The sequence below is a fragment of the Arachis hypogaea genome, chromosome 19 (genome assembly GCF_003086295.3).
Source record: "Arachis hypogaea cultivar Tifrunner chromosome 19, arahy.Tifrunner.gnm2.J5K5, whole genome shotgun sequence".
In the NCBI taxonomy this organism is placed as follows: Eukaryota; Viridiplantae; Streptophyta; class Magnoliopsida; order Fabales; family Fabaceae; genus Arachis; species Arachis hypogaea.
The window spans coordinates 105,638,496-105,710,584 of record NC_092054.1 but is presented as its reverse complement, the minus strand read 5'-3'; the positions used below and the strand labels follow the sequence as shown (position 1 = coordinate 105,710,584).

Here is a 72,089-nt window from a genome sequence, read left to right as displayed (position 1 = left end):
CTCTCAAAGGTCCATCAAGATGGCGCACAAAATTGTGATCATCAACAATGGCGCCAAAGGACTTGGAGCTCTTAAACATGAATCACACTTTGTCACAATTCCGCACAACTAACCAGCAAGTGCACTGGGTCGTCCAAGTAATAAACCTTACGTGAGTAATGGTCGATCCCACGGAGACTGTCGGCTTGAAGCAAGCTATGGTCACCTTGTAAATCTCAGTCAGGTGAATTCAGATGGTGATGGAGAATTGATAATTAAAAGATAAATAAAACATAAAATGAAGATAGAGATACTTATGTAATTCTTCGGTTGGAATTTCAGATAAGCGTATGAAGATGCTTTGTTCCTCCTGAACCTCTGCTTTCCTATTGCCTTCTTCCAATCATTCATACTCCTTTCCATGGAAAGCTTTATGTTGGGCATCACCGTTGTCAATGGCTACTTCCCGTCCTCTCAGTGAAAACGTTCCAAATGTGCTGTCATCGCACGGCTAATCATCTGTCGGTTCTCGATCATGCTGGAATAGGATCCATTGATCCTTTTGCGTCTGTCACACGCCCAACAATCACGAGTTTAAAGCTCGTCACAGTCATCCCTTCCCAGATCCTACTCAGAATACCATAGACAAGGTTTAGACATTCCGAATCTCGGGAATGACCACCAATAATTCTAGCCTATACCACGAAGGTTCCAATCTTAGATTAAAAACCCAAGAGATACACATTCAAGCTTGTTTGCATGTAGAACGGAAGTGGTTGTCAGTCACGCGTTCATAGGTGAGAATGGTGATGAGTGTCACATAATCATCACATTCATCATGTTCTTGGGTGCGAATGAATATCTTGGAGAAGAAATAGACTTGAGTTGAATAGAAAAACAATAGTAATTATATTAATTCATGAAGAACAGCAGAGCTCCACACCTTAATCTATGGTGTGCAGAAACTCCACCATTGAAAATACAAAAGTGATAATGGTGTAAGCATGGCCGAATGGCCAGCCCCCAAGGTCTAGGGACGAAACGTCCAAAAGATCTCCCCAAATATAATAGTAAAAGGTCCTATTTATAGAGGACTAGTAGCCTAGGGTTACAGAAATATATAATTAATGCAGAAATCTTCTTCCGGGCCCACTTGGTGTGTGCTTGGGCTGAGCATTGAAGCTTTCACATGTAGAGACTTTTCTTGGAGTTAAACGCCAGCTTTTGTGCCAGTTTGGGCATTTAACTCCAGCTTTTGTACCAGTTCTTGCGTTAAACGCCAGAATTCTTGAGCTGACTTAGAACGCCAGTTTGGGCCGTCAAATCTTGGGCAAAGTATAGACTATTATATATTGTTGGAAAGCCCAGGATGTCTACTTTCCAACGCAATTGAGAGCGCGCCAATTTGGTATCTGTAGCTCCAGAAAATCCACTTCGAATGAAGGGAGGTCAGAATACAACAGCATCTGCAGTCCTTTTTCAGCCTCTGAATGATATTTTTGCTTAGGTCCCTCAATTTCAGCCAGAAAATACCTGAAATCACAGAAAAACACACAAACTCATAGTAAAGTCCAGAAGAGTGATTTTTATTTAAAAACTAATAAAAATATAATAAAAACTAATTAAAATATACTAAAAATATACTAAAAATAATGCCAAAAGGCGTATAAATTATCCGCTCATCACAACACCAAACTTAAATTGTTGCTTGTCCCCAAGCAACTGAAAATCAAATAGGATAAAAAGAAGAGAATATACAATGAATTCCAAAAACATCTATGAAGATCAGTATTAATTAGATGAGCAGGGCTTTTAGCTTTTTGCTTCTGAACAGTTTTGGCATCTCACTTTATCCTTTGAAGTTCAGAATGATTGGCTTCTATAGGAACTCAGAATCCATATAGTGTTATTGATTCTCCTAGTTAAGTATGTTGATTCTTGAACACAGCTACTTTATGAGTCTTGGCCGTGACCCTAAGCATTTTGTTTTCCAGTATTACCACCAGATACGTAAATGCCACAGACACATAACTAGGTGAACCTTTTCAGATTGTGACTCAGCTTTGCTAGAGTCCCCAATTAGAGGTGTCCAGAGCTCTTAAGCATACTCTTTCTGCTTTTGGACCACGACTTTAACCACTCAGTCTCAAGTTTTTACTTGACACCTTCACGCCACAAGCACATGGTTAGGGACAGCTTGGTTTAGCCCCTTAGGCCAGGATTTTATTCCTGTGGGCCCTCCTATCCATTGATGCTCAAAGCCTTGGATCCTTTTTATCACCCTTACCTTTTGGTTTAAAGGGGTATTGGCTTTTTCTGCTTGCTTTTCTTTTTTTTCGCATATATCCTTTCTTTTCTGCAAGCTTTTCACTGCTTTTTCTTGCTTCAAGAATCAATTTTATGATTTTTCAGATTATCAAATAACATTTTTTCTTTTTCTATCATTCTTTCAAGAGCCAACAATTTTAACATTCATAAACAATCAAATTCAAAAATATGCACTGTTCAAGCATTCATTCAGAAAAACAATAGTATTGCCACCACATCAAAATAATTAACTGTTTTAAAATTTGAAATTCATGTACTTCTTTTCTTTTTCAATTAAAAACATTTTTCATTTAAGAACGGTGATGGATTCATTTTCATAGCTTTAAGACATAGACACTTAGACACTAATAATCATGTAATAAAGACACAAACATAAATAAATATAAAGCACAATTTTCAAAAAACAGAAAATAAAGAACAAGGAAATTAAAGAACGGGTCCACCTTAGTGATGGCGGCTTGTTCTTCCTCTTGAAGATCTTATGGAGTGTTTGAGCTCCTCAATGTCTCTTCCTTGCCTTTGTTGTTCCTCTCTCATGGTTCTTTGGTCTTCTCTAATTTCATGGAGGAGGATGGAATACTCTTGGTGCTCCACCCTTAGTTGTCCCATGTTGGAACTTAATTCTCCTAGGGAGGTGTTGATTTGCTCCCAATAGTTTTGTGGAGGAAAATGCATCCCTTGAGGCATCTCAGGGATTTCATAATGAGGAGTTTTCTCATGCTCTTGTCCATGAGTGAGATCTCTTGTTTGCTCCATCCTTTTCTTTGTGATGGGCTTGTCCTCATCAATGAGGATGTCTTCCTCTATGTTAATTCTAGCTGAATTGCAGAGGTGACAAATGAGGTGAGGGAAGGCTAACCTTGCTACATTAGAGGACTTATCCGCCACCTTGTAGAGTTCTTGGGATATAACCTCATGAACTTCTACTTCCTCTCTAATCATGATGCTATGAATCATGATAGCCCGGTCTATAGTAACTTCAGACCGGTTGCTAGTAGGAATGATTGAGCGTTGGATGAACTCCAACCATCCCCTAGCCACGGGCTTGAGGTCATGCCTTCTTAGTTGAACCAGCTTCCCTCTTGAATCTCTCTTCCATTGAACGCCCTCTTCACATATGTCCATGAGGACTTGGTCCAACCTTTGATCAAAGTTGACCCTTCTAGTGTATGGGTGTGCGTCTCCTTGCATCATGGGCAAGTTGAATGCCAACCTTACATTTTCCGGACTAAAATCTAAGTATTTCTCCCGGACCATTGTAAGCCAATTCTTAGGGTCCGGGTTCACACTTTGATCATGGCTCTTGGTGATCCATGCATTAGCATAGAACTCTTGAACCATTAAGATTCCGACTTGTTGAATGGGGTTGGCGAGAACTTCCCAACCTCTTCTTCGGATCTCATGTCGGATCTCTGGATATTCGCCCTTTTTGAGCTTAAAAGGGACCTCGGGGATCACCTTCTTCTTGGCCACAACTTCATAGAAGTGGTCTTGATGCACCCTTGAGAGGAATCTCTCCATCTCCCATGACTCGGAGGTGGAAGCTTTTGCCTTCTATTTCCTCTTTCTAGAGGTTTCTCCTGCCTTTGGTGCCATTAATGGTTATGGAAAAATAAAAAAAACTTTAGCTTTTACCACACCAAACTTAGAAGGTTGCTCGTCCTCGAGCAAACGAAGAAAGAAGAGAGTAGAAGAAGAAGAAATAGAGGAGATGGATTGGGCTTTGTGTTTCGGCCAAGGGGGAGAGGTAGTGTGTATCTTGTGTGAAAATGAAGGAGTGAAGATGGGTTTATATAGGAGTGGAGAGGGGGGTAGGGTTCGGCCATTATGGGTGGGTTTGGGTGGGAAAGTGGTTTGAATTTGAATGGTGAGGTAGGTGGGGTTTTATGAAGGATGGATGTGAGTGGTGAAGAGAATGGTGAGATTTGATAGGGAAGGGTTTTTGGGGAAGAGGTATTGAGGTGATTGGTGAATGGGTGAAGAAGAGAGAGAGAGGTGGGGTAGGTGGGGATCCTGTGGGGTCCACAGATCCTGAGGTGTCAAGGATTTCTCATCCCTGCACCATGTGGCGTGTAAAACGCCCTTTGCTGCCAATCCTGGCGTTAAACGCCAGGCTGCTGCCCATTTCTGGCGTTTAACGCCAGCTTCTTGCCCATTCCTGGCGTTAAACGCCAGTCTGGTGCCCATTTCTGGCGTTAAACGCCCAGAATGGTGCCAGACTGGGCGTTTAACGCCCATTCTGCTACCCTTACTGGCGTTTAAACGCCAGTAAGTTTCTCCTCCAGGGTGTTCTATTTTTCATTCTGTTTTTCCTTCTGTTTTTGCTTTTTCAATTGTTTTTGTGACTTCACATGATCATCAACCTACAGAAAACATAAAATAATAAAAGAAAATAGAAATTTAACATAGATAAGTAAAGATTGGGTTGCCTCCCAACAAGCGCTTCTTTAATGTCAATAGCTTGACAGTGGGCTCTCATGGAGCCTCACAGATGTTCAGAGCAATGTTGGAACCTCCCAACACCAAACTTAGAGTTTCAATGTGGGGGTTCAACACCAAATTTAAAGTTTGGTTGTGGCCTCCCAACACCAAACTTATAGTTTGACTGTGGAGGCTCTTTTTGACTTTGTATTGAGAGAAGCTCTTCATGCTTCCTCTCCATGGTGACAGAGAGATATCCTTGAGCTTTAAACACAAAGGAGTCTTCATTCACTTGAATGATCAATTCTCCTCTGTCAACATCAATCACAGCTTTTGTTGTGGCTAGGATGGGTCTGCCAAGGATGATGGATTCATCCATACACTTCCCAGTCTCTAGGATTATGAAATCAGCAGGAATGTAATGGCCTTCGACCTTTACCAAGACATCCTCTACAAGTCCATAAGCTTGTTTCTTTGAATTGTCTGCCATCTCCAGTGAGATTCTTGCAGCTTGTGCCTCAATGATCCCTAGCTTCTCCATTACAGAGAGAGGCATGAGGTTTATGCTTGACCCTAGGTCACACAGAGCCTTCTCAAAGGTCATGGTGCCTATAGTACAAGGGATTGAGAATTTTCCAGGGTCTTCTCTCTTCAGAGGTAATTTCTGCCTAGTCAAGTCATCCAGTTCTTTGATGAGCAATAGAGTTTCATCCTCCCAAGTCTCATTACCAAACACCCTTGTATATAGCTTCATGATTGCTCTAAGGTACTTAGCAACTTGCTCTTCAGTAACATCTTCATCCTCTTCAGAGGAAGAATACTCATCAGAGCTCATGAATGGCAAAAGTAAATTCAATAGAATCTCAATGGTCTCTGTGTGAGCCTCAGATTCCCATGGTTCCTCATCAGGGAACTCCATGGAGGCCAGTGGACGTCCATTGAGGTCTTCCTCAGTGGAGATCACTGCCTCTTCCTCCTCTCTAGGTTTGGCCGTGTGGGTTGTGGTTATGACCTTGCACTCTCTTTTTGGATTTTCTTCTGTATTGCTTGGGAGAGTACTAGGAAGGCTAACGTTAGCCTCCAGGGTCAGCTGAGTAAGAAAATTACTGAACTCCTTCCTAGTACTCTCCCAAGCAATACAGAAGAAAATCCAAAAAGAGAGTGCAAGGTCATAACCACAACCCACACGGCCAAACCGGAGGTACTTTTCTTTCATAGTTAGTTCAATAAAAAGGTTAAATGAGTAGTATGTATTGCAAGGAGCTAAGTTTGGTGTTTCACACCAAAACATATTAAGGGAGAATGAAGGATTCTAAGTTTGGTGTTCCACCAAAATCTTACTTAAAAGCACATTCTCACTTTCTATATAAAGAGCTACCAGCTCCAAGCAATCTGACAAATCATTTAAGCATTGTCTGTTTCTAGTTTTCAATTTTATTACCTTTAGCGAAGATTTAAGCTTTCACATATGGTTATGGATAAGAAACATGGCAAGAGACTGAGTTTGGTGTTCACACACCAAAGTAAGTTCAAACGCCTACAAGAAAGTCTTGCACACTAACAAATCACATAAGGGCTTGAGAAACAAGCAACTTCCATTAACACTGCAGAAAATCAATCACTCTTATGGGAGGACTACTCACCATTAGCTGAGATGAAAGAAGAAGGAGCCACCAAGAGGTTGTATTGTCATTTAACTCCATCAGTATTGAATTGCTCAAATTTGGAAGTATGAATATGCCCATTTTAACAGAAACTGTTAGTGTAGTATGCATCAATTATGTTTTTGTAGGCTGGTTTTTTATGTGTTGGCTTGTGTGTTCATTTTCACTTAACAAGAAGTATGTGTTGTCCCCTGCATCTTTAAATTTAATAAAAGAACAGTTTGAATGTGAAGTGAAATGGTCTCTGTTAGTTAGAAGTGGAATAAAAGTAAGTGGTGGTGTGTGTGATTGCATTATAACTCACTTTAGTGAATAAAGAGCTAAGATATCTCCTTCTAAGTAGAGAGTGGCCTATTGTCTATGAATCTCAATTGAATAGAATTCCTTGGTTAGAAAGAAAAACAAAAAAAAGAAAGAAAGAACAAAGAAAGCTAAAAGGTGGCAAAACAAAAGAAAAACAAAAAGAAATAAAGCTGGACACCAATAGCTTGAACTCTGAAATATATGCCTGTGATGTTTTTGTACTAGGATCTGCTTGGATTAGTAAGCTCTTAGGAGTGCCTCAACACTTGGTGACTTGGGTTAACTAACCCGGGATCATCAGCTGAAAATCCACTATCAAGAGCAACCTAACTACAAAGCATTTAGTAGCCCAAAGAGGTGCTGGGCATCAATGTTTTAAGAAGGAATGTGAGCCAAGTGTCTATGGTGAATAATGTGTCAAGTATAAAAAGAAAATGAACTTGCTACACATGACACTCAAATAAAGCTTTTGAATAAAGTAATAGCCAAGGATAAAGGAATAATGAGAGGTCATAGCAGTATGTCACTTGAAACTTGAAGGAAACTTTCTAGGCCTAGGAGTCAATAAGAAGTGAGCATTTGCATATCCACATAAAACCCCATGAACTATCAATAACACTTTGCTAGCATGAACTTCCTCTTCCATTTCATTCTTTCTTCTTAATAAATTCATTTCTTGCTTGGGGACAAGCAAGCTTTAAGTTTGGTGTTGTGATGACAAGTCATCCTAGCCCATTTTAGCTAGTCTTTTTCTTTTGTTTTCATTAGAATTATGCACTTTCTTAAGCTACAAGCAAGCTAATTGAGTAGATTTTCATGTTTCCCTTGATTGAACCAACCATATGTGAATTCATGCCATTTCATGAGGTTTTGAACTATATTTGTTGCATATTGTGGAAGATTGAATACCTCATGATTTTGAGCAAAACTTTGATTAGTTTGGTTGATCAATGATAGGTGAAGAAGGCTTGGAGAAAGGTTGAAGCAAAGAGGAATGGCTAGGAGTGAAGAGAGGACAATGGAATAAGTGAAAATTGAACCGGGTTGCATGAAGTTAGCCCCAACGTTAGCCCCCTAACTTGGAGGCTAACGTTGGGCATATGAATCACTCTTTGGAAGTAGCCAACGTTAGCTCCAACGTTAGCCCCCTAACTTGGAGGCTAACGTTGGAACTTGAGAGTTTCTCCCTGGGCTACCAACGTTTGCGCCAACGTTAGCCCCCTAACTTGGAGGCTAACGTTGGCACTTAAATCACAATGGGGGAGTAGGCAACGTTTGCGCCAACGTTAGCCCCCTAACGTGGAGGCTAACGTTGGCACCAATCACACCAAGCAAGGCCAACGTTAGGGTCAAAGTTAGACCCCTAACGTTGGCGCCAACGTCTAAACCAGAAGAATGTGGTTTGCTGATATGAAAAGTTAGGGTCAAAGTTAGACCCCTAACTTTGACCCTAACGTTGAAGACCAACGTTGGCTAACTCCATTTCCGGTTCAATTGGTTCACTTCGGTTCTTCTTCAATCTTCAAGAGCAATCAACCAAGGCCTCTTTCAACCCAATTCCACCAAGAACAAAGGCGCAACTCAAGGCTTGAAGATCATTTTGGAAAGTGTATAAATAGGATAGAATTCAATTTGTTGAGGGAGCTTTTTCGGGAGAGTTTTCTTTTAGAGCTTTCCTTTTAGAATTTTCATAATAGTTTTCGAAGAGCTTTTGAACTTGAGTGAACTTTAATTTCTTGCTTTCATTGCTTTCAATTTCATTTGACTTTTGTCTTGGATCTTGGATTGGAGAACTGAAGAAATTCTGTTTCAATCTCAATCTTGGATCTCTCTGTTTCCTTTACTGTTAATTGAATTAGCATTTCTGTTTCTGTTACTTGATCTTCATCTCTTTTCTTTGCAATTTACAATTTCCTTGCTATTGTTCTTGTGGGATCTAGGAAGGCATTGAGATCTAGACTTGGTTTTCTAGTCTCTGGGTCCTGAGATCTAAATTCTCATTTCAATTCTCTGTTTAATGCTTTCATTGTTCATTTACTTTGCTGTTATAAGATCCGGTTCAATCCCAACTCCCTTTTCCTCTTCTGTTTGATGCAATTTAGTTTTCCCTTGTTTAAATTCTGCAAATCCTCATCCCAATCCCCTTTACTTTTCAAGCAATTTACATTTCTTGCACTTTAAGATTCTGCAATTTACATTTCTTGCACTTTAAGTTTCTGTCATTTAATTTCTTGTCCTTTAAGTTTCAGCAATTTACTTTCCCGCTCTCTTTAATTTCATGCAATTTACATTCTGCAAATCACAAATCACCCAACCAACACTTGATTCGCTTGACTAAATCAACCACTAAACTAAAATTGCTCAATCCTTCAATCCCTGTGGGATCGACCTCACTTCCGTGAGTTTTTATTACTTGATACGACCCGGTACACTTGCCGGTTAGATTTGTGTGTTTTGGGAGAAATTTATTTTTCACCAAAATACTCATCACCAAGAAGGCATTAACTAGCTTTTCCCAAGAGTTCAGGCTTTCTTTAGGTTGTGAATCCAACCATGCCCTAGCTCTGTCTCTTACAGCAAAAAGAAAAAGCATAAGTCTGTAGACTTCAGGGTCAACCCCATTGGTCTTGACAGTGTCACAGATTTGCAAAAATTCAGCTAAGAACTGATGAGGATCTTCCAATGGAAGTCCATGAAACTTGCAATTCTGTTGCATTAGAGAAACTAATTGAGGCTTAAGCTCAAAGTTGTTTGCTCCAATGGCAGGGATTGAGATGCTTCTCCCATAGAAGTCGAGAGTAGGTGCAGTAAAGTCACCAAGCACCTTCCTTGCAATGTTGGCATTGTTGTTTTCGGCTGCCATGGTTTCTTCTTCCTTGAAAAGCTCTGTTAGGCCCTCTAAAGAGAATTGTGCTTTAGCTTCTCTTAGCTTTCTCTTCAAGGTCCTTTCAGGTTCAGGATCAGCTTGAACAAGTATGCCTTTATCTTTGTTCTTGCTCATATGAAAGAGAAGAGAACAAGAAAGTAGGGAATCCTCTATGTCATAGTATAGAGATTCCTTGAGGTGTCAGAGTAAAAGAAGAATAGAAGGAGGAGGTAGATAGAAGAGAATTCGAACATACAAAGAAGGAGGGAGTTCGAATTGCACCTTGAGGAAGAGTGTTAGTCCTTTAAATAGAAGGATGTGAAAAGAGGGGAAGAATTTTCAAAATTAAAGTAAAAGATTTTGAAATAATTAAAAGAAATTTTGAAAATTTGATTGATGATTTTTGAAAACTAAAATTGGGAAAGAAATTAAGTGATTTTGAAAAAGATTTTGAAATTAAAAATTAAAAAGATATGATTGAAAATTAATTTTGAAAAAGATGTGATTGAAAAGATATGATTGAGAAGATATGATTGAAAATCAGACTAAAAAGAGAAAGTTTTAAAATTAAAGTTGATTACTTGACTAACAAGAAATTAGAAGATATGATTTTAGAATTAAAACTTTTGATCCTTTCTTAATAGGCAAGTAACAACTAGAAAATTTTGAAGTAAATCATTAATTATAACAAAGATTTTCGAAAATTATAAAAAAAAATGGAAAGAAATTGATTTTGAAGAGATATGATTGAAAAGATATGATTTGAAAAAGATTTGATTTTGAAAAATTATGAAAATTTGAAAAAGATTTGAATTAAAAACAAAATCTTCCCTCTAGTGTCCTTCTGGCGTTAAACGCCTAGAATGGCATCCATTCTGGCGTTTAACGCCCAAAATGCTACCTTTTTAGGCATTAAACGCCCAGCTAGGTACCCTGGCTGGCGTTTAAACGCCAGTTTTCCTTTTTCACTAGGCGTTTTGAACGCCCAGCTTTTTCTGTTTGATTCCTCTGCTGAATGTTCTGAATCTTCAATTTTCTGTATTATTGACTTGAAAAGACATAGTTTTGAGAATTTTTTTGAATTTTTCAATGATGAGAAACAATCAAAATATAATTAATCTTAGGAAACTCAAATCAAACAAACAATGCATGCAGGACACCAAACTTAAAAATTTTCATATAAGAGACACTAACAAATTGAGAATGCATATGAGAAACAACAAAACACACAAAACAAGAGAATTTAAAGATCAGAGGAATGAAATCATCAAGAATAACTTGAAGATTAATGAAGAACATATTGCATATTTTTGAAAAATGCAAGAAGAATGCAATTGACACCAAACTTAAAAATTGACACTAGAGTCAAACAAGAAACATAAAATATTTTTTATTTTTATGATTTTATAAATTTTTTTGTGATTTTCGAAGCTTATATTGAAAAGAAAATAAAGAGATTCAAAACTTTTAATAAGAATTCCAGGAATCATGCAATGTTAGTCTAAAGCTTTAGTCTAAAAAGATTAGACATGGCTGGCCAAGCTTCAACAGGACATTACATTCAGTAGCTAAATTGATGAGGATCAATCAGCTTTTGTGATGATAAGAATATCACCTTGAAACTCTAGAATTCATTCTTAAAAATTCTGAAAAATAAAAAGTACCTAATCTAAGCAACAAGATGAACCGTTAGATGTCCAAACTCGAACAATCCCCGGCAACGGCGCCAAAAACTTGCTGCACGAAATTGTGATCATCAACAATGGCGCCAAAGGACTTGGAGCTTTTAAACATGAATCACACTTTGTCACAATTTCGCACAACTAACCAGCAAGTGCACTGGGTCGTCCAAGTAATAAACCTTACGTGAGTAAGGGTCGATCCCATGGAGACTGTCGGCTTGAAGCAAGCTATGGTCACCTTGTAAATCTCAGTCAGGCGAATTCAGATGGTGATGGAGAATTGATAATTAAAAGATAAATAAAACATAAAATGAAGATAGAGATACTTATGTAATTCTTCGGTTGGAATTTCATATAAGCGTATGAAGATGCTTTGTTCCTCCTGAACCTCTGCTTTCCTATTGCCTTCTTCCAATCATTCATACTCCTTTCTATGGCAAGCTTTATGTTGGGCATTACCGTTGTCAATGGCTACTTCCCGTCCTCTCAGTGAAAACGTTCCAAATGCGCTGTCACCGCACGGCTAATCATCTGTCGGTTCTCGATCATGCTGGAATAGGATCCATTGATCCTTTTGCGTCTGTCACACGCCCAACAATCGCGAGTTTGAAGCTCGTCACAGTCATCCCTTCCCAGATCCTACTCAGAATATCACAGACAAGGTTTAGACGTTCCGGATCTCAGGAATGACCGTCAATAATTCTAGCCTATACCACGAAGGTTCCAATCTTAGATTAGAAACCCAAGAGATACACATTCAAGCTAGTTTGCATGTAGAACGGAAGTGGTTGTCAGTCACACGTTCATAGGTGAGAATGGTGATGAGTGTCACATAATCATCACATTCATCATGTTCTTGGGTGCGAATGAATATCTTGGAGAAGAAATAGACTTGAGTTGAATAGAAAAACAATAGTAATTGTATTAATTCATGAAGAACAGTAGAGCTCCACACCTTAATCTATGGTGTGTAGAAACTCCACCGTTGAAAATACAAAAGTGATAATGGTGTAAGCATGGCCGAATGGCCAGCGCCCAAGGTCTAGGGACTAAACGTCCAAAAGATCTCCCTAAATACAATAGCGAAAGGTCCTATTTATAGAGGACTAGTAGCCTAGGGTTATAGAAATATATAATTAATGCAGAAATCTTCTTCCCGGCCCACTTGGTGTGTGCTTAGGCTGAGCATTGAAGCTTTCACATGTAGAGACTTTTCTTGGAGTTAAACGCCAGCTTTTGTGCCAGTTTGGGCGTTTAACTCCAGCATTTTTGCCAGTTCTGGCGTTAAATGCCAGAATTCTTGAGCTGACATGGAACGCCAGTTTAGGCCATCAAATCTCAGGCAAACTATAAACTATTATATATTGCTGGAAAGCTCAGGATGTCTACTTTTCAACGCAATTGAGAGAGTGCCAATTGGGCTTCTGTAGCTCCAGAAAATCCACTTTGAATGGAAGGAGGTCAGAATCCAACAGCATCTGCAGTTCTTTTTCAGCCTCTGAATCAGATTTTTGCTCAGGTCCCCCAATTTCAGCCAGAAAATACCTGAAATCACAGAAAAACACACAAACTCATAGTAAATTCCAGAAGAGTGATTTTTATTTAAAAACTAATAAAAATATAATAAAAACTAATTAAAATATACTAAAAACATACTAAAAACAATGCCAAAAAAAGTATAAATTATCCGCTCATCACAAGACCACTTCTATGAAGTTGTGGCCAAGAAGAAAGTGATCCCTAAGGTTCCTTTCAAGCTCAAAAAGAATGAGTATCCGGAGATCCGACATGAGATCTGAAGAAGAGGTTGGGAAGTTCTCACCAACCCCATGCAACAAGTCGGGATCTTAATGGTTCAAGAGTTCTATACAAACGCATGGATCACTAGGAACCATATTCAAAGTGTGAACCCGAATCCAAAGCATTGGCTTACTATGGTTCGGGGGAAATACTTAGATTTCAGTCCGGAAAATGTAAGGCTGGCGTTCAACTTGCCAATGATGGAAGAAAACGCACGCCCCTACACTAGAAGGGTCAACTTTGATCAAAGGTTGGACCAAGTCCTTATGGACATATGTGTGGAAGGAGCTCAATGGAAAGTTGACTCAAGAGGCAAGCCGGTTCAATTGAGAAGACTGTACCTTAAGCCTGTAGCTAGAGGATGATTGGAGTTTATTCAACGCTCAATCATTCCTACTAGCAACCGGTCTGAAGTTACTATAGACCGGGCCATCATGATCCATAGTATCATGATTGGATAGGAAGTGGAATTTCATGAGATTATACCTCAAGAACTCTACAAGGTGGATGACAAGTCCTCTACTTTGGCAAGATTAGCCTTTCCTCACCTCATTTGCCACCTCTGCAATTCGGCTGGAATTGACATAGAGGGAGACATCCTCATTGAAGAGGACAAGCCCATCACTAAGAAGAGGATGGAGAAAACAATAGATCATGGACCTCAACAAGAGCATGAGGAAATTCCTCACCATGAAATCCCTGAGATGCCTCAAGGGATGCACTTCCCTCCATAAAACTATTGGGAGCAAATCAACACTTCCTAGGAGAATTAAGCTCCAACATGGGACAATTAAGGATGGAGCACCAAGAGCTCTCCATCATCCTCCATGAGATTAGAGAAGATCAAAGAGCTATAAGGGAGGAGCAACAAAGACAAGGAAGAGACATAGAGGAGCTCAAGAGCACCATTGGTTCTTCAAGAAGAGGAAGACGTCACCCTCACTAAGGTGGACCCATTCCTTAATATCCTTGTTCTTATTTTCCTGTTTTTTGTTTACTATGCCTTATGTTTATGTTTGTGTCTTATTACACGATCATTAGTATTTAAGTGTCTATGCCTTAAAGTTATGAATGTCCTATGAATCCATCACCTCTCTTAAATGAAAAATGTTTTAATTACAAAAGAACAAGAAGTACATGGTTTCGAATTCATCCTTGAAACTAGTTTAATTATTTTGATGTGGTGGCAATACTTTTTGTTTTCTGAATGAATGCTTGAACAGTGCATATGTCTTTTGAAATTGTGGTTTAGGAATGTTAAATATGTTGGCTCTTGAAAGAATGATGAAAAGGAGAAATGTTATTGATAATCTGAAAAATCATAAAAATTGATTCTTGAAGCAAGAAAAAGCAGTGAATAGAGAAAATCTTGCGAAAAAAAAGAGAAAAGAAAAATGGCAAAAAAAAAAAAGAAAGAAAAAGAAAAAGCAAACAGAAACAGCCAAAAGCTCTTTAAACCAAAAGGCATGAGCAAAAATCCAATAGCCCTTAAAACCAAAAGGCAAGGGTAATAAAAAGGATCCAAGGCTTTGAGCATCAGTGGATAGGAGGGCCTAAAGGAATAAAATCTTGGCCTAAGCGGTTAAACCAAGCTGTCCCTAACCATGTGCTTGTGGCGTGAAGGTGTCAAGTGAAAACTTGAGACTGAGCGGTTAAAGTCGAGGTCCAAAGCAAAAGAAGAGTGTGCTTAAGAACCCTGGACACCTCTAACTGGGGACTTTAGCAAAGCTGAGTCACAATCTGAAAAGGTTCACCCAGTTATGTGTCTGTGGCATTTATGTATCCGTTGGTAATACTGGAAGACAAAGTGCTTAGGGCCACGGCCAAGACTCATAAAGTAGCTGTGTTCAAGAATCAACATACTAAACTAGGAGAATCAATAACACCATCTGAATTCTAAGTTCCTATAGATGCCAATCATTCTGAACTTTAAGGGATAAAGTGAGATGCCAAAACTATTCAATAGGCAAAAAGCTATTAGTCCCGCTCATCTGATTGGAGCTAAGTTTTATTGATATTTGGAATTTATAGTATATTCTCTTCTTTTTATCCTATTAGATTTTCAGTTACTTGGGGACAAGCAACAATTTAAGTTTGGTGTTGTGATGAGCGGATAATTTATACGCTTTTTGGCATTGTTTTTACATAGTTTTTAGTATGATTTAGTTAGTTTTTAGTATGTTTTTTTAGTTTTTAAATAAAAATCACATATCTAGACTTTACTATGAGTTTGTGATTTTTTCTGTGATTTCAGGTAATTTTTGGCTGAAATTGAGGGACTTGAGCAAAAATCAGATTCAGAGGTTGAAGAAGGACTGCAGATGTTGTTAGATTCTGACCTCCCTGCACTCAAAGTGGATTTTCTGGAGCTACAAGAGTCCAAATGGCGCACTCTCAATTGCGTTGAAAAGTAGGCATCCAGGGCGTTCCAGAAATATATAATAGTCCATACTTTGCCCGAGTTTATATAACACAAACTGGCGTTCAACGCCAGCTCTCTGCCCTATTCTAGAGTTAAACGCCAGAAACAGGTTGCAAAGCAGAGTTAAATGCCAGAAACAGGTTACAAACTGGCGTTCAACTCCAAGGAAGACCTCTACATGTGAAAACTTTAATGCTCAGCCCAAGCACACACCAAGTGGGCCCGAAAGTGAATTTCTGCATCATTTACTCATTTCTGTAACCCTAGTAACTAGTTTAGTATAAATAGAACTTTTTACTATTGTATTCAGAGTCTTTGGATCTAATCTTTGATTAGTTTTATGCTATCTTAGACCTTTAAGGAGGCTGGCCATTCGGCCATGCCTGGACCCTCATCGCTTATGTATTTTCAACGGTAGAGTTTCTACACACCATAGATTAAGGTGTGGAGCTCTGCTGTTCCTCATGAATTAATGCAAAGTACTATTGTTTTTCTATTCAATTCAAGCTTATTTTTTCTCTAAGATATTCATTCGTAGAAAAAAACATGATGAATGTGATGATTATGTGACGCTCATCATCATTTTCACTTATGAACACGTGCCTGACAAACACTTCCGTTCTACATGCAAACAAGCTTGAATGTGTATCTCTTAGCCTTCTGATCGTGAGATCAGAGTCTTCGTGGTATAGGCTAGAACTATTGGCGGCCATTCTTGAGATCCAGAAAGTCTAAACCTTGTCTGTGGTATTCCGAGTAGGATCTGGGAAGGGATGGTTGTGACGAGCTTCAAACTCGCGAGTGCTTGGCGTAGTGACAGACGCAAAAGGATTACTGAATCCTATTCCAGTATGATCGAGAACCGACAGATGAATAGTCGTGCGGTGATAGTGCATCTTGGACCATTTTTACTGAGAGGATGGGAAGTAGCCATTGACAATGGTGATGCCCTACACAAAGCTTGCCATGGAAATGAGTATGAAGGATTGGATGAAAGCAGTAGGAAAGCGGAGGTTCAGGAGGAACGAAAGCATCTCTATACGCTTATCTGAAATTCTCACCAATGAATTACATAAGTATCTCTATCTTTATTTTACGTTTTATTTATCTTTTAATTATTAAAACTCTATAACCATTTGAATCCGCCTGACTGAGATTTACAAGGTGACCATAGCTTGCTTCAAGCCGACAATCTCCGTGGGATCGACCCTTACTCACGTAAGGTTTATTACTTGGATGACCCAGTGCACTTGCTGGTTAGTTGTGTGAAGTTGTGACAAACAATTGAGAATACGATTGTGCGTACCAAGTTGTTGGCGCCTTTGAGATCACAATTTTGTGGACCAACGACGCATCTGCGTGCCTAGCGCGAAAAGGCAGCGACGCGAACATGTGACTGATGCGGATGCGTGCCTTGAGCAGAATGCAAATGACGCGTACACGTGACTGACGCGACCGCGTGGAAGAGCAGAACTCCAGATGACGTGACCGCGTGATCTACATGCACGCGTGACAGACGCCACGTGCAGAATCTGCAGAAAATGCCACCTGCGATTTCTGGACCCTTTTTTCGGCCCAATTCTGAATCCAGAAACACAGAATATAAGCCAGAGAATGGAGGAATCAAAGGAAGATATCATACATTCATAATTTGAGGATTAGATGTAGTTTTTAGAGAGAGAGGTTCTTTCCTCTCTCTTAGGTTTTAGGATTAGGATTCCTCTTAAAGGATTTAGGATTTCAACTTCCTCTCAAGTTCAATATTCCTTTTATATTTTTATTTATTCTAATACTGTTATTCGTATTTGACTTTTGTTACCAATTTGGCTCATGAACTCTTTATGTTTAGATTGATTTTCTTTTATTAATGCAATTGAGATATTTCAGATTTATCTTTAGCTTTTTTATATTCTTGGCTTTAATTGATTAATTGGAGACTCTTGAGTTATCAAACTCATCGTGATTGATAATTGTTATTTCTGCTAATAGAATTGAATTCCAATAACTCTAGTCTTTCCTTAGGAGTTGGCTAGGACTTAAGGATCAAACTAATTAGTACATTTGACTTTCCTTTGCTCTAGTAAAGGTTAACTAAGTGGGATTAAAACTCAATTCTCATCACCATTGATAAGGATAACTAGGATAGGACTTCCAAATTTTCACACCTTGCCAAGAGTTTTATTAGTTATTAATTTATTAATTCCTGCAATTTATTTCCCTTGTTCAAACCTTTTGAAACCCAAAAACACCGTTTTTCATAACCAATAATAATTCATACTTCCCTGCAATTCCTTGAGAAGACGACCCGAGGTTTGAATACTTCGGTTTATAAATTTTATTGGATTTGTTACTTGTGACAACTAAAATGTTTGTAAGAAAGGAATTCTTGTCGGTCTAGAAGCTATACATACAACGCGAATTTATTTGCAAAAATTCTAGATCGCACGAGAGTTTCGTTCTTCAATCATATCCTCTCTAATCAATTCTTGCTTACAGGTGCGGCATTCTAGCCGTGTATGAATCAATATCCTCTGTAAGTGATCCCAGGTTATCAGTTGCAGGTATAGCTCTCAATAGCTGTGTAGCACTGGAAAACGTTCTATGGTCGTACTACTATCTATCTAACTGCCTTCACGCAGCAGATCATCACATAATCATTCTCATTACCATCATTCATTATCATTCTCATTATTCATCATCACTTTCACATTCTTATGCAGTACCTCTTTCTTTCTCTGTTCAATCATACTATACAAACTTTACATCTTTCACTTTTACAATATCTTGGCTCAAACCATTTCTCTTTATCATATTACTCTTTTCTCTTTGTATCCCTTTACTCTGTTCTGGTTTCTCTTTTCTCTGTATCCCTTCACTCTACTCTGGCTACTCTGTTCTTTGTATCTCTTTACTTTATTCTGTTCTGATTTCTCTACTTAACGTATGTATTTAAAGCTTATGTAAATTTCGGTATGAATAGTTAGCCTGTCCCAAGTATAGGTTCATTAAGTCTATACTAAAATAGTTTAACTTTTCATATAATACCTAACCCTAGTCGCAACTCAAGGACTAACTATGTTGCCTTAGTTCGTTAACTAGTCTCTGTCTGTTTTTCTGTCGTTAAAACTTTACAGACTTTTCTTTGTTTTTCTATCTTTTCTTCAACTTTTTATCTTTCTTTTATATTTGCCTCACTAATATGTTCTTACCACTCCTTAAGTATTTTATGAAGGTAATTATGAGATTCTGCGCTTAAAGTTGTCTTTCTAAAGCTTTTACAGAAAACTGCCTTTTTCGCATTATTTTATTATTTTTATTAAAATATTATTTTTAATTAAATATTATTATTTAATATTTTATTATTATTTATTATTTTATCATTAAATTTTCTAAAATTACTTTATCTTTACCCTTAACCTTTAAAATTCACTTTTTACCACCCGTAACTTTTAATATTTTTACTTTAACCACCCTAACTTTCAGAAATTACCAAATAACCCCTTAAACACCAAAAATTTTACTTCCTTGCCCTTTTAAAGATCTAAAGCCTGTTCTTCATTGTTCTTCATCACACTCAAAGTGTTCTTCATTTTCTTCATAAATTCTTTAGATTCATTATCTCTTTTTACCCTTTTTTTAGTCTTTTAAGCAACCGATTTTTACTATAATTCATAATAAATTTCCAGCCACTAAAACCCCATATTTTTCACATGATTTCAACACAAATTTAACCTCAATTTAAGCCTAGGGTTTTGTTTTTCCAGGAACTTCAAGAACATGAACTCAAAGCTTGAATTTCATCAAATTTCATCAAAATTTCACCAAATTTTCACCAAGAATCAATTATATATGAAATCAATTTTTAGCACAGCCAAATCATACAAAATTCACACAACTCAAACACAAATAATCAAGATTAATTTTGTCACACCCTACCTGGTTTTGCTGCTCCTAATTCGGTTAGACTTTCAGGTGGTCCTTAAGCACTTTTTCCTCCTAAATCACATCAAGAACAACCTTAAATCCAAAAACCCTCAGCTAACCAAATCTCACTCAGCTTGTTTGGAAGTGATTTCTAACCTTAGACTTTCTAGAAATTCACGTTTCTTGGCCCTCAAGTCAAGTTAAGCATGATTCCTAAGGAAGAACATCAGGAAAACACATGTTTAAGCATGTTTCCTTGAAACCGAATCAAAAGGGAGATGGTGCAGCCAACTCACCTTGATTCCAGCCTTGATAAGTCATATGGTCATGTAAAGAAAGAAGAGAAGATCATTTTGGTTAGATTGGAATTTTGATTTGAGTTTTAGTTCAGCAGAAATCAAGCTTTGAAGATTTGAAACTAAGAACTTTTCTCTCCTTTTCTCTCTTGAAAATTTCGGACACAAGGAGCAAATGAACCAGCCTTGGGGGTTTTCAGGGTGTAGGGTGAGTTGTGATTGGTTGGCTTGGAGGTGGGTTAAAATAATATTAAAATATCTCAGGTGTATAACTACTAAAACTAGATGTATCGGAACACTTTTGAAAACATCTCTAAAAATTATTTTCTGAGCTACTAGCATAAATGACACTAGTAACATATTTATTATGATAATAAAACATGTATAATGAGGCCTTAGCATTGCTAAAGTCATCAGAGAATGCTGGTGCTAAGCTGCACCAGTAAACTGTGAACCCGGTTAAATCAATTTTTCGTTTTTAACTAAAACTAACCAGGTAACCTTATAATATTATTCAAGAAGCTTCTAATACTAATATAATGATAATATTATCCTATTATCTCTTTTCTTTCATGAATCGAGTCCGGTTCGACAAACTGAGACTATTTACGAAAAACAGAATCAAAACTTCTAACCGATACGGTTCAAAAACTAGGTTCTTCGTGACTGCGTTATCGAGCTTGCCTCGAAAAAGGTTCTAGCTTAAATATGACATAATGACAATGAAGATTGAGATAATTGATGATATATCAAAGGTTTTCCCCTTACTGACCTTCCGGAGAAATTCGTACTTTCAGAAAAGATCTCGCGTACTCGAAAATCGGGGTTGTTACAATCCTTGCCAATTCTCATGTTGTGGTTAGTGATAAGGATAGAGATCCTTGACCACCAAACCTTGCTAAGACCTTTGTTAGTTGTTAGTTTATTTTCATTTCGATTTACATTTCATGCCTATAATCTCAAAAACCCCAAACATACTCCATAACCAATAACAAGAACACTTTATTGTAATTCCTAGGGATAACAACCCGAGGTTCCAATACTTTAGTTTATAAATTTAGGGGTTTGTACTTGTGACAAACAAAATTTTTGTATGAAAGGATTATTGTTGGGTTAGAAAGTATACTTGCAACGAGAATTTATTGTGAATTCTAGACCATACAAAAGTCCTCTCATCAAAATGGCGCCATTGACGGGGAGTTGCAATGGTGTTGTGTTATTGGTTATTGTACATATGTGAATATTGTGAATAGCTTGATTTTTGGATTGCTTGATTAGTTTTTGCTAGTCTAGGACTTTGTTTCATTATTTTTCTATTAGCTTTTGAATTTTATTTTCTCTTTTCATTATGAATTCTCACTTTGGCTATGAGTTTGGTTCTAACTATGTTGTAGGAAATGAGGGCTACAATGAGGATGTGTATCAAGGATGGGACAATCAAAGGTGGGAGGAGCCATATGCACATGATCAATCTTCATGGCAACAACCTCCACCAATGCACTATGAAGAAGAGCCATTCTATGATGCATACCAATCAAATAGCTATGGTGAGCATCCTTGTGACTTTCAAGAACCACCACCATATGCCTATGAGCCATATCCTCAATATAATCCTCAACCATACTCACAAGCCCCTTCTTACCAACCACCTTCATATGACCCTAATCCATTTCCACCATTCCAACAACCTTTTGAGCCATATGAGCCACATATAGAGCCACCACCACTTCAACCACAATACTTTCAAAAACCACCCCCTTCATATTATTACCAAGATGAACCACCTCCAATGTATGAAAATTTTCAACCACAAGATGAACTCTATTTCCCACCACAACCTCCCATGGAAGAATACTCAGTTCCTCCAATCCAAGAGTCATATGATCCTACTCATGATATCCAAGAGGAACAAGAGTCAAGGGATCATCTCAAGGATGCATTGGATCAATTTCAAGTAACCATGGAGTATGTTGTGCAACAAGTGAAAAGAATGGAAAATATTGAACCACCACAACTCTACCTAGAAGAACCACCTTCCCACTATGAACCCTTCCCCCAAATTGATGAACCCTTCCATCCACCCCAACCTCCAATAGATGACATCCTTGATGTTCTTGTTCAAGGACAAGAGGAGATGAAAAGGGATGTGCAACAATTCACGGCCGCCTTGGATGAAGTGGTAAGCCGGTTAGCATCCCAATGCTTGAATACTCAAGGAACTCCCATGGCTACATGTGGAGAAACAAATGAAGAGCATAACATGAAGAACAGATTTGTGGTGAATGAGGGAAGTTACTTTATATTGGAACAATTGTAGGAAGCTATGATTGTTGAAGACAATGAAGAAGTGGTTGAAGACTTAGGAGATGCGGAGCCTCCATGGGAACATAGAGTTAAAGACCCCTCCAAGAAGATTGAATTTGATGTTAAGGAGGAAAGTGCACATCTTCCGAAGCATATTCCATATGAAGACTTGGATGGAATAGAGCAAGAAGTGAGTTCCCTTGGTGATGAAGATCAAGCATCAAACCTTAGTGGTGAAGAATCCTTTGAGCATGAAGAACCCTCTCCCGGTGAATTGGAAAGCAATGAGGAGGTAAATTTTTCTCACCGTTCCAATTATGATTTGAGTAAGGGAAAAGGCTTAGATAGAATTGATGAACAAAGGATTGAAATTAAGAGATCTTGTGAAGAGGTGGAGACCCTTAGAAAAAGGAGGATGGGAATTGAATACGCTTTGTCAAGACCCTTAGGAGCTTCTTTGCCTAGGTTGCCATCTACTCCTACATTTGAGTGGGTAAAATTCATTTCTATTACCTTTATTATCCCACTCGAATATGGCTTGCTTGAAACGGATGGTCAACTTAGGATGCTTTGTGGGATAAAGCGTAAAAGAAAGATATTTTGTGGTTGGCGTTGCAAATCAAGGTTCATTATGGTTGATACATCAAACATGAGATATAAATGTTGGAGTAGTGCTCACCTAGATGGGTCTAGAAAGATTGTTGGTCACTTTATAGAGAACTCACCTTGTTCACCACCCGGATGGACTAATAATGAGAGTCAACTTCAAGACGGGTGTGAAAACAAAGTGTGGGATCCCGGATCGCACAAGGAGGATCAACTTTGGGAGCCCCAAGCTGGTGAAGAACTCCATCAAGACTTGGCTCAATCCATGAGAAATCTTGGGACAAAATGAAGAACCAAGCATTGGTGGGAGTTCCAAGATGAGTTCAAGCACAAGCCACCTTGATGAGGAGCTCCCCATAAGTCCAACTTAAGGACAATAAATAAAAGTGCTAGGTGGAAGACACCCCACCATGGTACACTATTTCCACTCTCTTGTAGCTTTGATTAATAAGTTATTTGAGTTGCCATTGTAGGTATTTTTCCTCTTCATGTAGTTTTGTCTTAATATCTTGGTTGTTAGTTGCTTAAAGTGCAAGTTATGTTTGTTTGCACTTGAAATTTTTTGTTAATTTTGCATTTTAATTGATCTTGAATTGTAGGTAGTGTTAAGGAGATTTTTAGCTATTTATAGTATTTCTGAAAAAAAAAAGAGGGGTCAAGGACGCGTACGCACGCTGTGTGCGTGCGCGTCCCTACGTATATGTAGGCCCATACTTTTTCCAGAGAGTTGGGCCAATCTCGCGCAAAAGCTGGGCCAATCGCACAACTGCGTGTACGCGTGCGCGCACTGCGCGCTTACGCGTCAATGTCCTTATTTTGTATATGTGCGCGCCCGCGTACATGCCGCGTGCGCACCAATCCACAGACGCAGTTTCCAGGCCATCGACCCGAGAGTTGCGCGAACCTTGGGCCAACCTTGTGCCACTAGCACAACCACCTGTACGCGTGCATGCACCTGGCGCGTACGCGCCTTTTGGCCAAAATTCACATCGGCGCATAAGCGTGCATGATGCATCCGCGCCGGTAAAAAAAAAAGAGTTTTTTTTCTCATCTTCCATTTTCTTTTGTCCATTGCATTCCCCTACTTTTATTCTTTACATTTTCATTTTGTTTTTATAGCTTATTTTTACTTCATTTTGTTCTAGTTTCTTATTTTAATATTGGTGTTGAATTCTCTTATCAATTGTTGAGCATTCTTGCATAGCTTTGGTGCTTCTTGACTTGTTTGATATTGATGGTTGATGAAACTTTTAAATCAATGCTTCAATCTTTTATGACACTTGTGTCTTTGTGCATTGATAACACCTCATATTGTCTTTCATGACCCACTCTTTCTTGTTCGAACTTGATGCTGTTGGGTGCTCTTTATGCTTTGCTTTTGCTCTTGCATCAAGTATTAGTTGATATGCCCTTTCCCTATATTGCTTTCTCATTTACATGCGTAGCTAACATGTAGTGAGAACCCTACTTTTATTTGGCATTAGCCCCCGCCTATGCTCTATTTGCTTTGATATCTTTGTTATAGGCTTAATTTTCTTTCTTTTTCTTTCCTTTTGGGTTGGCCACCAAGAAAGGAGGAAAAGAAAAAGCTTTTAGATGGGGCGACAAACAAGTCATCCATACAACCTTTTAAAGAACTCATCAATTGTAGCAACCCGTCCACATTGCTCTTCTTTGCAAGCACCGAGGACGGTGCAATCTTCAAGTGTGGGGAGGTCGTCTGACCGGTCGGCGATTTTGGGTGACAAGTTTCTAATCTCAACACTTTTGCATTTCATTTTTAGGTCTTTTAGGATTTTTTGTTTCATTTTATTAATTTTGCATATATATATACACAATAAGATTAGTCAAAATAATGAAATTTTTCAAGAAAATTATCTATAGGGCACCTCAATTGATTTGAGTGAAAACTTTTCATTGAACTTGCTTGAATTATATAGATATTGTGGAACATGTTTTGAGCTAAGAACACAAGCAAGTGAGTTTTGAGCCTAATGGTGTGGTTACATCTTATAACCACTTATTTTCCTTCTTGTGTGCACTATTCTCTTTCTATGATTGTAATCTTTGATTTGTTTGATTCTTTATGTCCATTATTTTGTATATTCATACACTTATATGATTGAGGCCATCATTTTATTTAGCTCACTTATCCAAATAGCCTTACCTCTTATCACCCATTGTTAGCCAACTTTGAGCCTACGATTAACCACTTGTTCTTAATTTTAGCACATTACAAGCCTTGAAGCAAAAAACAAAAAATGTCCTTATTTGAGTCTTTGATTGGCTTAACGGTGCCATTTTGACGAATAGATTTCTTGACGGTTTAGAATTCACAATAAATTCCCGTTGCAAGTATAGTTTCTAAACTAACAAAGAATCCTTTCATACAAAAGATTGTTTGTCACTAAAACAAACCCCTAAATTTATAAACCGAAGTATTGGAACCTCGGGTCGTTCTCCCTAGGAATTTCGATAAAGTGTCTTGTTATTGGTTATGGAGTATGTTTTGGGGTTTTTGGGATAAGAGACATAAAATGTAAATGGCAATGAAAATAAACTAACAACTACAAAGGTCTTGGCAAAGGTTGATGGTCAAGGATCTCTATCCTTATCACTAACCACAACATGAGAATTGGAAAGGATCAATCCCACTAAGTCATCCTCTAACTAATAGTAAAGGAAAGTTAAGTGAGCTATATCAATCCAAGTCCATAAGTCCTAGTTCTCCACCAAATCAATTAGTGAGATCTAGCATTAATGGCTCCCAATCGTCAATCACTTGGACATTAGTAACTCAAGAGTTCCTAAGTTACCTTCCCAAGCCAAGAGCGTAAAATTCTACTCTAAAATCCAACCAAGCATTTTATCAAACACTTGGAAGGAATAAGAGGAAAGCATAGTGAATCAATCGACAAGAATAAAATCTAATAACAATTATTGCAAGAAATCAATGACAACAATTAAAAGGAACACAATTATTATGAATTACCTCTAATTGAATTGAAAGAAAAGAGAAGGAACAAGAGTAGATCTACAACAAAATATAGAAGCAACATAAAGGAAATTACAACAAAAGAATAGAAGAAGAATGAATGTAACAACAAGGAATTGAAGAGCAAAAGTAGAAGAAAGCATGAATCTAAATCTAGATCTAAGAACTAAACCTAATCCTAATCCTAATTCTAGAGAGAAGAGAGAGCTTCTCTCTCTAAAACTACTCTAAACTAATCCTAATGTGTGTAAATGATGCTAAGTTGTGAATGATGCATTCCCCTTCAATGCTTGGTCTTTTAAAGCTTTTCCCGCCAAAAACTCAGCTCCAAATGGGGCCAGAAACCCTCCAAAATCGCCAAGCACGAGTTCTTCTTTAAAAATCATGTGCAACTTTCGTCGCGTACGCGTCCCTGGAGCATTTTGCAATCCGCGCGTGGGCGCATAGTGCGCGTGCGCGTCCATGTGCTTTTTCCAAATCTTTGACTTTTCACGATTTCTCCACTTTGTATGCTTTCCTTTCCATTCCTTTGATCCATTCGTAGCCTTTTCAACCTGAAATCACTTAACAAACAAATCAAGGCATCTAGTGGAATCAAAGGTGAATTAAATTTAGCTAATTAAGGACCTAGAAAGCATGTTTTCATACTTAAGAACAAATTGGGAGATAATAATGAAACCATGCTATTTCATTGAATAAATGTGGGTAAAAGGTCATAAAATCACCTAAATTAAGCACAAGATAAACCCTACAAAGGGGGTTTATCAGTGCTTCTTTGAGCTTAATTTTACCACCTTTCCCTCTTTTCTACAATGGTTGACAAGAGAGACAAAGGAAAGGCGTTCAAGAAGGCACCCCCACGGTCCACTAGCAAAGCACAACAAGCACCTAGAGCCAAGCCCTTCCTTGATAATACAAGGAGCATTGCCAACATTGATGTTTTGAAAAAGGACAACCCGGCGAGGGACCCGAACAAGTTCCCCAACCGCTATTGCAAACTTTCCTACCTCGTGATCAAAGTAAAGAACTATCATGCAGAGCCCCTTCTAGCCCCTCCGGCTCATGTCATTCCGTTTGTCATGCCCCGCATCGAGCGGCTACAATGGGAGTTCTTATTGAGGAAGCCACGTGAAGCAAACTTGTCCTGGATGGTCGAATTTTACACCAATTACCACTCCTCATCCCTTGCATCGGTATTTGTGTGCCGAAAACATGTTCCCGTCACAGAGGAGGCCATTTAAAGTGTGCTTAAGACCGGACCGTTAGCGGAGGGGATTGATGCATATCAAGAGATTTTGTCGGCACGATGCGAATATGAGTTTGATTGGGATGACATCCTCAGGGTCATTGCTATACCCGAATCATTATGGATTCGAGGGAGGATGAGACCCCGGCCCAAGGGCATCACCGCACATTTTCTCACCAGAGAGGCTCAGGCATGGGCCCAAATTCTAGCCCATTATGTGCTCCTAAGCACCCATGGCTAATCTATCACTGCCGAGTTAGCCTTGTTGGTTTGGTGTGTCCTCACAGAGAGACCGGTTCATATTCCCCGTCTCATTCGCCAAGCTTTGGGCCGCATCCAAGCTAAGGGAAACTTACCCTTCCCCGCTCTAGTGACCGACTTAGTTGCCGCAGCTGGTGTCCCCCGAGAGACCAAGGATCGGAGGGCCATGATCCCGATAGACGGCGAGGTTGTTCCAAACGGGAGATATCTCTACCCTCCGGTGGACACCGAGGATCCGAACTTAGCCATCTCCATGAGCATTCTCACCACCTCAACCGCACCACCAAAAACATCCATGCAACGCATAGAGGACCTCCACAAGAAGCTTGATCGTTATGAGCGGCGCAACCAACGCTGATACACTTTTGTCAAGAAGCTTCTAAGTTGCTTAGCACTACCTATGGAAGAATCGAAAATCTCTACATCCACCGGCACCGGCAATGAAGATAGCGATAATGGAGAAGATGATGGACACTCGGAAGCCGATCAACCTCTGCGTCTCACTCAAGGCACGGAAGACCGTGCCAACTTCTGAGTGTGGGGAGGTTGGTCGGCCGACCGGTCTTTATAGGTAATACCCGAATAAATTTTGAATCTCTTTTGTTAAGTAGGATAGATTGCATTTGACATCCCTTGCATGTTAGTTATCTCTTAATAAGTCCACTTGGTTAGGGTAATGACTTATCTTCTAGGAAACAAGAACTTTAGGGTGACCCTACTAATTTTGAAAATTTTGAAAATTTTTTATGCTAAACTTGTTTGAGGAATGTAATTTGGAACATGGATTTTGAGTCAAGAACACAAGCAAGCGAGTTTTGAGCCTAATTGTGTAGCTACATCTTCTAGCTACTTACTTCCCTTCTTGTGTACATTGTTCTTTCTCTATGATTGTGATCCTCAATTTGTTTGACTCTATATGTCCATTTTCATATGTATGAATGCATATACATGATTGAGGCCATCAATTCACTTAGCCACTTACCCAAATGACCTTACCTTATAACAACCTTTGCAACCAATTTTGAGCCTACGCTTAACCCACATATTCTTAATTTTAGCACATCACAAGCCAAAAGCAAAAAATCATGAATGTCCCTATTTGAATCATTGAATAGCTTAGGCTAGTGCGTGTGTGCCATTCAAGTGTAGGAAAATGGGAGGGAGCATCGGTTGAGGTAAAAGCATGTTATTGTTAAAAATATTGGGAAGTGGATACATACTCATGTGATTGATTAAATATATAGAGCTTATGCATTGATATTCTTGTACATAGTTTGAAAAAAAAAAGAAGAAAAAGAAAAAGAGAAGCAATAAAAGGGGACAAAATGCCCCAAAGTAAGACTCAAAGACAAATCAATGCATATGTGTAATGATCAAAAGTGAAAGCATGAGTATGTGAAATAGTGAGAAGTGGGTAGTTAGGTTAGTACATAATTGTATAGGATGTTATATAGGTTAGGAGGGGAGCTTAAGTTAATCAAAGGATTCAACCTCTAGCCCACTAAGCCAAATATATAACCCTACCTTAACCCTAACCCCGTTACAACCTAAGGAAAGACCTCATGATATATGTATGCATGCATAGAACAATTGTTGATTGTTAGAGGAAGAACAAATTTTGGAAGAGCATGAAGTAGGACAGGATTGAGTGATCAACCCTATACACCGAGTGAATAGAGTGCAAACACTTCCGGTGAAGGGTTTGAAGCTCGATTCCTTGTTCCCGGCTCTTGCGAGCATTCTTCATGCAAGCTATGCATATTTCACTTTGATGACAAAAAAAAAATTGGTAGAGTTCATACATTGCCTATCATTTTGCCCTATGTGCATATATATATATATATGTGTGTGTGTGTGTGTGTGTGTGTGTGTGTGTGTGTGTGTGTGTGTCCTAGGAAGATTGAATTGCTCTTGACCAAGTAGATAGTAGCACACACCCTAGTTGCATTCAGGTAGGTAGGTTGCATCCCATGAGTCTCACTCTCTTGTGATCCTTTGGTCTTTTGCTTTCCTTTAGCATGAGGACATGCTATACTTTAAGTGTGGGGATGTTGATAAACCCCATTTTCAGGGTTTATTATGTGTAGATTTTAAGGGTTTTATCAGTGATCTTCCACACTTATTCATATAAAACTGCATGATTTTATGTTCCTCTCCCTACTTTGCCTCATAGATAAAAACATGCTTCTTTCGCATCAAAAATTGATATATTGTAATCCTCCTCTATTACCATTCGATGCCTTGATCCGTTCGTTAAGTGGTTTCAGAAGTTATAGGGCAAAAATGACTAAGAGGAGTGAAGGAAGCATGCATGAATGGAAGGAGCATGGAGTAAAGTAGAATTTTGGAATTTGCGCATGGGAGCGCGTATACCGTGTGCGTACGCACGGATGTGCACACCCAGAGCCGGCGCAGTGGAGCCGAACGAGAAGCCGGCGTGCTTAAATGGCGAAGCCAAAATTCCTTGGACACGCGCGCGCAATGCACGCCTGCGCGTAGGTCGCGAAAATCCCCAGGTGCGCGTACGCGCTGATGTGCGCACGTGATTTTTTAAGAGGAAAACATGACCAGCGATTTCAAGGAGTCCCAGGCCCTGTTTTAGGGCAGAATTTTGGAGAGAAAAGCTTAAGAAGACCAAGGATTAGGGGGGTTAGAACAGTTAGTGATAATTCTAGATATTTTGGGTAGTTAGTTACATTTTGCTTTTAGAGAGAGAAACTCCAACTTCTCTCGAGGATTTCACTTTCTCCATTGCAATTCTCCTTTGATTTCTTAGTGAGATTCATTGCTAATTCACTTTTACTTTGATACAAGTTGTAGATCTATTCTTCTTCTACTCTCAATTAGTGTTCTCTTGATTCTATCTCTTGGATCTAGATTTGTGATTTTGTTACTTTGAATTTTGATTAATGAATTGAGGAATTTCATTCAATTGTTTGTTTGTTGATGATTGTTTGGATTAGATAGCTTTAATTCACTTCCTTTCTCTCAATTACATCATGTCTTCTATGATTGCCTACCAATTGTTTGGGATAATGACAAACCTAGCTTTGGAGTAAATTTCTCTTACTTGGCTTAGGGGTTGAGTTATTGGAGACACTTGAGTAGTGGATATCAATTGTTGATTAGGAATTTAGAATTTGCTAATTGAGCTGGAGTGCACTAAAGCTAGACTTCCCTAGGGTGAGACTAGGACTTGTGACTCAAGTTAGTTATTTTCACTTGACTTTCCTCCATTATTAGGGGGTTAACTAAGTGAAGCAATAATCAACTCTTATCATAATTGGAGGAAACTATAATGATGGAACTTCCAATACTTATCCTTAGCCAAGGCTTTTATCTCAATTAATTATTGCTTACTTTCGCTAGCTTGAATTCTTGCACCAACTCTCAAAACCACAAAAGACTTCTTAATCAATGATGTGCATTCTAAGGCAAATCCTAGGGAGAATGACCCGGGATCAATACTCTCGGTCATAGATTTTAGAATTGTTTGATGCGATATTTGCGTGTTGGTTAGACTATACTCATGATTGGATTTATTGCTAATTTCTAACCGGCATACGAATATTATGTTTTATCAGAGCCAAAGTTAGCAAAAGTCTGATTTAGAGACAGAGAAAGCATTGCAGATGTTGTCCGGATCTGACCTCCTTGCACTCGGAAGAGATTTTCTGGAGCTATAGAAGTTCAAATGGAGCGTTCTCAACGTCTTTGGAAAGCTGACTTCTAGAGCTTTCCATCAATGTATAATAGTTTATACTTTGCTTCAGATTAGAAGGCCCAAAACTAGCATCCAACACCAACGTCCTAACCCATTCCAGGCTTCCAGCGGCCAAAGGAGGCGACCAATGTCCAAACGCCCAGAGAGGACCCCATATCCAGCGTTCAACACCCTAGACGCCTCATAGCACGTGGATCTCATCAAAGTTCACCCCAAACACTCGGCTAGTTAGAAATTAGATTCTCACCAAGATGACCAAATGTTTTCCGAGATCCATTCGATTGATCATGATGCCAATCCGTGCACTTCGAGTTGAAGCGTGGAACCTTATTGAACCTTGTGCACCAGCTCTGAGTACGAGCCATTTCCCTCTTACTCTTAAAGCCGCAGAGAGCTCTAAGCTGGCCATCTGTTTCAAGCAAACCATATTCAAGTGGAAAAGTAAAGATAAAGGTTAAGGATTGTACCCACTTGAAGCTTGTATTAGGTGGTAATGGCCTTAGGATAGGTATTTCCAGTGGTTCTGTAAGCTCTACTCCCTTGTGATCTTCTGTGAATTCTTCCACTTCTTTGCAAACTTCTTCGCATGCATCTGTGTCCTGATCAAAGTCTTCAATGTCTTCCTCATCACTTAAGTCATAAGCTGGAGGTTGAGAGAAATCTACCTCCGCATCTTCTTCGTATTCACTTGGGGAAGATTCTTCGATCTTAAAGAATTCACTCGCGGATGCAAGTTCATTACTAGGAGAACTTGACTTGAGATTATCATCATCAAGGAAACTTGCCTTGGGGGTTGTGCACTGTAGAATGGTCTTTGTCCATGATATCTTAGAGGGTGTTGTTGCCTAAAGGGTTGATCAGATCCTCTTGGCTCCATCCATCTTTGATTTCTCTGACCTTGATGCATATTCCTGTTATAGCCTTCACTCCTTTCAACAATATTAGAACCAAACTCAAAGCGAGAGGGGTGAGAATTCATAGTAGCTAATAAAAATAAAAGAGGAAAATAAGAACAAATAAACAAGTAAAAGAGAAATATTTACGATAACCAATAATAAGGCACACGATTGCAGTTCCCCGGCAACGGCGCCATTTTGAAGAGACGGAAGATTGACGGTTTAGAAGTTATAGTAAACTCTCGTTGCAAGTATAGTTACTAAACCAAGCAATCAACCTTTCTTACAAACGTTTTGGTTGTCACAAGTAACAAACCCCTTTAAAATTGATAACCAAAGTATTTGAACCTCGGGTCGTCTTCTCAAGAAACTGCAGGGAAGTATGTTCTTATTATTGGTTATATTATGAAGATTTTAAATTGGGGTTTTGAAAGTAAGGAGAGATAGTGAATTTAAATTGCAATTAAATTAAGTAAATGACTGTAAAATAAACTTTTGTTAAGGTATGAGAAATTAGAAATCCTATCCTAGTTATCCTTATCAATGGTGATGAGAATTGAGTCTTAATCCCACTTAGTTAGCCTTTACTAAAGCAAAGGAAGATTAAGTGGATTAATTAGTCTGATCTTCAGGTTCTGGTCAATTCCTATGAAAGGACTGGAATTATTGAAGTTCAATTCAATTAGCAACGATAACAATTATCAATCACGTTGAGTTTGATAACTCCTGAGTTACTGATTTCTTAACCAAGGCCAAAAGGGAAAAAGTAAATCTACTGGAATAAAAATGTCTTCAGATTGGAAATAACAATAATGTAAATAAAAGAAAGCAATCATAAATTGAAATACCTCAATTAACATTAATCAAAAGAATTATCTGTAACATAGAAAAATTCATAAATTAAATTGAGAGAATAATTAAAAGGAATATTGAACCTGATGAAAAGAGATAATCCTGAAAGCAAAAGAAAAATCCTAATCCTAAATCCTAAGAGAGACAAGAGAACCTCTCTCTAAAAACTACATCTCAATCCTAAAAAATAACTAATTGGAGACTCTCCTTTGAATGGATGCATTCTCCCACTTCATAACCTCTGATCTGTGCTTTCTGGACTTGGATCTGGGCCAAAAAGGGCTTCAAAAATCGCTGGGAGCGTTTTCTGTAATTTCTGGTGCGTGGCCTCTGTCACGCGTCCGCGTGGGTCACGCGGTCGCGTCATCTGGAGTTTTCCTTATCACGCGTTCGCTCCGGTCATGCGTCCACGTCATCTGCGTTTTGCTCGTGGCACACGTTCGCGTCATTCACGCGATCGCATCGCGCTCTCTTCATGCTAGGCATGCGGCCGCGTCGCCCACGTGTTCGCGTCGCTGCCAACTTCTTCAAAAACTCCATTTTGTTCTTTCCTTCCATTTTTGTATGTTTCCTTTCCATCCTTTAAGTCATTCCTGCCTTAGAAGATCTGAAACTACTCAACGCACAAATCACGGCATCGAATGGTAATAAAAGGGTAATTAAAATAATTATTTTTAAAGCATAGGAAACATGTTTTTCACATACATCACATAATAAGGAAGGAAAAGTAAAACCATGCAATTAACATGAATAAGTGAGTGAAGGATTGAATAAATCACTTAAATTAGGCACAAAATATATCATAAAATATGAGTTTATCAACCCCAGAAGTGAATTTTAGCACTAAAAGACTGTTTTACCATTTCTTATGTAATCCTTAGTCACTAGTTTAGTATTTCAGGGATTAGATATATACTATTCGTACATTATACAACACCTAGACCTTTACACTATATTTTTGTTTATCATTTTATTTCCTATCAGTATGAGTTTCTAAGCCTCCTAGTTTGAGGGAAGGAGCCCTGCTGAGTTCTATGAATTAATAAAACGTAAAGTATACTTTTTATCCCTAAAGTTTGGCAAAAAATTTTAAAAATATCCCTAAGTTTTATTTTATTTCAATTTTGTCCTAGAAGTTTTTGATTTGCATCAAATATACCCTCGATGGCTAAATTTTCAAAAAATTTAAGACCAATTTAACAATAATACATGAAAATTATGCTTGATTTGTTTGTGTTGACGGTTGTTCTTATGAAATTATTGTTGAATTGGTCTTAAATTTCTTGAAAAATTAGCCATCAGGGGTATATTTGATGCAAATCGAAAACTTTTGGGACAAAATTGAAACAAAATAAAACTTAGGGATATTTTTAAAACTTTTATCAAACTTCAGGGACAAAAAATATACTTTACCCATTAATAAAAGTACTACTGTTTCTCTTCAATCCGTGTTTGATTTAATTCTAAGATGTAAATTCGTTCTTCAACATGATGAATGGGATGATCCATGACAATCAGCTCCGTTCTTCATACTAAGACTGTGTGCCTGACAACCACCCATGTCTTCTTGGATTTGTGTGAATACGTGACTGGAAAGCATCAAACCACCAGCTTGATTATACATCTCTCAGACGGCTAATCCATGACTTCATTGGGGACTGCTTGAGACACCAGTTCAGCTGAGGTATGGGGAGATTAGGGTCTCTGTGGTAGGGGCTAGAACCTAAGGATGCAGTATTCTCTGATCAAGAAGATCCGTCCTTGTCTGTGGCATTTTTAGTAGGATCATTAACGAGAATGGACTACAGGAGCTTCACCCTCAATCCGTCTGGATGCGCACTAACCCAGGTGTTCAAATCTGGAGGAGTATTGGCGACTGCTCAAACCTGCGTCAATCACTTATAGCCTGCCATTGAAGAAATCGTTCACACTTGAAGAAGACAGTAATACCAGAGTTAATCCAGAAGGACAAAGCATCTCCAAGCCATAACCACCTTCTTATCATAGTTTACACGACTTCTGAGTTATGATTACCCTTTTTCTTTATTCCTTTTATGCTTTTCACCAAATCCAATAACAAATTCCTATTCACCTGACTAAGACCTGAAAGATACCCATAGCTTGCTTCAAACCACAATCTTCGTGGGATCGACCCTGACTCGCTCAGGTATTACTTGGACGACCCAGTGCACTTGCTGGTTCAGTTGTACGAAGCATAGGGATTCGCACACCATATCACATACCAAGATCATCATCCCATTTTCCAAAAATGTAAACATTAACACCTAGGTCATAATAAGCTAGAGCTTTACTAATGGTGTCTTTGTTTAAAGAAAGTTCACGGCCCTTTATATATGAGTGGATATTTTTCTCATGATAGCATAAAACTCACGAACTAACTAAGGAAAAATAGGGTTTTGGATTTTGAAAAGATGTTCCCAGTCCAGGAAAATAATATTATCCACAAAGTTAAGACTTTTTTTTAGCCAATGTGTCCAAATCAGCAAGATAAGTGAAACATAACGAATGATTTGCCACTATAGCCTTGTAAAAATCACAGTTCATACTAGATGAAAAGTAAATAAGGTCAAAGTGAGAGTGTGGAAGATTCGCAAAATGAGATTTGAAACCAATAGGCTGAAGATCTTCAGGTTCCTTCACAGATTGAAACATGGGACGATGGTTACCTCTATTTGGACTAGTTGATTGAGCTTGGGAGGCCGAGCATCCTCAAGGATGAGAAAAGGATCGAAGAAGAGGAGATAGTGGAAGATCTTTCTCTATCATGAATTTCTTGCCCTTGGCCACATTAGCTCAAGAAGTACCAGTGTCTTGAAATGCTACAGATGGACGGCGAGTAGTGTTCTTCATCCAAGCAATGGTTTTAGGAATGGGTGAGGAATGTGAAGAAGAATGAGAATGAATTTGTATATGAGTGTGTGGTTGAGTTTTGGATGGAAGGATTCTTTAAGGGCGATTGGCAAAAGAGCCTCTACTAGTGGCAACCTTCTTTCTCATTTTAAAAATACTATGAATGCAGTTTTTGAAAACAATAAAAATATATGAGGTGAGGAAGATGAGCAGTTTTCATTAAATAACTGCAATGAAGATAATTTCTGAAAAACAAAAAGGAAATTTTCAAAATAATTTGAAAAAGGGTTTCCAAAAGAAAGTAACTAAAAGATTTTATGTAGATGAAGAAATATTTTTTTTTTGATGATCTAAAAGTGATTTGACTTGGTAGAAAAGGACAAAATTAAAGTATATGGATTTATGATCTATGAATGATGAGGCCCACTCATAGAATAGAACTTTCTTTTGAGCCCAAAGGTGGGTTTGAAAGAAACACAAGGGACCACAAAAAGATTTTATCTTGACCCAATTGATCAGAGAGCAACACTTAGTGTTGATCATGCGAACCTTGAAGGACTCATCATCTGTACAGAATTGTCTCGTATCAATGTGAGAGACAAAAACACTTAGAGAAACTCATCATCAAATTAGATTTATGAATCAACACAGATAATGTCCAGGGCTGTTCTCAACTTGCAAAAATCTATCCTTACCCAAGGATCTAGTAAAAATATCAGCAAGTTGATCTTCTTATCTAATAAATTGAATGTTAATGTTTCTTTTATAAATATGTTCTCTAATTGAGTGATATCTTACTTTAATGTACCTAGTCCTAGAGTACGAAATAGGATTTTTTAAAATATTTATGGCACTCATGTTATCACACATTAAAAGAATGTTATTGGCTTGCAATTTATAGTCAGCAAGTTGTGTTTTCAAGCATACTAATTGAGAATAACAAGATAAAGCAGCAATGTATTCAGCTTCGGCTATGGATAGAGCAACTATGGATTACTTTTTGCTTACCATACGTTAAGAGATCTCCCAAGATAGCAGCAAATAGCAGATGTGCTTCTACGATACACTCTATCTTCAGCAAAATCTGCATCACAATGCCCTACTACACAAAATCAGAAGTGTCATGAATATATCTAATAATTCTTTTAACGGTTGAAAGATGAAATTCTTTAAGATGTGATTGGAATCTAGAACAAACTCTAACACTTTGAACTATGTCAGGTGTAGAGAAAGCAAGGTACATAAGTGAACCAATCATTCTCCTAAATCTAGTTTCATCCACATCTTGGCCATTTTCATCCTTTTTAAGTCTAGAATTCGGATGCATTGGAGAGCTCATCGGCTTAGCATTTTTCAATCCAAATTTCATTCTTTGGCATACTTTTCTTGGTGCATAAAGGTGCCACTAGGATTTTGTTTGATTTGGAGACTAAGGAAGAAAGTAAGGTTTTCCATCATGCTTATACCAAACTCACTAGTCATAAGTTTACAAAAATTAACACACAAGGATTCATTTGCTGAGTCAAAGATAATGATCCACACAGACTTGAACGAGAATAAAATGATCATTAAACTCTTAAATAAATAAAGTAGTATCTATGGTGCCTCTTTGAAAATCATTTTCAACATGAAAGAACTAAGTCTTTCATATCAAGCTCTAAGAGCTTGTCTCAAACCATAAAGTTCATTAGAAAGTTTAAAAACATGGTTTAAATACTTTTTATTTTCAAAACCGGGAGGTTATGCTACATATACTTCTCTATCAATGATTCCATTTAAGAAAGCACATTTAACATCCATTTGAAAAAGATTTAAACCCTTGGTGAGTGGCATTGGCAAGTAATAATCTTATGGCTTCCATCCTTGCAACAGGTGCAAAGGACTCATCAAAGTCAATTCCTTCCTTTTGATCATATCCTTGTGCCACGAGTCTTGCTTTCTTCCTTGCTATACTTCCATCTTCTCCCAATTTGTTTAGAAAAATCTACTTTGTTCTCCCGTCACTTTCTTTCCATTGGAATCAAGTACTGGTGTCCACACATTATTCTTCTCAAATAGTTGTAGCTCGTCTTCTATCGCCTTGACCCAAGATGGATGTTCTAGAGTCTTATTCACATTTTGTGACTCAATTTGAGCAATGAATGCAAATTTGTTTTGCTCCATCCTCCTTCTACTTGAGGATCTAGTTGTGAGTCTTAACTCAAATTTGCTTACTCATTCTGTTGTTTTGGCTCCTTAATCCTCCGAGGTCATCTCTATATAAAGTAATTAGCGTACCGTGTAACCCTACTATTCCCTAATGTACATTAAATCCTTCGACCATTGTTCGGAGTCTTTCTATTGAGGCGTTGTCACACTGTCATGATGTCGCATATGTTCACCTCCTCAATCCTTGGATAGTACATGCATAGAATTTTTGGATAGTTTCATGAGGTTCAGGTGTCATGAATTTTGGCACAGAGGTCACTCTTTTCTTTCAAGACTCAGGCATCCAAACAACAATGCATCCTAACATGTGGGAAGATATTAACGAATCGGCATCCTGATGGTTATCCTTAGGTGTTACGCATGATGCTAAACCAAGCTCGAGTTGATTTTTAAAACATAATAAGCCCAAAGGTGATTGAACAACTCAAATGGTATTTGCTAGAAGATAAAAGGATGTCCTGTATGGTGATTGCAGCAAGTCTTAGTGATTAGCAAAAATGCACAAGAAGGAGTTAAGGTGCACTCCAAAGGAGGGGTTGGAATCCAAGCTGGATGAATAGAGAGTAAAGCATGTGAAGTTAAATAAATCTTAGCTGATGTCAACGGAATGATAGTTTACGAAAGAGAGAAATTCCACTCGCAGCAAGTCCCTAAAATTCAAGAATTTACATTATTATAACAATACAAGCCTAGATTCATTTCGGAAGAAACGAGATTCATGCGAGTAAGAAATAGGATTAGGAAGTTGATCCATTCGTTATTCAAGAAGAAATTCAAGGTAGATTTCCAGTGTAGGTCACAAAAGAAGGCCAAGTGGATTCAGAAAGATTTGTTGACGCACTGCCACTCGTATGAACCCTCCTGTTGTTATCTTCGTTTTCCTCCGATGTAACTGGTACTTCATACTGGGAACACTTAATTGAATACTCACCCTATCTACTTCCTACGTCCCACTGATTCTAATAGCGTCATCGCACACAAGGTAATCGAGAATGATCCGATCCTTGGCATTAATTCTATCGCTACTTACTTCCTCTCTCGACACCCAACCGATTAGAAGTTAAAGGTTAAATCTGCGTCACGCCTCATCCTCGTAGTTCACCATCACTGGGTTCTTGATAATAATTTCACATAATCCTCAACACCTCTGATCCCTAATGCTTGTCTCAAATTGTATGCCCAAATTGTCCAATTTATTTCTACTATATCACCCTAATTACTATGCTCCAAGAACATAGTTACTCCATCTAAACTAACCAAACGTCGTTTTATCTCACCGATTGGAAGTCATCAATCAATTGTTCACTTGGAAATTCATAATTCTCACAACTCAGTAATGCATTATGATGAGTACTACATGTCATTATCATGCAAGGCATTCAAAACATCAATTACTAGTTTACAATTACTTCTAATCGGAGCATTTGTGCCCTCAGCACCATCCGCTATCATGGTGTACACGCGTCCTGCCTGCTGAGCTCTTCTAGCTTCCTGACTCTTCTTCTTCAGACAATTCTAGGACATATGCCCAACTCCCAAGAGTAATAACATACATCCCAATCGACTCTACAAGGAGTGTTCGGATGGTACCTTCTACACCTTCTACAAGTCAAATCGTCTTGCAGGAACTGAGCTTGTTTCCCTTGTCTTCTTCCCTAGTTGTCGTTATTGTTGAACCTCTGGAAGTTATTCTGATCTTGACGTTGCTATGGAATATTGTTGCCTCGCTTGAAATCTTGGCCTCTGGGTGCAAAATATATTCCTTGATATCCCCTAACAATGGTACAGTGATCACCCTTATCTAATGCCGCCTTTCTCACACAATCTTCAGCAACTCTACTTTTTGTTTACTAGTTTGGGGAAAGTTCTAGTCTCCATCAGGACCACGGTATTCAAAATGTCGCTCCGAAGTCCACCTTTGTATTTAATGCACTTCCATTCATCGAAGCCTTTTGGGGCACCCTGACAAATCACAAGAAACCAACATAGCTCCTGAAATTTATTTGTATACTCAGCTACTGACATGGAATCCTGCTTTAATTGTAGTAACTCGAGTTCCTTTGCCGTCAGAGTTAGGAAAATATTTCCTATAGAATTCAAGTTGGAAAGCGTCAGAAGGTATCGTGGCATCGCCGTGCTGTAGGAGATGCCAGGTCCCCTGCCACCAGAATTGTGCTTTCCCCACTAGCTGATAAGTGGCAAATTCAACATGTTGATCCTCGGGAACCAGTTGTGCTTGTAGTGTGGTGCACAAAAATTGTGATCACACTTTGATTATGTAAAATTCATCGCTCTTTCTTTCCCTGGTAATGGAGCCAAAAACATGATGCCAATACCATGGTTCACAAATTCGCACAACTAACCAGCAAGTGCACTGGGTCGTCCAAGTAATACCTTACGTGAGTAAGGGTCGAATCCCACGGAGATTGTTGGTATGAAGCAAGCTATGGTCACCTTGTAAATCTCAGTCAGGCAGATATAAATTGATAATGGTGTTTTCGAATAATAATTAAATAAACATAGAATAAAGGATAGAAATACTTATGTAAATCATTGGTGAGAATTTTAGATAAGTGAATAGAGATGCTTTCGTTCCTCTGAACCTCTGTTTTCCTGCTATCTTCATCCAATCAGTCTTACTCCTTTCCATGGCTGGCTTTATGTGATACATCACCATTGTCAATGGCTACTTTCGGTCTTCTCTCAGGAAAATGATCCAAATGCCCTGTCATGGCACGGCTAATCGTCTGGAGGCATCACCCTTGTCAATGGCTTCATCTTATCCTCTCAGTGAAAATGGTCAACGCACCCTGTCACGGCACGACTATTCATCTGTCGGTTCTCGATCATGCTGGAATAGGATTTACTATCCTTTTGCGTCTGTCACTACGCCCAACAATCGCGAGTTTGGAGCTCGTCACAGTCATTCAATCATTGAATCTTACTCGGAATACCACAGACAAGGTTTAGACCTTCCGGATTCACTTGAATGCTGCCATCATTCTAGCTTACACCACGAAGATTCTGATTAAGAGATCTAAGAGATACTCATTCAATCGAAGGTAGAACGGAAGTGGTTGTCAGGCACGCGTTCATAGGGAATGATGATGATTGTCACGTTCATCACATTCAGGTTGAAGAGCGAATGAATATCTTAGAAGCGAAATAAGATGAATTGAATAGAAAACAGTAGTACTTTGCATTAATCTTTGAGGAACAGCAGAGCTCCACACCTTAATCTATGGAGTGCAGAAACTCTACCGTTGAAAATACATAAGTGAATGGTCCAGGCATGGCCGAATGGCCAGCCCTTCTGATCTAAGAACCAGGCATCCAAAGATGATCAAAAGATGATTCAAAAGATAATCCAAAGATCCAGGATGTCTAATACAATAGTAAAAGGTCCTATTTATAATAAACTAGTCACTAGGGTTTACAGAAATAAGTAATTGATGCATAAATCCACTTCCGGGGCCCACTTGGTGTGTGCTTGGGCTGAGCTTGAGTGTTACACGTGTAGAGGTCATTCCTGGAGTTGAACGTCAGTTTTGGTGCCAGTTTGGGCGTTCAACTCTGGTTTTGGATCCTTTTCTAGCGCTGGACGCCAGAATTGGGCAGAGAGCTGGCGTTAAACGCCGGTTTGCGTCGTCTATTCTTGACCAAAGTATGGACTATTATATATTTCTGGAAAGCCCTGGATGTCTACTTTCCAACGCAATTGAAAGCGTGCCATTTCGAGTTCTTTAGCTCCAGAAAATCCACTTTGAGTGTAGGGAGGTCAGAATCCAACAGCATCAGCAGTCCTTCTTCAACCTCTGAATCTGATTTTTGCTCAAGTCCCTCAATTTCAGCCAGAAAATACCTGAAATCATAGAAAAACACACAAACTCATAGTAAAGTCCAGAAATGTGAATTTAACATAAAAACTAATGAAAACATCCCTAAAAGTAACTAGATCATACTAAAAACATACTAAAAACAATGCCAAAAAGCGTACAAATTATCCGCTCATCACAACACCAAACTTAAATTGTTGCTTGTTCCCAAGCAACTGAAAATCAAATAGGATAAAAAGAAGAGAATATACTATAAATTCCAAACCATCAATGAAACATAGCTTCAATCATATGAGCGGGACTTATAGCTTTTTGCCTCTTGAATAGTTTTGGCATCTCACTTTATCCCTTGAGGTTCAGAATGATTGGCATCTATAGGAACTTAGAGTTCAGATAGTATTATTGATTCTCCTAGTTCAGTATGATGATTCTTGAACACAGCTATTTTATGAGTCTTGGTCGTGGCCCTAAGCACTTTGTTTTCCAGTATTACCACCGGATACATAAATGCCACAGACACATAATTGGGTGAACCTTTTCAGATTGTGACTCAGCTTTGCTAAAGTCCCCAATTAGAGGTGTCCAGGGTTCTTAAGCACACTCTTTTTTTGCTTTGGACCTTGACTTTAACCGCTCAGTCTCAAGTTTTTACTTGACACCTCCACGCCACAAGCACATGGTTAGGGACAGCTTGGTTTAGCCGCTTAGGCCCGGATTTTATTCCTTTAGGCCCTCCTATCCACTGATGCTCAAAGCCTTGGGATCCTTTTTATTTGCCCTTGCCTTTTGGTTTTAAGGGTTATTGGCTTTTTGCTCTTGCCTCTTGGTTTTAAGAGCTTTTGGCTTTTTCTGCTTGCTTTTTCTTTTTCTTTCTATTTTTTATTCTTTGCTGCTTTTTCTTGCTTTAAGAATCATTTTTATGATTTTTCAGATTATCAAATAACATGTCTTCTTGTCATCATTCTTTCAAGAGCCAACATATTTAACATTCTTAAACAACAACTTCAAAAGACATATGCACTGTTCAAGCATACATTCAGAAAACAAGAAGCATTGTCACCACATCAATATAATTAAGCTAAGTTCAAGGATAAATTCGAAACTCATGTACTTCTTATTCTTTTGAATTAAAACTTTTTTCCTTTTAAGAGAGGTGATGGATTCATAGGACATTCATAACTTTAAGACATAGTTACTAACTACTAATGATCATGTAATGAAGACACAAACATAGATAAGCACATAACATAGAAAATGAAAAACAGAAGAAATAAGAACAAGGAATGAATCCACCTTAGTGATGGTGGCGTTTCCTTCTTGAGGAACCAATGATGTCCTTGAGCTCTTCTATGTCTCTTCCTTGTCTTTGTTGCTCCTCCCTCATTATTTTTTGATCTTCTCTTATTTCATGGAGCATGATGGAGTGCTCTTGATGTTCCACCCTTAGTTGTCCCATGTTGGCACTTAATTCTCCTAGGGAGGTGTTGATTTGCTCCCAATAGTTTTGTGGAGGAAAATGCATTTGAGGCATCTCCGGGATCTCATGATGATGAGCTTCATGCGCCTCTTGAGCTCCATGAATGGGCTCTCTTGCTTGCTCCATCTTTTTCTTAGTGATGGGCTTCTCTTCCTTAATAGGAATGTCTCCTTCTATGAAAGCTCCAGCTGAGTAACATAGATGGCAGATAAGATGAGGAAAAGCTAGCCTTGCCATGGGGGATGACTTTTCGGCTATTTTATAGAGTTCATTAGAGATGACTTCATGAACTTCTATTTCCTCTTCAATCATGATGCTATGAATCATGATGGCCCGATCCACAGTAACTTCAGATTGGTTGCTAGTGGGAATGATTGAGCATTGAATGAACTCCAACCATCCTCTAGCCACAGGCTTGAGGTCCAATCTTCTTAGTTGAACCGGCTTGCCTTTGGAGTCAATCTTCCATTGAGATCCTTCCACACATATGTCCATAAGGACTTGGTCCAACCTTTGATTAAAGTTGACCCTTCTAGTGTAGGGGCGTTCATCTCCTTGCATCATGGGCAAGTTAAACGCCAACCTCACATTCTCCAGACTAAAATCTAAGTATTTCCCCCGAACCATTGTAACGTAGTTTTTTGGGTCCGGGTTCTTACTTTGATCATGGTTCTTGGTGATCCATGCATTGGCATAGAACTCTTGAACCATTAGGATGCCGACTTATTGGATGGGATTTGTTAGAACTTCCCAGCCTCTTCTTTGAATTTCATGTCGGATCTCTGGATACTCATTTCTTTTGAGTTTGAAAGGGACCTCGGGGATCACCTTCTTCTTGGCCACAACATCATAGAAGTGGTCTTGATGGGCTTTGGAGATGAACCTTTCCATCTCCCATGACTCGGAGGTGGAAGCTTTTGTCTTCCCTTTCCCCTTTCTAGAGGATTCTCTGGTCTTAGGTGCCATCAATGGTAATAGAAAAACAAAAAGCTTATGCTTTTACCACACCAAACATAGAATATTTCTCGCCCTCGAGCAATAAAAGAAAGAATAGAGGAAGAAGAAGAAGAAAATATGGAGAAGAGGGGTGAAGTGTGTTTCGGCCAAGTAGAGAGGAGAGGGTTGTGTTGTGTGAAAATGAGAAAGAATTGAGGGCTATACATAGGGGAGGGAGGGGGGTTAAGGTTCGGCCATTTAGGGTGGGTTGGGTGGGAAATTGGTTTTGAATTTTGAAGGTAGGTGGAGTTTATGAGGTAGGTTTATGGGGAAGAGTGGATGGATGTGAGTGGTGAAGAGGTGATGGGGAAGAGAGATTGAGGTGATTGGTGAAGGGTTTTATAGGATTGTGTGAAAGAGAGTGGTGAGGGATGAGAAGAAGTGAGTGGAGGTAGGTGGGGATCCTGTGGGGTCTATAGATCCTGAGATGATCCTGTGGGGTCCACAGATCCTGAGATGATCCTGTGGGGTCCACAGATCCTGAGATGATCCTGTGGGGTCCACAGATACTGAGATGATCCTGTGGGGTCCACAGATCCTAAGGTGTTCAAGGATTTACACCCATGCACCAAATTAGGCATGCAAAATGCCCTTGCACGCAACTCTGGGCGTTCAGCACCAGGTTGGTGCCCATTTTGGGCGTTCAACGCCCATTTGTTGGCCATTTCTGGTGTTGAACACCAGAACCATGCTTGTTCTGGGTGTTCAGCGCCCAGACACTGCCCATTTTGGGCGTTCAGCTCCAGAACCATGCTCTGTTCTGGCGTTGAACGCCAGGCAGGTGCTTCCTCCATGGTGTGATTTTTCTTCTGCTGTTTTTGATTCCGTTTTCAATTTTTATATTTATTTTGTAACTCCACATGATCATGAACCTATAAAGACATGTAACTAAGAAAAATATAGTTAGATAAAAATTGGGTTGCCTCCCAACAAGCGCTTCTTTAATGTCAATAGCTTGACAGTGGGCTCTCATGGAGCCTCACAGATGTTCAGAGCATTGTTGAGACTCTCCAACACCAAACTTAGAGTTTGGATATGGGAGTTCAACACCAAACTTAGAGTTTGGTTGTGGCCTCCCAACACCAAACTTAGAGTTTGACTGTGGGGGCTTTGTTTGACTCTGCTTTGAGAGAAGCTTTTTATGCTTCCTCTCCATGGATGCAGAGAGAGATCCTTGAGTTGTAAACACAAAGTTGTCCTCATTCAATTGAAGGATTAATTCTCCTCTGTCCATATCAATCACAGCTCTTCCTGTGGCTAGGAAAGGTCTTCCTAGGATGATGGATTCATCCTCTTCCTTTCTAGTATCAAGGACTATGAAATTAGCAGGGATGTAAAGGCCTTCAACCTTTACTAACACGTCCTCTACTTGTCCATAAGCCTGTTTTCTTGAATTATCTGCCATCTCTAATGAGATTCTAGCAGCTTGCACCCCATAGATTCCCAGTTTCTCTATTACAGAGGGTGGCATGAGGTTTATTCCTGAACCAAGGTCACACAGAGCCTTAAAGATCATGGTGCCTATGGTACAAGGTATTATGAACTTTCCATGATCCTGTCTCTTCTGAGGCAATGTCAGTTGATCCAGATCACTTAGTTCATTGATGAACAAGGTAGGTTCATCTTCCCATGTTTCAATACCAAATAATTTGGCATTCAGCTTCATGATTGCACCAAGGAACTTGGCAGTTTGCTCTTCAGTAACATCCTCATTCTCTTCAGAAGAGGAATACTCATCAGAGCTCATGAATGGCATAAGAAGGTTCAATGGAATCTCTATGGTCTCTAAATGAGCCTCAGAGTCCTTTGGTTCCTCAGAGGGAAGCTCCTTATTGATCACTGGACGTCCCAGGAGGTCTTCCTCCTTGGGATTCACGTCCTCTCCTTCCCTTACAGGTTCGGCCATTTTGCTTATGTCAATGGCCTTGCACTATCCTTTTGGATTCTCTTCTGTATAGCTTGGGAGAGTACTAGGAGGGATTTCAGTGATCCTTTTACTCAGCTGGCCCACTTTTGCTTCTAAATTTCTAATGGAAGACCTTGTTTCATTCATGAAACTCACAGTGGCCTTAGATAGATCAGAGACTAGATTTGCTAAGCTAGATGGATTCTGCTCAGAATTCTCTGTCTGTTGCTGAGTGGATGATGGAAAGGGTTTATTATTGTTAAACCTGTTTCTTCCACCATTATTAAAGCCTTGTTGAGGCTTTTGATCCTTCCATGAGAAATTTGGATGATTTCTCCATGATGAGTTATAGGTGTTTCCTTAAGGTTCACCTAAGTAATTTACCTCTGCTATTGTAGGGTTTTCAGGATCATAAGCTTCTTCTGCATAAGAAGCCTCTTGAGTACTATTGGATGCAGCTTGCATTCCATTCAGACTCTGAGAAATTATATTGACTTGCTGAGTCAATATTTTGTTCTGAGCCAATATGGCATTCAGAGTATCAACTTCAAGAACTCCCTTCTTCATAGGCATCCCATTATTCACAGGATTCCTCTCAGAAGTGTACATGAACTGGTTATTAGCAACCATGTCAATGAGTTCTTGAGCTTCTGCAGGCGTTTTCTTTAGGTGAATGGATCCACCTGCAGAAGTATCCAATGACATTTTTGATAACTCAGACAGACCATCATAGAATATATCCAGGATGGTCCATTCTGAAAGCATGTCAGAGGGACACTTTTTGGTCAACTGTTTGTATCTTTCCCAAGCTTCATAGAGGGATTCACCATCTTTTTGTTTGAAGGTTTGAACATCCACTCTAAGCTTGCTCAGCTTTTGAGGAGGAAAGAACTTGGCTAAGAAAGCCGTGACCAGCTTATCCCAAGAGTCCAGGCTATCTTTGGGTTGAGAGTCCAACCACACTCTAGCTCTGTCTCTTACAGCAAAAGGGAAAAGCATGAGCCTGTAGACTTCAGGATCTACTCCATTAGTCTTAATAGTATCACATATCTGCAAGAATTCAATTAAAAACTGAAAAGGATCTTCAGATGGAAGTCCATGAAACTTGCAGTTCTGCTGCATCAGAGAAACTAATTGAGGTTTCAGCTCAAAGTTGTTTGCTCCAATGGCAGGAATGGAGATGCTTCTTCCATGTAAATTGGAATTAGGTGCAGTAAAGTCACCAAGCATTCTCCTTGCATTATTATTATTTTCGGCTGCCATCTCCTCTCCTTGTTCGAAAATTTCTGAAAGGTTATCTCTGGATTGTTGTATTTTAGCTTCTCTTAGTTTTCTCTTCAGAGTCCTTTCAGGTTCTGGATCTGCTTCAACAAGAATATTCTTGTCCTTGCTCCTGCTCATATGACAAAGAAGAGGGCACAGAAAAAATAATAATAATAATATGGATCCTTTATACCACAGTATATAGGTCCTTGTGTTAGTAGAAGAAAAGAAGAAGAAAATCTGAACTCAGAGATAGAGAGAGGGTTCGGATTTTTGGTGATGTGAGGAAGAGATGTTAGTAGATGAATAATTAAATAGAAGGAGATGAGAGAGAAGGAATTTTTGAAAATAGTTTTTGAAAAAGAGTTAGTGATTTTTGAAAATAGTTTTTGAAAAATGTTAGTAATTTTCGAAAATAAAAAATAAAATAATTAGTTAATTAAAAAGAAATTTTTGAAAAAGGGGGAAGATATTTTCGAAAATTAGAGAGAGAGAGTTAGTTAGGTAGTTTTGAAAAGGAAAAGAAACAAACAAAAAGTTAGTTAGTTAGTTGAAACAAATTTTGAAAAGATAAGAAGTTAGGAAGTTAGAGAAGATATTTTGAAATCAAATTTTGAAAAAGATAAGATGAGAAGATATTTTTGAAAATATATGATAGAAATTAGTTTTGAAAAGGATTTGATTTTTAAAATCACAATTAATGACTTGATTCACAAGAAATCACAAGATATGATTCTAGAACTTAAAGTTTGAAACTTTCTTAACAAGCAAGTAACAAACTTGAAATTTTTTTGAATCAAAACATTAATTGTTATTATTATTTTCGAAAATTTGATATAAAAAATAAGAAAAATATTTTTGAAAAATATTTTTGGAATTTTCGAAAATAACTAAGAATTTTGAAAAAGATTTGATTTTTGAAAAAGATTTTGAAAAAGATAAGATTTTCAAATTGAAAATTTGATTTGACTCATAATAAACAACTTGATTTTAAAAATTTTTGAAAAAGTCAATCCAAATTTTCGAATTTGATGAGAGAAAAAGGGAAAGATATTTTTTTTATTTTTGAATTTTTATGATGAGAGAGAAAAACAAGAAAAATGATGCAATGCATGAAAGTTATGGATCAAAACAATGAATGCATGCAAGAATGCTATGAATGTCAAGATGAACACCAAGAACATATTTTTGAAAAATTTTTTAAAGCAAAGAAAACATGCAAGACACCAAACTTAGAATTCTTTAATGCTTAGACACTAAGAATCCAAGAATGCATATGAAAAACAACTAAAGATGCAAAACAAGAAAACATCAAGATCAAACAAGAAGACTTACCAAGAACAACTTGAAGATCATGAAGAACACTATGAATGCATGAATTTTCGAAAAATGCAAGATGCATATGTAATTGACACCAAACTTATGATATGACTCAAGACTCAAACAAGAAACACAAAAATATTTTTGATTTTTTTTTATTTTCTAATTTTTTTTGGATTTTTTTTCGAAAATTATATGAAAAAAAATAAGGATTCCAAAATTTTTAATATGAATTCCAGGAATCTTGCATTCTCAGTCTAAAGCTTCAGTCCAGGAATTAGACATGGCTCACTAGCCAGCCAAGCTTTCAATGAAAGCTCCGGTCCAAAACACTGGACATGGCCAATGGCCAGCCAAGCTTCAGCATGTAAATCAGGAACAGCAGCAGGTGGATTAGCAACAACTAGCTTGCTCTTGATAACAAATTGCAAGCCTCAGTCCAAATGAATTTAGACATGGCTTTACAGCCAGCCAGGCTTCACATGCTTCATGAAACACTAGAATTCATTCTTTAAAAATTTTGAATAAATATTTTTTTTTGAAAACATTTTTATTTTTTTCGAAAACAGATGAGAAATTTTTGAAATATTTTTGAAAAATTTTTGAAAAGAAAACGAAAAGAAAGTTACCTAATCTGAGCAACAAGATGAACCGTCAGTTGTCCAAACTCGAACAATCCCCGGCAACGGCGCCAAAAACTTGGTGTTGTTGCCGGATCAAACTTGGCACTGATGTTACCGGACCAAAAGCTTACCGAAAACTCGAACAATCCCCGGCAACGGCGCCAAAAACTTGGTGCGCAGAAATTGTGATCACACTTTGATTATGTAAAATTCATCGATCTTTCTTTCCCTGGTAATGGCGCCAAAAACATGATGCCAATACCATGGTTCACAACTTCGCACAACTAACCAGCAAGTGCACTGGGTCGTCCAAGTAATACCTTACGTGAGTAAGGGTCGAATCCCACGGAGATTGTTGGTATGAAGCAAGCTATGGTCACCTTGTAAATCTCAGTCAGGCAGATATAAATTGATAATGGTGTTTTTGAATAATAATTAAATAAACATAGAATAAAGGATAGAAATACTTATGTAAATCATTGGTGATTTCAGATAAGTGAATAGAGATGCTTTCGTTCCTTTGAACCTCTGTTTTCCTGCTATCTTCATCCAATCAGTCTTACTCCTTTCCATGGCTGGCTTTATGTGATACATCACCATTGTCAATGGCTACTTTCGGTTTTCTCTCGGGAAAATAATTCAAATGCCCTGTCACGGCACGGCTAATCGTCTGGAGGCATCACCCTTGTCAATGGCTTCATCTTATCCTCTCAGTGAAAATGGTCAACGCACCCTGTCATGGCACGGCTATTCATCTGTCGGTTCTCGATCATGCTGGAATAGGATTTACTATCCTTTTGCGTCTGTCACTATGCCCAGCAATCGCGAGTTTGGAGCTCGTCACAGTCATTCAATCATTGAATCCTACTCTGAATACCACAGACAAGGTTTAGACCTTCCGGATTCTCTTGAATGCCGCTATCATTCTAGCTTACACCACGAAGATTCCGATTAAGAGATCTAAGAGATACTCATTCAATCGAAGGTAGAACGGAAGTGGTTGTCAGGCACACATTCATAGGGAATGATGATGATTGTCACGTTCATCACATTCAGGTTGAATAGTGAATGAATATCTTAAAAGCGAAATAAGATGAATTGAATAGAAAACAGTAGTACTTTGCATTAATCTTTGAGGAACAGCAGAGCTCCACACCTTAATCTATGGAGTGCAGAAACTCTACCGTTGAAAATACATAAGTGAATGGTCCAGGCATGGCCGAATGGCCAGCCCTTCTGATCTAAGAACCAGGCATCCAAAGATGATCAAAAGATGATTCAAAAGATAATCCAAAGATCCAAGATGTCTAATACAATAGTAAAAGGTCCTATTTATAATAAACTAGTCACTAGGGTTTACAGAAATAAGTAATTGATGCATAAATCCACTTCCGGGGCCCACCTGGTGTGTGCTTGGGCTGAGCTTGAGTGTTCACGTGTAGAGATCATTCCTGGAGTTGAACGCCAGTTTTGGTGCCAGTTTGGGCGTTCAACTCTGGTTTTGGATCTTTTTCTGGCGCTGGACGCTAAAATTGGGCAGAGAGCTGGCGTTGAACGCCAGTTTGCGTTGTCTATTCTTGACCAAAGTATAAACTATTATATATTTCTAGAAAGCCCTGGATGTCTACTTTCCAACGCAATTGGAAGCGCGCCATTTCGAGTTTTGTAGCTCCAGAAAAGCCACTTTGAGTGCAGGGAGGTCAGAATCCAACAGCATCAGCAGTCCTTCTTCAACCTCTGAATCTGATTTTTGCTCAAGTCCCTCAATTTCAGCCAGAAAATACCTGAAATCACAGAAAAACACACAAACTCATAGTAAAGTCCAGAAATGTGAATTTAACATAAAAACTAATGAAAACATCCCTAAAAGTAACTAGATCCTACTAAAAACATACTAAAAACAATGCCAAAAAGCGTATAAATTATCCGCTCATCATAGTGCTCGCTCCATCGCCTGAAACCTGTTATCAACTTCTATCGGATTAGTGGTTCCTCTAAAGACTGGTGGGTTAATGATGAGCGGATATTTTATACACTTTTTAGTACTATTTTCCTAGTGTTTTTGGATATGTTTTGTTAAGTTTTATCAAGTTTTAGTAGGTTTACTGCAAAAATCACTTTTTGGATGCTACTTTGAGCTTTTGTGTTTTTCCTATGATTTTAGGTGATTTTTGGGTGATTTTGGCAAGTTTTGAAAAAGTCTGATTCAGAGACAGAGAAAGGACTACAGATGCTGTCAAATTCTGACCTCCGTGCATTCAAACGAGCATATCTAAAGCTACAAAGGTCCAAAATAGTGCTCTCAGCGGCGTTGGAAAGCTAACATCCAGTGCTTTCTAGTAATATATGACAGTCTATACTTATCTTTGGAAATAATGGCCCAAAGTGGATGTTGAACGCCCAACTGACCCCCTGCCTGGCGTTTGGACGCCCCAAGAGGATCAAACTGGCATTTGGACGCCCAAAAGGGAGCAAGCCTGGCGTCAAATGCTCCAATAGGAGTCCCAGCACGTGGAGTCACCCCAAGCTCAACCCAAAGACTCACCAAGTGGGCCCAAGAAGTAGATTTTCGCACCAAGAGTCCAGTCTATCTTATTTCTGTAATCTCTAGTTATTAGATTATTATATATAGAAGAAGATCACTTTTGTTTAGAAATTTTTTTGGATCATCTTCTTCCACCCTATTTTCAAATTACACACTGTTTCTGTAAGCTATGAGCAACTAAACCTCCTAAGTTAGTGTTACGAGCTTTGTTGATTGTCATGGATTAATAATAATACTGTTTCTACTTCAATCTTGTTCTACATGGGTTCCGTACGAGTCCTGACCCGGATAGCATTGAACTAAAGCTCAAGAATACATTACAGATTCCAAGAGAGTACCTGGGAAACTTTGGATGCGTGACATAAATCTCCGTTGACCGTGGGTTATTGAGGTCTCTGTGGCACTAAGGCTAGAGTTAGAAAAGCTGCATTCTCTGATCTGAAAGATCCAACCTTATCTATAGCATTTTGAGTAAGATCGTGAAGGGGAGTGGATTGCTTAGAGCTTCATCTTCAGCTATAGTGAGCATCCATGAGTTAACTTGATGAGAGAACATGAGTTTCTCGAATATGGTGGACTGTATGGTTTACAAGAGATTAACTTGATGATAGGACATGAGTTAATCACTTACGGCTGCCATTAAATTAATCATTCGTTATCGAAGTAGACAGTAAGAAAAGTTAACCCGGAAAGAATAAGCATCTCCGAAGTTTTAACTCAACTATTATCATAGTTTTCTTTACACCAATCTGGTATTTCGTTCTTTACTATTCGTTTATGCTTTCAAACAACAACCATCTTTTCTAATCGCCTGACTAAGATTTACAAGATAGTCATTACTTGGTCAATCTGACAATTTCCATGGATTCGACCCTCACTCACCTGAGGTATTACCTGGACGACCCGGTGCACTTGTCGGTCAAGCTGTGTGGAGTTCTAAATTTTGCACACCAGTTAACTTTCAAAAATGCTGACAACGTCATAGGCCCGTTTTTGCTGTTTCCCCTATTACCATTATTCATCTGTTGTCCGAGTGCTTCTGCAGTAGCGTGCATAGCAGCAGCCATATTCTCTAGAGCATTCATAAAGTTCACAGGATTGTTCGTAGCCATTTCAGGTTCCTCATTACTATTACGACCTCTCCCTCGACCACAACCGCATCCACGAGGCGCCATTTGGTTCCTATATACACCAAAAAACCGATATCAAGGTGATCAGTCTCAATATCGCAAGTCTAGTGTTTCAAAGTCCCAAATGCATGCTCATGAATGTTTATGCCACATATATCAGTTAGATATCCTAATAGCATATAGAAACATGCACAGAGTATGCACAGAAGCAGAGTAAGTCTGTCCCTCAGGCTCTATAAGAACAAACTACTCTGATACGATAATGTAACACTACCACATAGAGCTTTACGCTTAAGTCATAAAGCAGAGGTGATGTGTTATTATGACCTTTAAAATAAAATATATATACGTGTAATAGTTGAAAAAATGTAATATACGAGGAGTCTTGAAGGACAGGTAAAACAAAATTGCAAAATTAAAAGCGGAATGCTCAGGAATAATGTTAACTTTCGTACGAAGAAAGCTTAAGCTCAGAAATATATATATATATATATATATATATATATATATAGAGAGAGAGAGAGAGAGAGAGAAAGTGAGAATAGAAGGTTTAGGGTACAAATTAAACATGCTCCTAACTCAGCCTGTGAAGTTAAGGCTGATCGAAGAATATTTATATACATACATATAGAAATCCATAACCCAAATACATAAAGGTAACCCTAGTTCTCCATAAACTTCTATGTGGTGCAAAAATAAAACATACATAAGGAGAGTCTATATGTATAGATATAACAAAATAAAACAAAATATCAAATCTCAAAAGCCCACTTCGTCACATCCAAATGCCTAGCGAGGTGCCTCTCGACCTGCATCTGAAAAACACAAATATCCATATGGAATGAGAACCGGGGATTCTCAACATGGTAAAGGTGCCGCGTGTATAAGATATAAGGTCCCGGGAAAGCCAGAGGCAATCTTGAAACTCCGCCACTCAAATTATAAAACGTAAAGAACTAAAACAGAAACCATAACACAGGTGCTCCTCTAAGTTTCTAGACTTATCCAAAACCGTAATAAAACCGTCAAATCCTCCGCCTTTCCTCCAATCCTCCAACACCAGTGAAACTACACAAACAAACAAGCAGAAAATGGCAAACAGAGGTAGAATACAAGTACTGCAGATAGCAAATATGGCAATTAAACATGGTAATTCACCAATACAAGCCCAATTAACGCACAATCAAACAAAATAAGCATATGCAAATGATATGTGCTTGCCCTATGGTTATTAATATTGTAAGACCCAGAACTTTTGAAGAGTTATTACGAACTAATTTCAAGTTATATATATATTTACAGTTTTAGTTTCCTGAATCATTTCTATTGAAGGTAGTTTTGATTAATTCGGATTTGAAACAAATTAAGGTTTTTATCCGAATTCTATACTTTTGAATTATTTTCTTATTTACTATTTAAAGCCTTAGAAACTTAAAAATAATGTTGTTTGGATATTTAAATTATAAAATTAGTAGATGTAAAAATAATCCGATTTTTTTTATATGATAATGTTTTATAAATAAATACCTTAGGTTTTGTTAATAAAGAAAAAATTAGTTATATTATGATATATTTTCAAAGTATTTGAGTGAAAATCAAATACCAATTTGATACAACAAATAATATATTTTAAAGTAATTTTAAGATTTCAATTAGTTTTTAAATTTAGTCCAAAATTCCTAATTTCATACATAAATCCTAATCCTAATTAACACATATTTTTCCCTTTTTTCCCCAAATGAAACCCTAGCTACCCATCACGCCCTCCCTTCTAACATCAGCCCCCTCCCTTCTAACATTTCCTCATAATTTGCAAATATTGAACACGATGATGCAAGTTATTACTATAGTCTCATATATTCATCTAATGCATGCTGCAAAAGATGCTCTTGCAAATCAGTGTATAAACCTCTTTTGGGTGATACGTTCGGTGTGAAGATGTTACTGGATCATCTTGTCATGAATCCTGCAAATTATGCATTTCTACTGGGTATTATCCCCCACAATGTAGATGTCATGATAATACTTTTAGTAAATGCTACATGCCAACTTGTATTTTTAGTTCTACTATATGCAGTTTTAGTTTATGTTATTGTTTTAATTTGGTGTCATTTATTTGTTTCGTTTTTAGTATTCCATTTTAGGTGTAGTAATGAGATTTCCTTCATGAATGATTTTGATTGTTTTAAGATTCTTTTTTCCCTATTTGTAATTAAGCTAACATTGTTAGCTCCCCAGATTTCAAGTCCAGTTTTGATGATAACAAATTAACTTAAATATAATTTAATAGTTTTGTTGATTGTTATTTAATATTTGTTTAAGTGTGTAATATTTATAATTTTTTCTTAAAGCGAACTAATATAAACAAATAAAGTAAAGGAAAAGTAAAATCTGAACTTTAAAAAGTCTAAACTTAAAAGACAACAAATCTCAGAAGTTGAGTATGAGTAAAAATACTACCTCGAAAGGATAAATATTGCAGTGACATATCTCAAAAGCTCAACTAACATTTTGGTTCGAGATGCAAGCAAAAAACTTAAAGGTGCGAAAAAGAGATTAACTCAGAAATGTATCCAAGCAAAATGGGTGTTTTGGATCTACTATTTAAAAATAAATGTGTCCCACAAACCAAACCTTTGTAGAATAGCTTTTTTTTTATCTACTACACGTACAATACAAAGCTATCTTAAAGAAAAAAAAGATATAGCCACAAGCAAAAAGCACTTGTGGCTTGTACTTATTTTAGGTGTTTAAAAAGAGAAATTTTCAATAGATTTTTATTACTTTCTAACTATATTATAAGATCTCAATATCTAGAAGAATAAGAAGAAAAACCACAAGAAATGAAGTGCTGCAAATTAAAATTTTCTAGCTTTCTTCAAGTTTTTTATTTTAATTTTTTTTATAAACCCTTCCTCTATCTTGAAAGATGTTTCAAAATTTATAATTTAAGCTGTTTCTTTTTATATCTTAGTCTAAATTACATTTTTGTAATTCTAAGAATAGTTCACCTTTGCTGGAAATATCTTTGAACTAGATCTCAAAAATAGGAAAAGGTTTTCAAACCTAAGTTGCCGAGTTTGCGAACTTCTCAACGTCTTATGTACAAACTGTGAGTTTATAGATTATCTTATAAACTAATTTAGTAGTAATCTCTAGTCATGTTAAGGTTTAAGAAAATAATAATATCTACAATTTTTAGTTTAGTGAATATTTAAAGTTCTTCGGTTTGTGAGGAACCAATCTGAATCGTTACTTAGTCCTAAAGGAAGGTTTGAGGAAAAAATATATAATGTTCTTATGGTTATGAGGAGCCAATATAAATCAAGGCTTAGACTTGAGAAGATTTGAGAAAAAAATATTTAAGATTTTTAGGTTGCATTAAGATTCAGTCTAAATTAAAACTTAGTCTGAGAAGACTTAAGGTATAGACATTCAAGAATTACAAGGTCTTAGCTAGGGTTGAAAATCAAGGATCACTATCCTTTTCATTAGCCACAAATATAACAATTATTTAGAGTTAATCTCATTTCGCCAACCTCTACACATTGAAAAAGTCAAGTATAATTAATCTTAATTCATAAGTCCTAACCAACTTATTAATTGAATTTAGTAAAATGTTAGCATCAGTGAAAACAAGGTCAATTAACAACTCTAAATTACCAATAAAAATTGGATATTAATAATTCAAGATCAGCTAATTTCTCAATCCCAAGGCCAGAAAAGAAAAATCTAGTCCATAATATCGAATGTAAATATTTTATTAAACATTGGTGTGTGTAACACCCTATTTTTCCACAGAATTTATTTTCAAAAATTCTGTAATGAGAATTCGATAAACGTCCGAGAATTACCTTATCGTATTTTATAAAGTGGGTTTAGATTATATAAGTGAAAAGAATAGATATGCCATGAGAGATAAAAGCGTGTTCTAAGCCAAAACCGTACCGATAACGATGAATTCGACCACCGAGTTAAATTTGTCTATATACACTTTACTAGCTACTAGATTTTCTTGATTTATTTAACCTTGGTAAAGTATTATAGATATGATTCGGAGCTGAAATACTCTCTACTACCAATTTCTCAGTTACCTGTTGTTTAAACCGATACGGTTTGAAAACGATAGTCTTACAGTTTAATCATTAAATTGTATTCTTTTTTCTTTGGCGATTCAGCCATAACATCAAGGAACTATCTTCAACCAAAATTCATGAATTCTCTGGGATGATTACCTAGAGAATAATAAAGAATAAAAAAATCTAGCCAAGCTCGAACCAAACCAAAGTGACTCCAATCCTTCATAATCAAACCAATTTTTCTTTATTAAATGCCACGGTTTTTTCTTCTCCACATGTTATCATCACACCGTATCAATCTTATTCTCATCAAACTTTATCAGAAATTTAAGAGAAATTACAGTTAGAATTTACTCATCAAGTTAGAGTTTTTCTGTAAATTTCTGACAGCGAGACTGATAAACCCCATTTTTAGGGTTTATCTTGTGTTGACTTTAGAGGATTTTATCAACTTTTCTCACATTTATTCACTAAAATAGCATGATTTTGTAAATTCTCCTTTAATTGTGCTTAAGAGTGAAAACATGCTTTTTGGGCCCAAAAATTGATAAATTTAATTCACTTTAATTTCATTCGATGCCTTGATATGTTTGTTAAGTGATTTCAGGTTTAGAAGGCAAATATTGGACTGAAGGAATGAAGAAAAAGCATGTAAAAATGGAAAATTCATGAAGAAATAAAGAAATTGCTAAGCTGTCAATCCTGACCTCTTTGTACTAAATCGATCATAACTTAAAGGAGTGTGAGTTGAGCTTTTCATCATGTTTTAGATGTAGAGTTCTAGAGAGAGAGGCTCTCTCCTCTCTCTAGATTTTAGGATTCTCATCTCCATTTCTTCTTAGATCTAGATTTCAATCTTCCTTCAATTTAGTTTTCCTTTACATTTTTATTGTTCTAGCACTTTAGTTCATTCTACTTCTTTTGTTAATTTTCTTATTTTGTAAAATTAGTTTATGAGCTCTTTTGTTGTTATCCATTTCCTTTGAATACAATTTTATATTTCCATGTCTTTTGGTTCTTACTTTACTTGCTATTGTTGGTTTCTTGCTTTTGATAGTTATAGCTTTTATTATTTCTTGCAATTTACCATGCTTTATGCTTAAGCCCACTATGTGTTTGATGAAAATGTTTCTTTTAGTTATGAGCTAGATTTTTTTATTCTTGACTTGGGATGGTAACTTGGGTGACCTTAAGTTGCTAATGTCTAAGTGATTGATAATTGGTGTCCATTGACACTAGCTTTCACTAGGTCAATTAGTGAGTGGCTAGGACTTATGGATTGGGATTGATAAAAATCATTTGACTTTCCTCCAATTGTTAGAGGATGACAAAATGGGATTGATCCCTACAATTATCATGTTGTGGTTACTAACAAGGATAGAGATCCTTAACCATCAACCCTTGCCAAGACTTATTTACCATTTGAATTTTCTTTCCTTTATTAGTTACTTGTCATTTACTTTCTTGTTATTTACATTTCTTATCTCTTATTACAAAAATCCCAAAATATACATTTCATAGCCAATAATTGAGCATCCGCTTGCAATTCCTTGAGAGATGACCCGAGGTTTAAATATTTCGGTTATTTTTATTCGGGTTTGTATTTGTGACAAACAAATTAAATTTTAATTGAGGATTGTTGTTGGTTTAGAACTATGCTTGCAACGAAATTTTATTGTGAAATTCTTTACCGACAAAAATCTCCCATCAAAGACTTGGTAATTAAAAATTGATCTTTTAGTTAATTATTTTGCAGAATAATTATTATCGCAAGCTTAAAACCAAGTTCTTTATCAATTACCATATCTTTAATTATTCATTTTATGAATTAATTAAAGAGAAGTGTAGATATATCATTATGATTAATTAACCATGAACCAACACACATTAAACCGCTTTCTTCAGTTCAACCGAACCAAGATAAAAATCATAGACCTCGTCAGGAACCCATTTGACCATTATTAAAGCCCTAATTCTATTTGTTCTTCCTTTAATGAATGAACTAAAGAAGAACTCCCAACCAAGGTTATACCTCTTGGTTACCTCCTGTAATGATTGCTTCCGATTAGGTGTTCCCCTAAGAAGAAACCAACACATCACTCATACCACCTCACCCACTCCTTCTTCTCCTATCTATATAGCTACTACTTTTTCTGGGTCATCACAGACACGCAAACGTTGAGGGTAGGAACGAGAGAGGGAGCAAGCCGAGAGGAAGTCAGGAGGAGTTCTTCGTCTTCTTCTTAATTCTTCGTTGCACCATTAATAGAGGAATTGAAGGGGAGTGATGGCAAAGAACAGTGACTGACCAAAGTTGAGGAGGAGTTCTTCAATTTCTTCTTGTTCTCCATCAATCACAACAGCAAGAGGAGCAGAGTGATGGCATGAGAAGGGACTGAACGACGCTAAGGTGAGGCACCCCCATCTGTCCTTTGAATTTTTCCCTTGTTGGTAAGCACCAGCAAGGTTAATTCCTCCTCTCCCAAATATAAAATTCTGATTTTTCCTCTTGATTCCATTGGAACTATGTTAGAACAGTTGAACCATAAGTCAAAAAAGGTTGGCCAAAGCTAGGAGGGAAACTAACCAAGAAAGAAAGAGAGAGCTTGAACCAAGTGTGACCAAGAGATTAATATACTACTAGAAATAGGGCTTTTTTGGACGAATTTTGAGATGAAATTAAAATAAATTTCGAACAAATTAGAGACAAATTTTTTCCTTCAAACAAAATTGGGATGAATTTTTTTTGTCCCAAAAGGCCTTGTTGCTAATTTACATTTTGCACGAAATTTCGTCCGAAATTTTTTCAAACGATTTTGTGACAGATTTTGAATAGGCATTTATCTTCTAAATTTCTAACTATTATGATGTATTTCAGACGAATTTCAAACAGATTAGCCAACATAAAGACAACGTATTTCAGACAAATTTCAAACATAAAAATATTGATTTTTACACAAATTTCAAACAAAAAATATACTTTATTTCAGACAAATTTCTAACGAATTTAGTCAAATATAATAAATTTTTTTCAAACAAATTTTAAACAAATCAAATATTTCTTTTCAATTAAATTTCAGACAAATTTAATTTAAAAAAATTTACGTATTTGAAACAAATTTCATACAAAACAAAAAATTATTTTCGCACAAAATTTCTACAAATTTAATATAATATTTCAAATAATTTTCATACCAAATAATTTGCTATTTAATAGATAAATATTTTAGAAAATAAATTGCATTCGATCTACTTTCTATATTAAGACTATCATAATCATTTTTTTCATATTGCATCATCGAAATTATAAACACATAATAAATTCATGAAAAAGTTAATTACCATAAAAGAGTTAAAAAATATTTATTATTAAAATACTTTTGTCCATAAATGTAATCAAACTAAATAAAAAAAAATATTTAAACTAAAACAAAGAAAGCCTTTAAAAAGGTCAAATATCATGAATAAAATAAAATGTACTAACTAATTTACCTAAAAATTCCTTAATCTAAATCAGAAAAAATATATACTCCAAATATCAATCACTCATATTATCATCACTAGAGCCTGTCCCAAGCTCGTCTTCCGTAGGATCAGACAAGGTTGAAGGAAGTGGGAGATTTAACTTTTTATAGAAAGCATGAATTGTCTTTTCAGTAGAACCAATTCTTTTCTGTTGAACTTATAGTTGACGTCCTTGATCCTTTAACTTGTGCTCAACATCTTTCAACTTAACCTTTTGCTCTTCATTGATCATTTCTTGCTCCTTTGTCTTTTCTTTCCACATGTGAAGTTCTTGCTCAATATTTAGATTGTCTTTGGATGTCTATGAACAATTTCTGGAATCCAACTTTGAAGAGAGATCTAAACCAAAAGAACCTAAACCAAAAGCAGCTTTTTTCCCCTTTGTCACAACTTCGTTCCAAATAGTGTAATCATCCGGTATATCTAGACCTTCCTTAGATGCCTCAACATCTTCCTCATTATCCAAGGATAAAACTACTTGAGAAAGTTCTGTCTTTCGCTTTTTTAATTCACCCTACAAAACCAATTCATTTTAATCGCAACTAAATATGCCATGAACAAATAAGTGACAATTATAGGTAACATAATAAGTGGCTTTATAGGTGACAATTATAGGTGACATAACTATATAAGCATTGGACTCAGTTCTAATAGATAACATCCTTGAGCTGTTTCATACTAGCACACAAGCATATAAATTGCAGGTAAAGAAAAGAGCAAAGATTTAGAATAAGAATAATTAGGTGCAAAATGAGACCTACAGCATCAAAACATATAACTTTTAAGTTGGTTAGTTATGAACAAAAGTTTAGCACAAAATTGTATAAAACTCTATCAAATAATAATTGCCTAGAAACCAAAATGTCCTTACGTTACATTCTACCAACATCAAATTCAAAGGATTTTATCATAATATATATAAAAGTACTTTCTACCTAGAGAGGTGAACTATATGTATCAAATGAAGCCCATGAAGCCACTTTAGATTTTTAGTTATACTCTTCTTATTAGTTCTTACTGGTGCTTCTATAGGTCCTCTCATCACATTCACTTCCTCGTATAGTATATTCATTCATGCATTCCAAAATCCTAACCTGTACAACATTGAGCTTATTACACTGTTGGCCTTTCATACATTCAATTCCATACAAGATCTTAGGTCCTATAGCTGTATAGCAAAATTTTTCCTGAACTTAAGATGACTTTCCTATATCATTCATTAATAACACTCGAATCATCTCTTTATTTCATCCAACAGAGTACTATTATTTTTCCCCTTTAAGTAGATATCATGACAAGACACTCATTGAAATCACCTCGCTGTCAAGATTGATAAGTATGTAGAGATGAGATCAAATCCAAATATAAATCTTAAAAATTTCGCAGAAGTTAGTCCTAGTTGCACTCCGACTCCACTTATACATTTTATTCAATACAAAAGAAATGATCAAACCTGCTAATTGGTATGCCTAAAAATCCTCCTTACTTTATACTTACCATGTACATTGAATTATCCTTGAATATTGTATAATTATAACCTACTCCATTGTGAGTAAAATTTTAAATTAGGAGGATCTATAGGAATACTTCTAGGAGGCTATATCATCGCAATGTTACAATAACATTGCTTAAAAATAGGTAAAACTACAATATATACCCCATTTCATGTTAATTCTGAAATCTACGACAATCTAAGGATCCTATATAAGCTCATTTAATATCAAAGCAAGAAAATCAACAACAATGCTTACAAGGTTGAGTAAAACTTCAAAGAATTAGAACAAAAACCCCCCAAAAAAAAAACCCTAACCTTTTGTAAAAAGGGAAGAAGACCTGAGACAGTAGCATGTATGTAATATCTAAGTTGAGGATGGCATGCTCACATACTCACAATAAATGTTTAACCTTGCAAAGGATGCACAAAGAGAAGAGGAGGCACGAACAATCTAGCGAAGGGGCGATGTCTGAGGCTGGCAGGGGAGCGGGTTTTGAGACCGGCGGAGGTGGACACATGCAAGAGGCAGAGCGGTTGTTCGCAAGTGAAGGCTGGGAGTGCGATTAACGATGGTGGAGGTGGTCTGAGGTGCGAGATTGGAGGCTGGAGTGGTAGATATCTGAGACCAGAGATAGGAGGCAGAGCACGAGCGGCAAAGCACGAGCGGCAATGCACAGACAGAGGCAGAGCACGCAGAAGGAGCGCGAAGCACGAGCGGCAATCACAGACCAGAGGCAGAGCATGCACAGAAGGAGGGAGAAAGAGATGAAGAACTAACCCTGAAACGGTGAAACCAAAAGACAATTTTGAAAAAAGGTTTGGTTTTTGGCAAGGTAACCTAGCTGTGATATTAGTAGGGAGAAGGCACTCAAAAATTGAAATCCCCTGAAACTAAAAGGCGGTTTTGATAAAATTTTGATTTTTGGCGCAAAGTAAATAATAAGTGGTATTAAAATAACTATGTATATTTTATTTTTTTAAATTAAAATTATATTAAATTTTTAATATCAAATTAAAAAAAGATAAAATTACAACAAAAATATATTCAATAAATTATAGAATATGATATCTAAAAGATAAATATCTTAAAAAAAGTATGTCTAATATTAATTTTAAAATATTTAAATTAAATCATTTTAAAAAATCTTTGTTATATAATAATCTGAAAAGATAAATATTTAGTAAAATTAATATTCAAAATTTAAAATTCTTTTTATATTAATAAATAATATAGATAAGATAAGATAACTATCTCGAATTATATAAACAGGAGCCAGAGACCCTTCAGTTACATTCCTCATTTCACACACATATATTTCATAAATCTATTCTGACTTGAGCGTCAGAATATCCTTGCTAAGTACATACCCACTGCATCTCTGCAATCAAACAATCTAACAACTGTTCCAACTCACAAGTCCCCAATCCATTTCACAACTCGTACCAGAGATTTCTACATAAGTAATTTTTTCTCTTAGTTTTTTATCGTGTTTATATAATTTTATATTAGTGTACTAAAGGGTTCTCTGGAAAAAAATTATACATAGATAAATATTTTTTAATAACTATCATTATGTGATTTAATGTTCATTTATATGATTTTTTAATATTTAAAATTTTATTATTACTTTAAGATTAGTTCTTTATTTAATTTATCTTGTACACACATTTTTGGTAGATGACCTATTATATTCTAACTTATTGGTTCTTATTTAATATAGGTCCATGATCCTTTAAATAATGTGACGGATTTGAATATTCATTCCTTGGCATGGAGTCCTTTGAGAATTGTTAAATGTTGGCCTATTTACAAAGTCAATGGCTTCAAGTTTCACAAAAGATCTCACTCAAGTGGAAAGTCAACTCAGAATTATGGAATATGTGTCAAAGGCACAGATTATGGTGAGTATGAAAATGATTTCTATGGCCAGCTTGATGAAATTATTCAAGTTGAGTATACTGGGCAACCACTAAAAAGAGTTGTACTATTTAAATGTGAATGGTTTGATCCCACGATTGACAAAGGAACAAAGATAAACAAAGAGTATGGAATCATACTATCCAAGAATAGACGATATGGTAAATATGATCCATTTATCATTGCACATAAAGCAATCCAAGTATATTTTGCACCTCATCCAATGAGCAACACCAGAAAAAAAGCAGAATGTTAGTTTGTATTCAAGACTAAAGCAAGAGGTGAGATTGAGATTGAAACAACAGAAGATTGTGCATATCAAGAAGACGCCACAAATCAATCTAACAATCATATCTCAAATTATATTGACACTATTATTAATTTATTGGATACCAATATAGTACAAGATATCAACATGATGATGATGATGATGATGATGATGATGATGATGATGATGATTAGACACTTGGGGATGAGGAGGAGGACGAGAATGAAGACGAGGACGAGGATGAAGACGAAGACGAGGACGAGAACAATGAGGATGAAGATCAAACTAAATAGTATGATAAAGTGCACTATAAAATGTATTCATTTGTATTTTCTTTTTTTAATTTTCAATATACCTTAATCTTATATGAAAAAGTATATGATTTTTTTATTTTTTACATAATTTTTTTATTATTATTTATTATTTGTATTATTTTTTTAGAAGATCAGATATAATTTATTTTTAAGTTTTTATATATGTGATTCTTTTAGATACACTTTATCTTAAATTTGTTACAAAATTAAATTTTAAATTATTATAACGTAAATAATTAAAAAAATAAATTAAAAAATAATAGACTAATTTAAAATATAAACAATATTTTTATACTAAATGTTAAAATTTTTTAACAAATATTTGAAATTTGTTTGAAAACTGATGCACTTTCAAACAGAATTTAGAAATGATGTTATTTTCGTCCCAAATTTGTGGAAAAAAATTTTAGCTACTTCGAAGGGTTAGCAATAGTAAAAGCATTTAAGACTAATTATAGACAAATTTGGGATAGAATTAACATTTTTCAAAATGCGTCCCAAATCCGTCTGAAGTTATTACGCATATTCAGATGGAATACGGACGAATTATAGTTTTTGTCCAAAATGTGTTGCTAATTTGTATGAAAATTTTGGCTCCACATAAAAAATTTTGGCGCCAAAATTTGGGACAAAATTTAGACAAATTTAGGACGGAATATATTATTCCAATGTCCCTACTAAAAGTTGTTCAACATTTGTCTCAAATTTATCCGAAATGAAAAAGTCATTCAGACGGAATAAATTTCTTTTGAAATTTTCGTCTGAAAAAAACCTTTTTCTAGCGAGTTAACTCCAATGAGGTAGGGATTAGGCTAGTTTAATTGTATATTTATAATTATGTGATTGATGATGTTTGATGATAAAATGAATGATTGCTTGATGTATTTGCTGCTGATTAAGTTGATGTTTATGATTATGATTATAATTCTATTATGATTAATTGTTGCACTATATTGCTCTTGTATGATTGTATGATGAAACAATGATTAAATGAACAAGAGCTAAGCTCTTGGGGCTATAAAGATAAGATAATTAAGTATGAGCTAGTTTAAGAAAGATAGAATGATGATTAGAAGAGGATTAAAAGTTTAGGTAACCGAATTGGTTAGTTAAAATCTAAGCCAATTGCTGCAGAATCTATTACTAATATAGGAAGCTGACTTATCTGACTTTTTGGGTAAAATTAAGCCACTCAAAATTAGGAAAATAAAAATTCTAGTAACCCTTGATGAGTTTAAATCATTCGCTAAAAATTTTAAAATTTTCTTATGAGTAGGTTTGAAGATAAAAATTGTTGAAAATAAAAGGTTTCTGTTGAAAAACCTGTTTTAAAAGCTATTGCAGTAGCAACTTCCAACCTATGTAACTTTTAAATTCTGATGAATTTTAAGATGCAACAAAAGACAGTTGAGGGATTGACATGTGAAGAATAGTTTGACCAAATTTCAGAGCAAAACCATTTTTGTAGAGTTATTATGCAAATTACAAAGTGATAGAATCACTATTATATTGACATGCAATCTTATAACACATTTGGTTATACCAGCCACTTGAGTGATCCAGAACTCAAATTGGTGTGCAACCACTTGGGAGTAGACCTTTTGGGTGTCTAAGTTTATTTCCTCAATAGATCATAATTTTTTGTGTAAGACCCCAAATGTTCAAAAATTAAGTAAAATTTATTTTACGATTTATTATATTTAATCAAGATTATATTTTTAGATTTTTACATATAAATCGTGTAATTACTTAATTATAATTTGAAGTTCTAGTAATTAAAAAATAATGAGAATTTTATAAACTATATTTTGAATATTTAGTTTCATACTTTATTTTATAAATAAAGAAAAATTAATTTAATTATTTCTAATTTTTATTGAATTAGTATTTATTTAAAAATAATTTATTTGGTGGCAATTAAATGATATTTCAAAGATAATTAGTTTGTATTTTATTTAATTTCAAATTTATATCCTACCCTTAATTTTATTAAAATCCCCAAATTTTACTATTGCCTTAATTTCACAAACCCTAAAACTCAACACAGAATCCTAACATTAATGTAAACTCCGGATAAATAGTAAATAATTAATCAATAAATTAATTATTAATCGACAAAATTAGAAAATTAGATTTTATAGTTTAATGAAGTAAAAATAATTAAATATAAATTTTGACACTAATTTTAAAAAATTTAGCTCAAAATCGGGCTAACGGGCTGAACTATTAGACTGGGCCCAAACTGAACGCATGGCCCATTATATAAAAGTCCAAACTCATCCCATCCTCCTCAAACTTGAGGAAAAGCACACTAGAAGCTGAAGAGAAGGGGGGGGGGGAGAACGTAAGTAAATTCCCAAACCCTTACTCCAACGCCAATTTCACTTATCTTTCAATTTGGAGCTCTGATCGTCGCACCGTTTGCGGCCACGTGACCTCCGCGTTGAGTTCTACAAAACCCACCCAACAATTTGTGGGTAAGTCTCAATTTCTCCCCCAGCTGCTCATCCCTCTCAATTTCGATAATTTTGAGCATTGTTGTTGAGATTTTGTTTTTTTCGGTGTTTAAGATCAAGCTAACTTAGTGGGATTGCTGGTTTTTTTTTTCCCAATTTTCATTGGTAAGGTAAGAAACCTCTAACTCTTGTGAATAATTAATAACTATGAACCCTAAGTTGATTCTTGTGGGATATTAATTGGTATTGGCTTATATTATATATGTTGGGACCAAATTGGTGGTGTTGGAAGCTTGATTTTAAACCATGGAGGCGGAGTTGCTGTTGGTGTGCATTTTGGCATTTAAGACATTGGTGGAATAGTGGTGTTTTTGGCATTCTAAGCATTAGGGAGAAATTGGTCAAGGTATGGTTTTGGTTTCTCGTAGATAATATATAATGTTTTGTGAAAATTTAGGTTAGATGACCATATATAGGTTGAAGCATGTATGTATTTTGAGAGCTAGTAATCTTAATGAAATTGTTGAGTATTCTTGAAATAGGTTGATGATTGATGAATTTGATGATGATTGAAGTGGATAATGAGTGTGAAATTGTGAACGTTGGTAATTGATAAATTGTGTTTATATAAATTGAGAAATTGTTGGAATAAAGTTGCTCAAATAGAGGCATTTTAGGTTGTGAAAGGTAGGGACAAGATCTGAAGCTGTGTTGGATATATTTGGAGTATTTTGACGTGTAAAATGTTGGTATTGTATAGAAAGTTTGGTAAAATAGAGGTTTGGCAAATTATGGTATAAACTTGATTTTTGACCGAAATTCGGCAGGCCATAACTTAGCTTCCAGACCCTCCAACTTTTCTAAACCTATCTTAAATGAAAATTGGGTCTGTAAAGATTATACCATTCAAAGAACGGACTAAAAATGGTTTCTAACGAAAAAGTTATGCGCGTCAAAAGTTTGGTATGCAGAAATGTTTCTACAGGTTTTGTTACAGCTTTATCAGAAGATACAGGGACCGCGTACGTGGATATATGGCTGCGTACGCAGGAATCACTATTGTTTAAAGGGCTAGCGTACGCGGACAATGGTCGCATACACGAAATGGCGAATTATACCCTTGCTTATGCAAGACACTTTATTTTGAGAGAAGTTCCTTTGTGTGATTTTCAACCTATTTTCAAACCTTTAAACCTCTATTTTTACTCTCTAAGGTCCTAATACTTAGCTTTAATCTTGGTGAAAGGGGATAACCTTGAGGAAGTGTTAACTTGGCGGTGAAGAAAGTTTTGAGTAATAGTTTGTGGTTGATGAAATGAGGAAATGAATGAGACATAATTAATAGAAATGATGATATTGATGAGTTGGATGTGAGAAAGGCGGTAGGGCGCTAATCCCTCGATCTTTCTCCCCTCGCATTCTCTATGATTGTGAGGTGTGTTGGATGAGGGAAAGGCGGTACGGCGCCAATCCCTCGATTCATTCTCCTGCATTTCTTGTGATTGTGTTGTGTAGGATGTGAGGAAGGTGGTAGGGCACTAATTCCCCTACGTTTTCCCTCACATTCTCTCTCTGTCTGCAAGGTGGTAGGGCACTAATCCCTCGATCAGTATGGCACGACCTCACTAGGGGAAGGTGCTAGGATAGTAATCCCCCGATTCATTTCCCATGGAGTATGCCTCCAAGAGAAGGTGGTAGGGAACTAATCACCGGATGTTATACCTCCTCGAGATGCGTAGACGAGAGACGGCATCCATGATAGCTACCAAATTGTATCAGATTTCGGCAGTATAACCGACACGTGAGTGATGTGCAGAAAACGATCCGACACAAAACTCACCGGCAAGTGTACCGGGTCGCATCAAGTAATAAAACTCACGGGAGTGAGGTTGATCCCACAAGGATTGAAGGATTGAGCAACTTTAGTTTAGTGGTTGAATTAGTCAAGCAAACAAGTGTTGATTGTGTGAAATTGTGTTGACAGGAATTAAATTGCATAGAATGTAAAGGGGAATGGGTGATTTGCAGGAAATTAAAGGGAACAAAAAGAAAAAGAGCTGAATCTTAAAGAACAAGAAATTAAATGGCAGAAACTTAGAACGCAAGAAATGTAAATTGCAGAATCTTAAAGTGCAAGAAATGTAAATTGCTTGAATTATAAAAGGAGTTGAGAATTGGGATTGCAGAAATTAAACAAGGAAAAGTAAATTGCAACAAGCAGGAATATAAAAGATGGATTCAATTAAACTGGATCTCAAATGACAATAACAATAAGCTTGGTGTAGCAACGAAACAAGGAAATTGAAATTGAAAGATGTAGATCTCAGGACCCAAGAGACTAGATAACCAAGTCTAGATCTCAATGCCTTCCTAGATCTAAATTTAGAATTCAATTGCAAGAAAAGTAAAGATCAAACAGTAGAAGAAAGGAATTCAAATCTTGATTTCTCAAAGAGTGCAGTAAAGAAAACAGAGAGATCTCAGGGTGAGATTGAAACAGAATTCCTTCAATTCTCCAACACCCAAGACTCAGAATCTCCAAAATGCTCAAAACCCAAAAGCTCTCTACTATGAAAATTCTTAAAGAAAATTCTAAAAGGAAAGCTCTCCCCAAAATCACTCAGTAAAAACTAAAAAGAAAAAAAACTCCCTCTAAAACTTCAAATCCTAAGCTATTTATACACTTTCTTCAAATGATCATTAAGCCTTGAATTGGGCCTTTAGCCTTGATGGAATTGGGTTGATAGTAGCCTCCGTTGATTGCTCTTGGTGTTGGGAAGAAATCCATTAGTGAACCGGGCCATGAACCATTCACGTTTGAGTCAACGTTTGAGGCAAACGTTGACTCAAACGTCCCTTGTGTGACATTATGCAGCTCGGCCAAGTTGCTATCTTCCACGTTTTAGCCAACGTTTGAGGTCAAACGTGAGCTCAAACGTGGTTCCCCTATGCTACTCCTTTGGCCAATGTATGGCCCAACGTTTGAGGCAAACGTTGGCGCAAACGTGGCTCACTCAATGCATCAAACAGAGGTGCTCTTCTTTGCTTTTATGGCACCAACGTTTGACCTCACGTTTGAGGCAAACGTTGGCGCAAACGTTGGTTTGCTCCAAGGTGCTTCTTCTTGCTAATATGTGGCCAACGTTTGACCTCACGTTTGAGGAAAACGTTGGCTCAAACGTTGCCATGCCCAGGGGTACTCTTTCACTTTTCTTTGGCGCCAACGTTTGACCTCACGTTTGAGGCAAACATTGTCGCAAACGTTGCCTTCTTTTGCTCCTTCTTCAGCCAACGTTTGCCTCAACGTTTGAGGCAAACGTTAGCGCAAACGTTGGCTCTTCTCCAGGGTGTTCTTCATCTGCTTCTCACGTTTGAGTTAACATTTGAGGCAAACGTTAGCTCAAACGTGAATCCCTCTTTTCAAGCCATTCTTGCAACCTTCTTCCAAGCTTTATTCCACCTATCATCAACCAACAATTGCATCAAAGCTATGCTCTAATCATGAGAGTTATTCTTCTTCTTGTCATATGAGCAATTATGGCACAAAAACTCATGAAAATGCATCAATTTATCCATGGTTGATTGAATCAAAGGAAACATGAAATTCAACCCAATTGACTTACTTATGGCTTAAGAAAGTGCATGAAACTAAATGAAAACAAAGAAAAAAGACTAGTGAAACTAGGCTAGGATGACTTGTTTGTCCCCAAGCAAGAAAAGAATTATTGAGAAGAAAGAATGAAATGGAAGATGTTCATGCTAGCAGAGTATTATTGGTAGCTCATGGGGTTTCATGTAGATATGTAAACACTCACTTCTTATTGATATTTAGGCCTAGAAAGTCTCCTCCAAGCAGCAAGCAACACACTGCTATGACCTCTCATTATTCCTTTGTCCTTGACCATTATTTTTTTTTTCTATAAGCTTTAGTTCAGTGTCATGTGTAACAAGCTCTTTTCTTTATTTATGCTTGACACATTTTTCACTTTAGACACTTGGCTCACATGCCTTCTTAGAACATTGATGCCCAGCACCTCTTTGGGTTACTAAATGTCTTGTATCTAGGTTGCTCTTGATAGTGGACTTTCAGTTGATAATCCCGGGTTAGTTAACCCAAGTTACCAAGTGTTGATGCACTCCAAAGAACTTAATAATCCAAGCAGATCCTAGTACAAAGACACCACAGGGATATATTCTAAGGTTCAAGCTATTGGTGTCTAGCTTTATCTCTCTTTTTTTTTTTTTGTTCTGCTGCCACCTTTGGCTTTTTCTTTTCTCTTTTTGGTTTTTCTTTTCAACCAAGGACTTTTATTTGATTGAGATTCATAGACAGTGAGCTACTTTCTACTTAAAAGGAGACAGTCTAGTTCTTTTATTCACTAAAAGTGAGCTATCATACAATCATACATTCATACCACCAGTCACTATTATTGTACTTCCAGCTAACAAAGAACTATCTTACTTCACATTCCAAAAATTTCTTTTATTGAATTGAGGATGCAGGGGACGAAGCATGCATTTAGTTAGGTGAAAGTAAACACAAGCACACACTTAGACTAGCTTACTTATTGCAAAGAGTGATTCTGCCTATATTAGATGAACACTTTAGCAAGACATAAATCAAATCATTTCTCAACAGCAGAAGTTAAGTATAGATACAACCTATTGGTTTGCAGTTCTTTTGTCCTTCCTTCTGTTGTGCCCCTTTTGAGCTATGATGCATAATGTCTTCAAATGGTGGTTAGTTCCCTGCACAATTCTCAAAAGTTGCTTGCTTCTTACGCCCTTAGGTGACTAGTTAGTATGCATGAATTGAGTGTGGCTTTTGGATTTAATTTGGTGTGGGAACACCAAACTTAATTCCTTGCCACTGTCTCTAATGCAACAGGTTGTCCACTTATGAATTCTTTTGGCCTTGCTAAAGGTTATGGAACCAAAACTAAAAAGCAATTAAATGGTTGAATAATTTGTCTGATTGCTTGGAGCTAGCATTATGCAGGAGGTGAGAGTATGCTTTTAAATGAGATTTTAGTAGAACACCAAACTTAGAATCCTTCATTCTCCCTTAAATTGCTTTGGTATGCAACACCAAACTTAGCTCCTTGCAATACATACTTAATTATTCAACATTTTTATTGAAAAAGCTATGAAAAGAAAACTACCTCAGGTTGGGTTGCCTCCCAACAAGCGCTTCTTTATTGTCATTAGCTTGACATTGATCCCCTTAGGGTGGTTGATGACTGAAATGTCGCAGCTTATCCCCCCTCACTGTAAGCCTTCTTTGTGTGCC

The 72,089-nt window shown here is 37.0% G+C and overlaps 1 non-coding gene across 1 annotated transcript; it reads left to right on the top strand.

Moving 5' to 3' along the window:
- Nucleotides 1-46,622: 46,622 nt before the first annotated feature.
- Nucleotides 46,623-46,730, top strand: LOC112781042 (small nucleolar RNA R71). Its single transcript, XR_003191840.1, has one exon. It is a non-coding gene; the product is annotated as a small nucleolar RNA R71 (small nucleolar RNA).
- The last annotated feature ends 25,359 nt before the right edge of the window (nt 46,731-72,089 follow it).